At 40.4% G+C, this 72,089-nt stretch overlaps 2 protein-coding genes across 4 annotated transcripts in view; both read right to left on the reverse strand.

Moving 5' to 3' along the window:
• Nucleotides 1-3,141: 3,141 nt before the first annotated feature.
• LOC145775128 (uncharacterized) lies at nucleotides 3,142-35,910 on the reverse strand. The gene is made up of 29 exons (XM_082586341.1): nucleotides 35,653-35,910; nucleotides 32,911-33,006; nucleotides 29,805-30,385; nucleotides 28,711-28,871; nucleotides 28,041-28,165; nucleotides 25,635-25,760; nucleotides 25,059-25,253; nucleotides 24,501-24,599; nucleotides 17,372-17,599; nucleotides 16,871-16,951; nucleotides 16,606-16,727; nucleotides 16,201-16,315; nucleotides 15,639-15,786; nucleotides 15,361-15,552; nucleotides 14,710-14,952; nucleotides 14,248-14,419; nucleotides 13,742-13,908; nucleotides 13,225-13,355; nucleotides 11,965-12,200; nucleotides 11,277-11,423; nucleotides 9,307-9,422; nucleotides 8,238-9,224; nucleotides 7,774-7,856; nucleotides 7,476-7,604; nucleotides 6,865-6,960; nucleotides 6,599-6,713; nucleotides 5,958-6,133; nucleotides 5,537-5,752; nucleotides 3,142-4,972 (listed from the first exon to the last, which is right to left on the reverse strand). The coding sequence occupies exons 1-29, from the start codon at nucleotides 35,794-35,796 to the stop codon at nucleotides 4,895-4,897; spliced, it is 5,505 nt and encodes a 1,834-aa protein (XP_082442467.1). The 5' UTR covers nucleotides 35,797-35,910; the 3' UTR covers nucleotides 3,142-4,894.
• Nucleotides 35,911-70,901: 34,991 nt separating this feature from the next.
• LOC145775894 (NACHT, LRR and PYD domains-containing protein 3-like) overlaps nucleotides 70,902-72,089 on the reverse strand; it is a 10,576-nt gene continuing 9,388 nt past the window's right edge. For 2 of the 3 annotated variants that reach the window (XM_082587290.1, XM_082587289.1), the window contains one exon: nucleotides 70,902-71,548. In XM_082587290.1, the coding sequence (XP_082443416.1) occupies nucleotides 71,488-71,548 (61 nt within the window). In that variant the 3' untranslated portion in view covers nucleotides 70,902-71,487. Of the gene's footprint in view, nucleotides 71,869-72,089 lie in introns of all 3 variants that reach the window. The other variant, XM_082587291.1, reaches the window with a different exon arrangement.

A 72,089-nucleotide genomic window follows, 5' to 3' on the forward strand; every position in this document is an offset into this window, starting at 1 on the left:
AATCAACAAATTCTTGCCATGCTGATAAGCATCGCAAGTGACAGTTGTCTAACAATCAAAGAAAACGGTTTTATAGACTGTCACAAAAAGGATGAAAAACCAACTCATTGCTTTTAGAAGGAAGACTGTTCATGAATTATGATAGAATTACGATTTTTTGGTGATTTCCACAAGCGTTTGTTTCATGGTGCCTGGTTTCTTTCTTCCTGTTATTGGAGCCTATTTTCGCTGATATGTTTGTAGGTCACTATTGTTGCCTGTATTGCGATGTGTCAAATATTTCCTTGTTTACTGAAACTGTTAATTGCAAAATATCTTTTGCGAAGCGAAGTAACAACACCACTCTTGCTTGGCGATAAATATTCTGATGAAACCGCTCGCCTCGCTACAAGTGCGCAAAACAAGTGGCCTCGTTTATTAGGCAATGTTAAAGAAGTCAAAAGTGTTGTTAAAGGAGCTTGGCCTGGCAGTAGCGTTGTTCGACTAATTTTGTTACTGCGGTATTCTAAGACAAATATTAACAACATGTAACGCTGGATACGAAATGCGTTCTTTTCTGGCATAAAAGTCAGTTTTATTTCCTAAAATTTTATGTGCGGCCAGCCACAGCTCTCCTTAGTGCTAAAGTGGCCCGCATGCAAAAAAGGTTGGTGACCCCTGGCTTACGTAATTTATGGCAAACTTACATTTCGAGAAATTGGCATTTACTGTTAGCTTTCTTTATCTATTATTCTGTAGTCCCTAGTGCAGGGGTGCGCAACTGTTCAAGTTCATTTTATTGCATCACAATGCACATTGTTACGCATCACATTTTCCATATTGTTACGTCCACCTTTTCCACACAATCGTACTCGTGCTTCAAGAGTCAGTCAGTGATATTTCTTGCTTTAAAGCAGTGGTTCCCAACCTGGGTTTCGCGGACCCCTTGGGGTCCGTGAGAAAGCATTTGGGGGTCCGTGATTACCTTGATGAATTTTGAAAAAAAAAACGAAAAGCGATCTTTTTACTTTCATTTATCTTTTTTTAAATTTGCTTAAATTTGCATTTCTCTTTTTACTTTCATTTCTTTCTTTTTACTTTGCTTGTTATTAAACCTAGTCAGGGCTTTGACGGAAAACTAAATTACTTTTCACTCAAACCAACCACCCGCTTCAATATAGCCTACAGTATATTTTTTACTGACGTTTAGTGTAGTTATTATTTGACTTAACTAAAAGTGAACTCAGTCATGTTGTTATTAAATTAGTTTCAGACAAATTGCTATTAAATTTGCTTACGTTGAAAAAGTTTCGGCATGTCACTTTGGCCAAATACCGCTGACATTTCTTGAACAATTCATTTATTTTCTTATTTGAGCAACTGTCCTGATATTTGCCGCAGGAGTCACAGCGGCAATGCAATATGACACAGTGCAGTAGTTGAGTAGCATAATTATTACAATAGTCAATAGTATGTTAATTGAGTTTCAGGCAAAATTTAGGTAGGGGTGAATTAATAATTTGTTTAAAGGGGTCCGTGACAACAAAAAGGTTGGGAACCACTGCTTTAAGGGAGAAGTTCAAAACTTTCTGTTGCTAGAATTTTTCAAAAAAAAAATTGTCTCTTAAGAAAATTATCAGAGGACTCACAGATTGGCAGTTATCGTGACATCATTATTCGGCAGCACTTACTTGTGCGAGCAAGTTTTTTTGCCGATGAACCACGTCAAATCTCCTGTGAGATCACTAATTTCTGACAGCCATACGAAAAACTCGCTTTGCATTGCTAAATCGTCCATTTCACCGCAAAACAGTGCCAAATTTTACATGGAAATGTCGACGCGTAGTAAAACCTTGTTGACTTTACTATATCTTGGTTTGTCTATTGTTCTTATAATTGTGAAGAGGATTATGCGCATTTCTACTGTAAGATTAGAATTTTGGTGTGAGGGTTTTAATTAGAATTTATAAGACAGTCATTTCTAACATTACAAATTAGCAGTAAATACTCAAGTGGCCCGCGCAATCATTCGTAAACTGCATGTGACCCTTTGGCCAAAAAGGTTGGACACCTCTGGGTTAGGCTATAGGCTACATTTTCGACATATTTAGTGTCAAAACCAAATCAGTGATAGGCCACTGTAGGCTATATCGCTGTGGTGTTGAAACTTCTTTTTGTTTGGCACTCTGCAAAGGAGTAGATTCAAGGTAGAAATGCATTCTGGCTGAGTGCTAGAAGGGTCACAATTGGACGAGAGCCACTGAAGCGCAGTATCTGATTGGTTCATGCCTTACAAAAGTTATTAAAGTGGCTACCTACTGATACATCACTAAACTTCAAGTGGTACCAATGATGAAGATGAGGACTGTTCGGATGATAAATCCTGTCCCAGTGGTGACCATGTTAACAGTTAACCTCCTTTGTTGTTTGTCTTAATTTCTTTTATTAGTTTGTTTATCTCTTTCACTGAGTGCGTTTTTCTCAGAAGTTTCTTGATTTGGGGCCCGAGGATCTCATTAGTAATGGGCCCAACTTGTCCTCTCAACGGCCTTGCTCACGCGTCAACTTATTATCGATGCCTAATGCATTGATTGTTTCTGATAAGCAAAAAATGCCTATTTGTCGCATAGTCACGGCATGGCATTATGTTGGTTATGATAAAAACAAGAAACTGGCTTTTCCCTTCAGGAAAATCTTGTGTAGGCCATCTTGGCATTGTATTCGTTTCATTGCGTGCAAACAATCTTCAAAAATAAGGGTACATTGTCTTAGATTTCAATAAAAAATCACTTTTCCGATCATGGAGCTGTTTGAAGAGGAATTGTTTCATTGTCATGCAACAATGCAGACTATCTCTTGACAACTTTTCCACGTTGTTTCGAAGTTCTTGGCTCGTTGTCAGAAGAATGCATTCAGTTGTTGCGTCACAAGTGAGCGGCCGCCGCAAGAGGTCACGCTGTTCTATGTTGTCGTGACACTAGAGACACTGGTTTGACGTTCACCAAGGGCAGGCAAATGTGTCTTCATCACGACACTTAATGCCATTGTTTGGATGTGGACACGAAAATTGGCATCACTACCTTCCTGTTTGCTCAATCAATAACCTTCGATTTCCAACCTGGCCACGACAAATAAGCAACAAACGTTTAAACAAATTGTTATTTATTCGTTCACCATCCCCCGTTCCACACGAGACGGGCGGATGGCTACGCGAGCACAACTTATTGAACAGCTCTCTAGGGACATTACGTCATTTCATATTGCTCATGAACATTCTGCAGGGACGGATGTCTACCCTAGTTGTGGGAAATCGGGAGCTTCATCCCGGTGGTTACCCAGGTCAGTAGGGTGAGGCAACCAGCAGAACCCTTGAAAAAGTATCCTAAGAGCACTGTCTTCACCAATGAATCAACTTTAAATAGAGGGAACAGCGCCCGAACTTTCAAAATCATCCCTTCCAGGACAATGAGATAGCACCAAGCATATGCGGCAACAGGCACAAGTCAGTCTATATGATGTAGTAAAGACGTAAAAATCAGCAAGACTATAGTTGTAGCAACAAGGGATGCCGGCGATAAACAGAGTTAATGAGATGTGAGGAAATCCAACCCAGGTAACATAAAGTTGCATAATTACGTTGATGAAACATCGAATTACATGGAACGCACCTACAAGCGAGGATGTTTGCTAAGTCTAAAACAACACATTGAATCTGACACTAAAACACGTTGATTCAACGTCGTTGTGTAATTGCGTGGTGATGATGCTGTGTATGAGTGAAGGAAAATGAGAAATAAATTTCCAGCTGATCATCAGACATCGGCTGGAAGACTTCCATGAACAGAACGAGCTTTCTGCTGGGCATTGTGACATCACAGTGGCCGCTAGGTGGCAAGATAAGCAGTGAGTCATTTAGCTTCTAGGAACAAAGGAGCGGCTCTGCACAGAAGCATGCAAACGAACGTACAAGTTGTTTGCATCTCGCAACGACAACAATCGAGTTTGTCTATTCAGGGCATCCCAGCAGCGTCGGTTGTGAGGTTGGAAGCACCCAGTGCATTCCACACTGATGAGACTTCCCCGTCAAGATTCTTGCCGTCGGCAGCAAAGTGGGTGGAGAGACGCAAGGGTGCGGGTTCGACTCCACACAACCGTGGAAGGATTTTGAGATATTACAGCAACTATGAGGCGTCATGGATGGTGGCGTGGGTCATGGTGGGAGTTTCGAGCGAGACAAACAATTGCATTAACTGTGACGTAGATTTAACGCGGAATCGAGGCTTGCGTCACTATAAACGCAATATGAAATTAAGCAAACAGCAAGCGGAAACACTGAACGGAGACCACAATGTGATATTGACACGTACTGGTGTAACGAATGTTTGAACCACAGTGAAAACAAGCAGCAACATATCGATCTACAAACAAGACAAACAAACAGGAGGCCATCGTGCAGGTGTTTGTGATGTCACAAAGGATAGGAATGTGTGGGTAAACATCTAGTCACCGCATGGGAAAGACGCAAAAGGCGTCGCCGCAAAGTCTGCGCTAAAATATCAAGATGTAAAAACTGAAAGTTACAAAGCTTAAACGTTTACGGCACAACACGTTAGCTCCTTATCGCCCACGGTGGCAAACCTTTCATAGCAATGTCAACCACGGGTGGGACCACAGAGCAGTACATACACAGGTACTGCAAGTCCATGAACACAAAACGTGCAAAAATTTCTGGCATTTTGGTGAAAAGTTTATAAAAATATCGATGTTTTCACCATTCAAACAAACTACTTCTTCAATGAACAGTTAAGCATAAACAGCTGGTAAGCAACCAATCGGTTTGCGTCTAACAACGATGCCTGAACGTGCAGGCGTCTGGAAAGAAGAGTTTGTAGCGAAATAAACGTCCAGTGTGACGTCATCTTCTTCGAGTCTCGTTGCTTCCAAGCTTCTTCAACAATTTCTTCCCTTTCGAGAATATTCCTTTCTTTCTCGCCTGAAAGTACATCAGGGATTGTCAATTATTTCGTTCGTTCGCACAAAGTTGGGAGTGCGGGGTGTGTTTACACACTCGTGTATCAAATACTTTCCCATCGGGCTTCGGGCGACCACATGCAGTAAGTATCCAGAGGTATTATTGTACGCCGAGGTGCAAAACTAAGCGATGCTGCGCTACTTCGATGACACCGCCAGACAAGCCAACCATCACCGCACTGGGCGATTGGTGGGTTGTTTGCCATCAACTATTCCGTCACAAACAAACACGCTGCATAGTAACCTTCATCTTCATGAGCAATAAAATAATTTCTTAACCATGGACCACAATGTGAGGTGGTTGATGTCCACCACGTGTCAACAATCTTGTTAAGACACAGCCACGCGCTGCAGGGGGAATCGAACCGATGACCTCCGAATGGCAACTTCCTCACGAAGCAGATGGAAGTTTCATGTCAAAAACAGACGAAAGAATCGCCACATTGCCGCAACCTCTCAACTACAAGGAGCAGGAAGCGGTTCCAAATCAAAACTTGTAACAAGGTCCCAGCAAGGTTCAACTTACCCCGTCACCTTTGTTTGAGCTTGAGTTGCTAGCGCTAGTGGTGGTGGATGTGAAACTCGCGGGGTCGGTCGGCTTGTCGCTTTTCCTTGCGATCGACGTCGTTTCGGTCATCGTCGTCGCCGACACCTTACGAACCTGATTCGCTGTCAGCTGATCCTCAGTGATTGGCTCGACGAAATTCGAAGGAACCAATCCGAACTGGCCAAGTATCTCACCCTGGAAGAGACGGGAAGTGAGTCTCCCATGGAATTTTGCATGGAATTAATTTGTCACATAGAATTGTCACTCCACGTCAAACGTTTCTAGAGAACGTGTCCACTGGAGAGCCGCGATTAGTTTATATGAAAGTCCCGACAAAGTAATTGTGCCTATGATGCAACAGTGAGCGCTCGGTCGCTGCAACTATCGACATGAGACTTACCCTGAAGAAGCCATCCTCGTCTACGTCACCGAATATGTTGACCAGGTCTCCACGAGCGAAGGAGAGTTCGACTTCCGCGTCGATGTTGGGTGATGCTTCTTTAGGGTCGTAATCGTACAACGCTCGGTACACCGATGGCTTGGTCGAGTCGCTCTCCAACACCGGTCCGTGTGAATCTGAAGTGTAAAGCAGTGGAGGTGAAGCCACTCATCGAAGATTTCATGCCTCGCTTTTCTGTTCATCTAATCATCATCAGTACTCATCACATCATCATCTTTCAAGCATTATGAAGTCGACTGGCAGAAGCAGCCATAACGCCATGATGGTGCCCACAAGGAGGCGCCAATTCCCAACACAAGAAGCTTATGCCTGGTTGAAAATATTTAGAAAGAGGAGACAGAAGTCTTCGCGTCCACATTTGCCAAGACACAGATCAGTGTCCTCGATGTCGTTTGAACATCCAGTCAGCTGCAAGACGACAGCACTGGACATTGGACAGCCTCTAGAGTATGTTGCCACTTATGGTGAAGCATCATTGAAGAAATCTACAAATAAAGTTCTACTACAGCCAAAAAGCTCGCAGATTGAATTCATCATTTCATCTTTCACAAAACACTTCTTCCCTGGAAGATCCCACCAACCTTGAAATACTTCACTCTCCTTGAGTAGGGGGCTGTTGGCGGGGTGAAGAAGGGGGGACTCTGGGGGAAGGTGACCCTGATCAAGCAGATCCTCCAACATCGTGTAGTCATCCACCTAACCAGTTTGAACAGGATTAAACCAGTTTGCTTAATGAAGCTTTAAGACAACATTTTATTACCTTCGTTGTAAATCAGGCAATAAAGACAAAAAAGTGATGATTAGTGACGCAATGTTCTACGTCACAGCGAAAGCGCGAGCCACCCACCTCGACATAGGAGACCATGTTGCTTGGAATGTAGCCTCGCGTGCCACTCGCATTTTCACCAACATAGAAGCCGTCACTGCCCTTCTCGCCGTAAACCTGCACGAATCGTTATTAAGATGTGAGAGAGGTTGAAACATTTCGATTGCCACAAACCGCAACCGACGACTGGCTTGTTGTCTGCTGTGCAGTTCGCGCTGCAGGATTAGTTGGATGGAAAACTTCCTAAAATATTTAGCTCTAACTTTTACGACAAAAATTACTTGTGTAAATATTCACATTTAATAAAAATAATCACAATCAATTCTCAAATTAACAGCAACAATAGAATGAAAGAGTGCAAAGCATTGATTGCAACGTCATCAATAATTATGTGCTTCCTGCGCGGAGTGTTTCGTAACCACACACCATGCAGTCTCCATCAGCCAATCAGATGGCGTTGTGCTGAATCCGGGTACAAATAGTGATACGCTTCCTGGAAGCGGAAATTCAAGTTTATACGAGAGGCCGTGCTGGGCCCAAGTGGTTCATTCACATGGTCACCCCTCGACCATATAAGGCGCGTATGGCTGTTACGTCACAATTCGTGGCGCACTTAGTCACACATCACTGACCTTAATTAGCTGTCCCTCTTTGAAGGAAAGTTCATCGTCACAATTGTCGACGTTTGGCGACATTGTCTGCGGGTTGTAGTCGTACAAAGCGACGAATAGCGACACACGCGACTCGTCCACGCTGTCCAGCTGGAGGAAGTGACGTATTATAGGAGGAAGTGACGTGTGAATCAACTCATCAAGAAAACAAAAAATAAACAAGAACTATAGACGACGATTGTCATCACGGCTATCGACGTCGTTGAACTAATCCGCTCGCTATCAACACCTTGCGGTCACAGAAGAGCATGTCACCAACCTCCGATGCGGATTCCCGTTCGCTCTGGCTGGTCGTCGTGTGCGAGGCCCTCTGTTGCCTGGCAGCCACGTTTCGTCGGCCATCTGCAAATGAACCATGGTCAGCTACGCGCCATCCAGCGGATGGCCACGACAATACCAAAGTTACTTTTAAGGAAAACAAGAAATATGACGACGCCTGAGTATTAGGGGACATGTTCGATGCATTGTGAAGTCACTTTGAAAACTTTAAAGATTGTCATTGGAAAATGAAGCTGCCATAGAAGCGACACAGAACGCGTTGTGTGAAAATTAAATAACTTGCTTAACTCTTAGAAACTAAAACACTCGTTGAGAACAGCAAATTTGCCAGTTCCGCTTCAACCATTTGTCCTGTGTCAGGTGACACTACAATTTATGCGATCAACCAGATAAAACTAAAAAGCTTTGCTTTCACACAATCAAGATTGTTAATCAATTGCTCACCTGGAGAGCGGCCCACGTTGTGAGCATGATGATGATGGTGACTGTCGCGGCCTTTTAGTGTGGAACTCTTCACCATGGACGGGGTGTAACCAACCTCGGACCTCGCATCGCCCGCGTCGGTCCACGACTGATGCATCTTCGCCTGCTTTTGTGATGCAGAGCGCTGCTTGTGGCCGAATGAGCCTGACGTCGATGTGCTCGTGTGTCCGCCAGATGACGCTGATGTTCCGGATTCCTCGTCGGATTGCGCCATTCGGTGGAGATCGATTTGAGGAATCGAAGATTTCATCTTGTGCTTGTCAGCGGGGTGATGGTCAGAATAGCCCCAGGACCTCGACTTGATTCCTTTGTTGTGTTCTTCAAGTTTCAGTTTCGCGACGGGGTCGTTCATGGATCGTTTTGGTTTGGGGGAACCTCTATGTTTGCTGGCAGGAGATGGCGGGTGTCGCGATCCGGACATCGGACGGGTTCTATTGTGGACGACTGGAAAACTGTGGGCTTCGTCTTCGCTACTCGTGTCAAGGGTTATCTCGATAGATGGAACAGACGCTGACGGATCGTTCAAGTTCAATCCAGAGGAGTTGGATCCTCCATCACTTCTATCCGACTCATCCAGTTGACTCCTCCTTAAACTTCTGTCTTCATCAACATGATCCGTCTTTTCATCACCTGCTCCTTCTCGGTCACCAGCAGTGTGCAACATCCGGGTGACAAGAGACTTGTTGAGTTGGAACGGAGATGAGGAGTCGGATAAATTTCCGCTTTCTGCAAGAGTTCGCACAGTGACCTTGATGGAGGGCAAGCCATGAGTGAAGCCAAAACTAGGATCCCGGCAGCTGAAATCCTCATCAACAATCTTGCGAACACTGGATGCAAGCCCTTTCATAGAAACGATGCATTCGTCACACGAGGAAGGCTCCACGGAAGAGAACAGGATATTATTGATGTAGATGGAGTAGCCACGGACCACCTCTCCATTCGAGATCCCTGTCATGATGGAAATGACAAGGTGTGATGTCACAATTCATATTCAAAGTTCACAGAAGCGCAAGGTTTTTAGATTACAAACCTCTTTCATTGAGAGAAACTGGTATCCATGAGACAACAATGGATTTGTTTGAAGGGTTCTCTTCAACTTCTACTCCCAGTGGAGGATCCGGGGGGCCAAGTAGGGGAGTGACAAACCTTCAACACACAACTTGCAATGAGATTACCAGAAACTTTAACTTTTTGTATCAATGTTCTTTTGTCGTATCCAGGCTTACACCTGGTGGTTGAAGATTTACAGGGGTGACGAACCTTTTTGCGGTCGCGGGCCACTTTATCAATTACACATGAGTTATCGGGCCACACAATTTTTTAATCGTAACCTACTATGAAATCTTTTAGAAGCGACTCAAGATATTATTCATGAAAAGTAACAAACGGCAGATGAAAGTAATAAAACCCACACAGTTGAAATTATCTTACGCAGAATCGAAACATACAACAGCAAAAAATAAAAACAAATCAACTTGAGCAAAAAGGATAGAGCAACAGTACTTGCACTGATAATGAAGACAGCTTAATTTTCGAAGCGTTTGCTTTCATATGAGTATGATTTCTTCTTTTTTTGGCTCTATCCTTTTTGCTCAAGTTGACTAAATGTTTCGACCATTATGCTCCGAAACAACAAATCAGTTAATCAAATTTCGTTTTCAAACAACAAGCAAAAGCCCATGCGAATCACACAGCTGAAGCTATCTAATGCAGCATTGAAGCATAAAATATTAAAAAAATAACATTGAAGCATTGAATTTTTTGCTTAGTGGGATTTTTGCAAAGTTTTTTGCTTGACTGAGCGTTCAATATTAGGTCGAACAGACTTATAGCTTTCTTATTTTCTAACTTTAAACCCTGAAAGTTAGTGTTTAGGGCAAGAAAATAGCAAAGGAAAGGTGTACCAGTGAAGGCATAAAACAGCTTCAAGATGTCTTTTGTCTTTAATGCATGAGCGATTGTCAATTTGTTTTGCGGGCCTCACAAAATGCTTCGACGGGCCGCAGGTTCGTCACCTCTGATTTAGATTAAGTGGACGAGAAGGCAAGGAAGCCAATCTTCATGTTCACCTTCAGGCATACCTGTAAGTGTCCTGCCAAAGACACAGCCGCATGCTCTTGAGCGGTGTCGAACCGGCGCCTATGGAACGTCTAACCAGTGTTCTCACAACTTGGCTATGTAGCTGACGAATGTTTGTTGTAACAAGCGAACAGAAGCGCAAATTGGGTTTGGTTGAAGCAGTTTTGCTTCGTGTACATGTGAACATAGAGCTTATATTCACATGTACGCAAGCGATGATGTGCAGTTACGATATTCTTAGGCTTGACATAGAGACCCTTTAGGATATTCATGGCCGATTCATAATCTCAAGCACCGGTTATACTTTTAATGTTGACTAAAACTTTCAAACTGTCTGGATTCAAAGTTGCTACAGCTAAAGCTTCTAAGTAGTAGTTGAACGTCTCAAACCAGTGTTTGAGTTCGTCGACTGTTGATGGAGCACTCGGCTCAGTTTCCAAGCTCTCAGGTTTCAAGACCTTGTTCATGTTTACAACATGAATTTAATAAATGATCGTAACCATGATTTGGCTTTATTGAACTTAAAACTCGAATCTTCAAAATAAATAGCCACACTACAATACAATGTTAACACTAAACCAGCCAAACCAACATCTTCACTGCAACCTGAAACCGCGCACAGAAATGTTGTTTCACCGACAGTGAGCAATGGAATCGACACGTCGGCTTCAGGCACTGGCTTTAGGCATCAGAGTACTTGTTCAACTGCAGCTCAATGCTGAATGCTCTTCAGCCTGTCATTTACGTATATTTGACCTCGAAAGGCATTCCACTACCCCCAAACACTCCCTACACCCACCTGATAGGAGTGGACACCGCCCCCTGCACCCACTTAATAGTATAGCTTCCTGCACCCACTTTTCTAGGGGCACCGCCCCCCGCATCCACCTGATAGGAGTAGACACCGCCCCCCGCACCCACCTGATAGGAGTGGACACCGCTTCTTCTGAGTGCTTGCCCTCCCTGGTTCTAACCACGAGCTCGTAGACAGTGTTCGGCTTCAGCCCGTTGATGGTGTGTCGGTACATAGGGGGAGGGACCAAGATCTGACGTTGGTAGTGACGTAACCTGCATGACGTCAAACAATAGTGGCATGAATTATTGTCGCGGACACAATCCAACAACTATGACGTCATACGTAGTGTTAGTTGGGCAGTTTGTCGATCGTTGTTGGTTTGAGAGGGTTAGTGAATTAGTGGTGAAAGGAGCTGCACGGTGTCAAGTGGACCAGGGTTCGATACCAGGCTGGGTTGCTTGGTGGAACAACGGTTTCCAAGAGATGACATTGCAGGAATTGATATCATTATGAAGAAACCAACTGCAGTGAAAACAGGAAACCAAGCAGAATATCACTGACCCTCATGTCAACTTCGTTTTGTTAACAGGAGTGCACAATAACGGTTCTCAAATGGGGGAGGGGAATTTCATCTATCATGGCGGTAGATTTACCAAAGAACTATTTAATGCCCAAAATATGAACTATTAATGGGTATATTGATGAGACATCTTTCAAAAGCCAGCAAGAGGTAGACGGAAGTAGAAAGCATGAGAACGTCTGATGCCCAACAAATAATTCAAATGCTGCCTAGTGACGTAGACAGACACTCACTTGTCAGACGCTGCTGTCTCGTCGCTGACGACTCCGATCGAGATTTTGTTCGGGAAGTTGCTGTTGGTCGACTTCCACGACACTCTCGCACTGTCAGTAGACACGTATTCAATTTCGACGTGAGATACAACTTGCTTGGTCGCGTCATTACGCGTGTTACCGTGCGTGATGACGCAGTGACCGGGATCGGACCGACCGTGCTTTGTGACGCAACACACGCTGATGACGTACGACTTCTGGAACGCAATGAACACATGTAGGAAGGCTGACCTTGCAACGAGCTGGTGGGTGCGATTGAATGGAGACGGATTGAATACTTGTATCAACACCAGGGTGCATTGTTCGCCCCCGACTTTTAGCAATAGACGGTTAAGATTAGCTTTTCAGAGGTCCACTACACTAACTCAACAGACGTCAAAGCAAGGAAAACAAAATTTTCAACCACATGTAGATGGTGCGTTGACAAAGATTGTGTGCGAGTTGATTGGTAAGTAGTCCCTGGCGTTCTCTACAACTTGGAAAGTGTTTTGTAGCTGCTTTTCCTTGAGAGAAAACAAATGGAAATCCTCAGCCAGTTGAACTCCATGTTCAACTTATGTCATCAACAACCTTGATGTTCTCCACAACCTCTTTCGCATTTTTGTAAGTGAAACGGGTGGACTTAAAAGGTGGATCGATTTTCAAAATATTATAAAATGATCAAAAGTCTTGTATAATGTAGTCGTGAAGCTTTCCACAGATGTCTGCTGGGACTTTGGGAACAAGGTTTTCCAAAGCCAGAGCCAAATCACTTTGTGCACACACGGTCATTCTTCGTAGACATTCACTTTTTTGCAATCTGCAGCTTGGTAGAAAGTTTTACACTTTCACTAAAAATTCCAGTGGTACAAGTTTTTCTATGAGATGCCGCATGTGCTTCCCAATACTTCTATCCAACGTGTAGCTCCATATAGTGGCAAATTTGTGTAAAAAAAGCTCTCAAAGTCTCCTTAGAAAAGGGCTGGGTGGGAGTCAAACTTTATCAGATTTACAAAAAAAATTCCAAAAGTTATTTTCTAAGCAACCTCACACACTCAAAAAAGGGAGACTCTATTGCTAAAAATCGGGGGCAAACGATGCACCCTAATAAACATAGACGGCAAATACAAAATTAATGTTGATCAATTACAAAGAATTTTGAAACGTTCTTGAAATCAAGCTGCATGCTTTAATGTCGTCAGTAACAATTCGCTAAATGACAATTAGATTCCTGAAGCTCACCTTGTCGTGGTAGATATTTTCCACCACCGCTTTGCACTTGTTGCCATCCACCACCGTTGCTAGGCGACCGTCGACAAGGATGTGGTATTCCTCCACCACTTCGTCGTCATGGAGTCCGGGGGGGAGCCAACCTGGGAAGGGACTTTTATGTAAACCACCCCACGCATCATTGTACAGTGTACACAGGCACAACTACTTAAACTATAAGAGCATTGCCAGGAGGGTATTCACCTTATATTTCATATAGGAATTTTCTTGCATTGATCTCAATTGGTCAGTTCCTAGTGCAACCACACAAAGCCATCTAGAGCAAGCTTACCGTCCATGATGATCATGGAAGGGTTGCTAGTATCAACGCAATGTCGTCACACGATGACACCCGCGTCGGGACGCACAGACCCGGAGAGTATCAGTTCGACACCTCACGAAGACGCGCGTAAAGGCGTCTGCAGCCGCCTCCAGCCTTCACATAAACAAACTAGGCATTGACGATTATATAACTTTTACATTGACTTACCAATGATCAAAGTATGCGACAATTTCTTGTCTACCCGGAGCTTGTAGGGGTAGGGGAGCACCCCCATGGGCCTACTATCAGCATTAGATGGCAGCGGACGGTGAGAGTCCAGAGAGCCAGCAGAGGCGCTGCTGAGCATGCTGTGGTCCAAATCGAGATCGGCTGACCTGCATGAAAGGTTGGACATCAGTATATGGTGTTTCAAGTTGTAATTTTGGGGTCAAGAAACAAATAGAAGTTGACCTTTAGAATTAGTCCACTCTGCAGGTACATTGTGAAAGTTCTTTTTTTCTGAGTTGGGGTTGTAGAATAACAAAGTTTAGGAACCGAACCCTAGTTAGTCATTCAACCTTGACAAACCGTTATTGGAATTGAACATTAGTGGTTAGTTAGAAATACCCACAAATATTTGACCTATGATCATAAAAAAAAATACATAAAGCATCCCATCCTATACATCTCCACATATACTGTAGTGACGTCACAGAGCAAGCGCGATCGGATACCTTCGCAAGCTGTCCGGCATCTCAGTGACGCCGTGTCGGTGGGGGTTGTCACCAGGTGCGAACGATTTGATCGCCATGCGGGTTCGGGGGGAGTTGTCGTTGGCCGGGGGCTCGTGGAGGGGCTCGATGAAGTTAGAGGGCACGAGACCTCGGCGTCCGTCCATCAATTCACCTGAACAGAGGAATGTTTGTCACCATCAGATACAGGAACAATAAGGCGCGAGCTCGTCAATGGAAAGAATCAAGAGGCGCCACGTTTTGGAAACAATAAAGTTTGTAACCACCCGTCGATTGCGCAGTGGCGCCCCTTCTAATATAGCCTTTAACTTTTCTTTTTATCATGAATAGTACGCTGGTCTAGAGAGAAATGAATACGCCCTTCTTAAGCTATGGCCTGCAGAAGTGACTTTGACATTCACTGGACATACGCAACCGTCAAATGTCCACGCATAGCTGTGGTACCTTCATAAAATCCGTCTTCGTCCATGTCGCCGCATACGTACAAATAATCTCCTGCAACTAAAGGGAGCTCCAATTCAGGGAGGGCGTTGGGGCCCTGGTCGGGCTTGTACGTGTACTTGGCGATGTAAAGCTTCAGTACAGAGGCCACGGAGGGGGAAGGCCCGTTCACTGGCACCACAGCGTCATCGCGTGGCTCCATTTCGTCATCGAAATCTTCGGCTTCTGTGTCGTCACTATCAACATCTGTGGAGCAACAATGCAAGGAAGGTGATGCACCGGGGAACGATCCGTGCAACACTTTTATTCAGGTCTAAAAAAGCAAAAACGCGAAGCAATCTAAAACCTCATCAATTATTAAGAAGGTCTGCACCATGATAAGGGGTGAGGTAGATGCAGGAGAAAGCAATTGTACGAACATCTCGACACTGACGCTGTTGACTTTTCTTGTGATGAAGAGTTTACGCTTCATCGACGATTCGTGTCTTCTTCGAAAGCGCATCTTCAGAAAGCAGCAACTGGCTTTCAGCATTCCGTTAGTAAGATAGTAACAGTCATTGGATCAAGACTCCCATAGTCCATAAGTTTGCTGCAGCCGATTCATCATCAGAACCATGTTGTTTAAAGATGATTCAAATTAAACACAATCGTTACCTTCTTCCTCGTGGGGCTTGTGGAATTGTTGACTTTCTTTCCCACCAGACAAGGCCCCCCTATGGTCACTGACCGGCCGTGACCTTCGACCTGGGAGCGATTTCCGCGAGAGGCTTCCTGGCGATGAGATGGGCGACCGATCGTTGAAGACGCGAGACGATCCTTCGATGTTATTGTTGTTGCTGTTGTCTTCTGGAAAGGACAGTTATAATAATTGCCTTGTGACGTCACAATGCGATGGACAAACAATGCCGTTGCATCGGCGATGCGCGACTGACCTGGCCTGGTGCGGTTGTCCACGCGCTGGCCGCCATCTTGGGTAGGGTTGTTCTTGGACCAGTGGACTAGGCGGGATAGTTGGTCCTTCATGGTCTTGTTGGCTGTCGTCTGGTCCTGGCACTGACGTTCTAGCTGGGTGACTTTAGACTGAAACACAATCGGTCAAACGCTCTCGCCATCCACCGCCAACGAGCGAAGCTTTTGTTTCATCACGTAACTATTACTGTACAAGTGTTACCAACCTACAAACCAAAGCGTATCAAAATTTATGGTAAAAAAAAGTTATTTTTTTTTCAAGTTAGCCTATACAAATAATTTGCCATTGAAAACAAATATAAAGCTAATCTTCAATCGCCAACCAGTGCGAGTCAGGTTTAGGGACAATATTACGATTTGTGTGAAAGCCTGAACAACAATGGGAAGGCAGCTTTTGTATACCAGGTGTCTCACACAGCAAGCAACGAGACCATTATACACGACCATAGCAATAAGTTACAGAGCCAAGTTGTGTCAGATTGACAAGGTCGGTGTCTCGGCATCCACCGGTCTCCTGCATCTCACCTGGAGGGTTGTTAAGGCGTCTTGATACTCGGCGACTATTTTCTCATGGGAGCTGATCATGTTGTTCATCTCCTCCTGCGGATGATGGTTTGCTTCCTCCTGTTCTTTAAGTTTCCTGGATGCGAGATGGTAGTTAGTTTGTCAATAGAATCTCTTTAAAATACATTCACAGCACCCATTGAAACTTTTTATGGAGTTAAAAGTACCCGACTCTCAACTCAATGATCTTCACATAATTTGAAGCCACATAATGAACTGGTTTCTTCAAATAAAGGAAAAAGAATATCAAGGCCTCTGAACTTTTTATGAAGTCACAACAGTTTCGCTTCAACATTGAATGTATGTCAGTTGTTGATGACATCACGGCAGTCACACGTGTGGGGAACTACCAGCAACACTACTAACTTGATCAGCGTTTCCATTTCATTGATCCTGTCATTGTGTTGCATACACTTGTTGGCCGCAGTGTCGCGCTCCTGGATGGCGACTGATAGTTGCTCGTGAACGGTCGCGTAGTCGTCCTGGAGCTGCAGAGACAATGCAAGTGATCTATCAACATCGCTTTGTTGGGAAAAGGTTTAAGAGTTAATTTGGATTCTAAAACGATACAAGAACAGAATAGAAAAACGGTCGGACACGTACGTGTGAACGTATTCACAAAGTCGGATACCTGTGTGTGGATGTGCTTCAGATCGGTTAGTTGCACGCTGACGTCACTCGTTTCCACTTTCGATTCTTGCAAAACAGATTGCTGTGACGTAAACAACAAAGAAATAAGTGGCAGTGACGTCACAATCAACGTTTATTCTCAAAAGTTTATTCTCAGACGAAGAAAGTTTCTTTAAACCTTCACCTGGTGACTTGATATGCTTGTAGACGCTTTGAACCAGCAACGCATGCACGGTTACTGGGGTCGATAGAGGGAAGTCTTATTGTAAATACTTCATCCTCTAACACTGGAGTGGTGTTAAAGAGTTGAAACAAAATAGATGGAAAACACGAACTAACACAAAATGTAGCACACATTCTTACATAATAAATATATATTTCTTCATCTTGCTTTACAGAGGCCTGGCCTTCATCCCGAAACATCAGGGTCGACCAGTTGTCTGCAGCGAGTCCTCCATTTCAGCAAGCAGCATAATTATTGTTTACCCGAGCACAAACTCACCAACGTGGCAATAGAAGCTTTGTGGTTTTGTATTTCCTTCTTCAATTCTTTATTCTCCTCTTGCAGGGAGGTCAAGGTATGAGAGAGATGATCAGTCGACGACTCTTTCGCTTCAGCCTCCTGCAGACTCGCCTCAGCAGCCGCTAACTGGCGCCGCAGATTCCTGTTCGATTCTTCGAGAATTTTCTGTCTGGCAGTGACAGGGGTGGACAGGGATCGAACTACCACCTGAAGGATTGACAGAAGCGAAGTTAAACATAGCCAGTAGGTATCTGTGCTGTAAAACACAATGATACTACAAAGGCACTGGCTCCCTCTTCTTGTTGCTCTCAAAAGGCTGCTTCTGACGAGCAACGCACAGCCACAGTCCTGGGTTTTTTTTTTCGCTGACACTTTTCGGTGATTTGTCCGAAATGACTCGAAAAATTCGGTCATTTTTTATTTATTTCGGTCATTTTTTCTGAGGAAAATATTTCCTTTCAAGTAGCTGATACAAACCAAAATTTGCACTTCCTGACTAGCTACAACATAGGCGCCAACTTTTTATGCTGCATTGATACATAAAACAATAGATGAACTAGCGATCGGCAGCAGGACAACATTTTTTTAATGCAAACCGTAACAGCTTCGCGATAAATAATCACTAGAACGAGTAGGATGCTACAATTCCACACCAGACAAAATCTGTCATTTTTACATTGATTTAACGTCTGCAGACGTTGAATCAATGTAAAAATGACTGATTTTGTTGCCTGCGACATAGCAAAAATCTACCATTTTGTGTCGATTTAATGTCATCAGATGTTGAATGCACCCAAAAACAACATAATTTGCTACGTAGACGGAGCGTGAATTTAGCTTTATGCGCTTGCAAACAGACTCGATGTTGCTTTCGAAAGTCGAAACCTCTGCAGTGAATTGTCGCGGCAGTGAATCGCTCGCTGTGAAAATGAACTTGAAGTCTCGGCACGACGTAACCACCAACCAACGCAACAAGGGCTGGTACTAGGGGTGTTCAATTTCGATTTTCGATTCGATTTCGATTATGGTGATATTCGAAATTCGTTTTTCGTATCGGACATATTCGAAATTATAGCAGCCCTTTCGGCTGAACGTGGTTGAAAGGAACGCAAGTGGCGCGAAATCTGTCTTGTCGCATTTTGCAAACGAAAAAAGACTTCGACGCATGCGCATCGTCGATCACGTGACTATCACACGTTCTCGCGGGTCCAACGGCCAGTCCTGCACCAGGGATGACAAGTTGGCATTTTTAATGCCAAATTTCACAAATTTCTCTCAAGAATGAAGATAGCTAGGTTGTGCAATAGCAGAAAGTGTAGGCTGAGCTTTGTCGCAGTTTTATCCATTTTTTACCGAATCCATAGGCGCCTAAGCCGTGGGGGCAGGGCCGTAGCCAGACCGCAGAGCAAGGGGGGCAATTTTTTTAGGGGGGGGGCGAAAAAATTTAAATGGGCAAAATCATTATAATTGTAGCTGTTGCTTGAGAATGAGATTTTGCCAAGGAGGGGCGAAATTTTTTTCAAGGGGGGGCGAGGCCCCCCTCGCCCCCGGCTGGCTACGGGCCTGCGTGGGTGCCAGGCCCCCACGCATATTTCTGTGTGGGGGCAACTTTTTATGCTGTATTGAATATTGATACATAAAACAATTGATGAACTAGCGATCGGCAGCAGGAAAACACTTTTTGAATGCAAACCGCAACAGCTTCGCGATAAATAACACTGGCCGACACAATTTTTGGTGCCGGCGGTTTTTGAACTGATTTAGACTAACTTTGGGGCGCTGAATCCGAAAATGCAATCAGTTTTTCTCCATCAGGTCAACTTTTTAAGTTACAGTGATTCCACTGCATGAGTGAACTTGTGCATAAGGGCCATTCCGTGTCGATTCACACAGTCAAGAAATTCAACCTTTCGATGTTCTTTAAATTTTACACACCTTTTTACTATTCTATATGATGAACACTTGCAAAATTTGAGTGAAATATATTGAGAAACACGAGAGTTATGAACCATTTAGTTTGGGGGGGTCTGCTGAGGGGGCACAATTTTTTTTATTTTTGGCCATGTTTGAGACCCTATTACTGCTAAACTAAATTAGATAACAACCCAATTTTTTACAGGTGATAGTACTTCTGCCAAATATTGAAAAAACAACATCGTTCACTTTGTCACTCTAAAAGGTCAAAGGTCATAGACTCCCAAAGTTGGCCGTTTCCAGCTTTCGGTTAAAATTTTCCAAAATTTGAAAAGCTCACCAAGACCCCATTTTTGATTGATTTTGGCTAAAATTTTGGCTAAAATTTGGCTAAAAATAAAAATAAAAAAAAGTAAAGTAAGCAAGAAAACTTTAAAGTAAACATTAGTAAAGGCGTGGACACACAACACCTCCAGACTCCACACCTTTACTTTTCTACTGTAAAGTGAAGTTGGGGATCAAGATAAGTCTTGGGCTCCCCACATTGTTTGCAAAACTTTGAAAGAACATTTACGTCAATGGACGAAACAAAAGAAGTCTAATGGTGTGGCATGAGCCAAAATATCATAATAGCGACTGCTGTTTTTGTGCAGTAAACACAAAAGGCATAAACAGGAAAAATAGGACTTTCCTGCAATATCCAAACCTAGCTTCAGCAATCAGGCCAGTGCTACACACTTGTACACAGTGAAGAACGTCCTGTTCCTATTTTTGAAGGGTTGCCACAATTGGATTTACTTTGACGCATACTTTCTATAAAACATTGAAAACCATGGATCAATTTTGCATGGTGGACTTGTCATATCTTAGTGAATATGTGGATAAAATTTCAGTGCAAATTTTCTCTGGGGTCATGGGTAACCGGGATATTAAAAGGACCCCACTTTTAGTTTTCTTTCCATTTTGACCCATGTTTCATATAAAATATCTCCCAACCTATTTAATATTTTGTACTAAAATTTTTTCAGTTCATAGAGAATCCTATAAACAACACTTCCACCAAATTTCAGCCAAAATCAATCAAAAATGGGGTCTTGGTGAGCTTTTCAAATTTTGGAAAATTTTAACCGAGAGCTGGAAACGGCCAACTTTGGGAGTCTATGACCTTTGACCTTTTAGAGTGACAAAGTGAACGATGTTGTTTTTTCAATATTTGGCAGAAGTACTATCACCTGTAAAAAAATTGGGTTGTTATCTAATTTAGTTTAGCAGTAATAGGGCCTCAAACATGGCCAAAAATAAAAAAATTGTGCCCCCTCAGCAGACCCCCCCAAACTAAATGGTTCATAACTCTCGTGTTTCTCAATATATTTCACTCAAATTTTGCAAGTGTTCATCATATAGAATAGTAAAAAGGTGTGTAAAATTTAAAGAACATCGAAAGGTTGAATTTCTTGACTGTGTGAATCGACACGGAATGGCCCTTATGCACAAGTTCACTCATGCAGTGGAATCACCGTAACTAGAAAACTAGATCTGATGGACAAAAACTGACTACATTTTCGAAATCAGCGACCACAAATTAGCTGAAAACAGCTGGAAAATCTTCGGCACCATAAATTTTTTTTTTTTTTGTCGGCTAGTGTAATCACTATGGACGAGTTGCGATGCTACAATCCAACACCAGACAACAAAATCTGTCATTTTTACATTAATTTAATGTCTGCAGACGTTGAATCAATGTAAAAATGACTGATTTTGTTGCCTGACACATAGCAAAAATCTACCATTTTGTGTCGATTCAATGTCATCAGATGTTGAATGCACCCAAAAACAACATAATTTGCTACGTAGACGGAGCGTGCGTTTAGCTTTATGTGCTTGCAAACATACTCGATGTCGCTTTTGAGTCGAAACCTCTGCACTCTGCAGTGAAATGTCGCGGCAGTGAATCGCTCGCTGTGAAAATGAACTTGAAGTGTTTGGGATCCCAGCGACCTCGGCTCCAGCGGAGCGATCGTTTTCAAAAACTGGCCTGACCTTCACGAAGCTGAGATCCCGACTGACGGGTGACCATGTCGATCAGCTTGTGTTCATAAACACCAACATGGGCCTGGAGCTGTAGACGTTATTTTGTGTTCTTTTTTTGCAAATTTTTATGGCTTTTTTTCGCGTTTTCTAGCGAATTTTCATGTTGTTTCTTTCAATAAAATCTCATTTTGCAGTTTAGTGAAGTGAATAGTTGTGATATTTGAAATCGAAATTCGGAAATCGAAAACAAATTGAATTTCGAATATTGAAATAATCGAAATTGAACACCCCTAGCTGGTACAAACCGCATTGCGCACATGCGGAATAATCAACGCAACAACGGACTGGCGCAAACTGCATGGCGCACACACGACCGTTGCCATAGAAACCTGATCAAAAGCGGGAATATGCGCATATTTTGTTTCATCTGCAACACGAAACAGGTCAGTCATAAAGTTGAAAGCAGGTCAGTCATGAGTTGCGATATTGTAGTGAAAAGGGAGCTATAATCAAACGTCTCTCCGTAACTATTTTTCAAGAGCTGTTTACGGATGTCAGCAACTTCTAAATTTATTCAAGGTGACGTGCTGTTGAATTGATGTAAACATGAATGATTTTACTTTCAACAGGTATATTTTCAAGCGTATAATCAAGTTAGTATTTGCATTCCATTTTCAAAACATTGTCATTCTATTTACAGTATACCTTTTACTTTTTAGTAAACCTTTTCGTCTCTTGTTTCATGGTAATAAATCTAATTCGTTGCTAAACTTTATGTTGTGCTTAGCTTAAAGAGTCGCAGTCCATCAACCGCTAGTTTACGCAGACGCATGGCATGTGTTTGCTTAACCGAAGTGGTCGAGTTTTGTTTATAATAATTAACGGTAGGTCGAACGTAGCGATAACTCCGAGTGTGGCAATAAAAGCACTCCCAGTGTGACGACATAATTATGTCATCCATCTGCGTGACATTTTGCTGAATTTACGTTGCTGCTGATGAAACACGCTTTCGCCCACACGACCAAAAAAATAATTAGGCGCCTATGAGCTACAACATTATGTTTCGCTGAGAAACGTTGTCGTGTTTTATCTGAGAAAACTTTCTTCAAGGTTCATCAGCGAAACTCAACCGTGCAACACCCGAATTGACTATATATTTTTCGGACATTTTGACCGAATTGACTATATTTTTTTCGGACATTTTTCTAAAAAATCGGTCAATGACCGATAAATGACCGAAAAAAAAACCCCAGAGCCACACAGACGTATCAGGGTTTCTACAATAGATTTGGATCAATTCTTCTACCTCACAAAATAATTTTGCGTCTTTTTATTTTCTTTTATTTATACTTTTCATCTTTTTATTCTCGACTTCATCATAAACTGATGCGTCATTACATCTAAGTCTCAACAAAGCTGACAGGTCGCTGACGAATCTGTTCCAAGCAGTTCACTATTAAACTATTAAAGTACATTAGAAAGCAAAATAGCATCTGCTTTGAACTTGAGCGTATTTTTTACACTGCGTCTTTTAAAGCACTGTTCAACATTCTATTCTTCTATAAGTACTGCTAAGAATATCCACTTATCCAGGTGTAACAAATTACAGTATTTTCTAACTAAATTGAATACATCTCACTAGCAAATGAAATCTGACTTAATGCCATCATAAAGCGCTTATATTCGGTAACAATGGTTTGGAAAATGAGATTAGTGAAAGCGGCAAGACGCACAACTGTTTGCAGCCTTAATCTTTCCTTTCTGCTCATTGCCTGTCAGCCGTGAAGCTCATCAATTATTCATGTGGGGTCTTGTCTCGTTTCAGAAATCAAACAATTCCAGGGCACCAACTCTCCTACAGTGCCTTGCGACACCTGGCAGCTTGGAGCAGCCCAAAAATCACAAGGCATTGTGACGTCACAGGCGGCAGTGTCCGCGCGCACCGCGATCATATTGATTCGTGCGAGCTTTGATATTTTCGTTTCATTAATTTTTCCAAAAATCGATAACAGACGCGTATGTTTTCTCCTTGTCAGGTGCAAGGCTGGAAAATTCTAGAAGATGAGCTTTCATTTAAAAACGCCTTTGAACAAAAAATCCAATATGATCACGAGCTTGAAAAAGCTGGCGGATACAATAAAATCATTTCATTCGATTGTTGGAAAGTAAACAAGATAAACTGACCCTAGAACTCCATGCGGCCACTCGCTGTCTGGCCATCATAGCGCCATTAGCGACTTCTCGCTGACATAAGAACAATAGAAGTCGACCACGGCTTTTATGAAGCAACAGTTGTAAAACTTGTCGTTGTATTCGCATGCAAGCTGAGTTTACAACTCAGCATCGCGTTAGTGCGCCGTGTGGAACTCAATTTGGACGAGAATAGCTGGAGACCACTTCTTGCCACGAAGAAAAGAAATAGGAACAAAACGTGACGTCACATCAAAGACTTCTCCAAACCGATAGTTTGGTTAAAAGCGTCATAAAAATAAAGTTCACAAGGCAGCCATGTCTAACATCAGAAGTTCCTCTAATTGTACGTGCATTATTTTCGACAGCCAATGCTGCTTGCAGCTATACTGCAGTATTCTGTAAACTAAATATCCATCATATACATCTGAACAGGGGTGGCCAACGTGGGCTCGTATACGATGAGACCCTTTGTGTAGCCTTTTCTTTTCAGATAATTTCTCCCAAGTAAGGTGACGTGACTGCTCAACCATGTAACTAATAGCTTTGTCCTTTCAGCTTTTTGTTGAAGCACACTAACATATCACACACAAACATATCAAGCACTTCTCACGAACGTCTATTTGAACGTTCACGCGTGCGTACTGTATAGTGTATATCAGCAAAAAAGCAATGATATTGCATATCTACATCCACTTACAGTGATTTTATAGTAAATCAGTGTTTGTTTGCAGTGGGGCAAGCGTTGCAATACCCTGACCCTATACTAATGGAGTCCTCTGTGGCTCTATTGCGCCACCAAAAGTGCAGTGACGTTCGTTTCGAGTGCGCGGGATTATTTTGGAGAAGTTTTATGAAACTACTTTTCTTGATAAACACATCCAAATTTTAGTGTTGTGCACATGCGCATTAACAGCGCCCACACTCTCCAACCACGCAGCAGATATTTATTAAACTTCTAGTTGAAACTCACTTTGGAACTGGCGGCAGCGGCAAGCTTCTGGAGGTGAAGCATTTCCTTTTGGTTTTGCTTGAAAATCGTCAACTCATCTCCAGAGTCCCCATCCGTGGCCTGAAAGAGATTGCTAAATTCAATCGGAAAAGGAGGTTCACTTTATTCAAGGAAGGCGAGAGGGGGTGGGGGGGCTTGAATATATCAACACGATCAAACTTCTAACAAAACTGAGTTTGTCTTCAACCAGCGCTGGCGCCTCATTCACGTTGTTTCAAAGGAGCACGTCAGCTCACAATCTCGCTCAACCACATAGCTGGACGTTGGACGACCAACATGGTCCTGACAAGAACAATGCGGTCACCTTGTGACAACTACACAGCGATAACACAAGACAAAGGTGACATATTTTCTTAAAGCAGATTCAAAATAAATTCAATTTAAAGATCAAAAATAAAATGAACACAATAGACCATTGTGGTACCGTAGCCAAAAATCTGTGCCGGGACCCTACATCGCCGGATTAAAACCATAACACAAAATCTTTTACATTGATCCACGTTATGGGACACAACGCACCTGCACCATCTTCTCCCTCCTCACTTGTCGTAGTGCTCTTTTCAAGTCCTCGACCTGGTTCTTAACGGTCGTAATCTCATCATTGCGCTCCGTCAAACTCCGACTCTGTTCGGATTCCCACCTTGCTTTGCTCCGCTGGTGGGCGCGCTTCTGCTGCTGCAGCTCTCGCGTTGTTGACGCCAGCTCCTGCGTCTTCTGCTCGACAATAAGATGTTGTAGAAAACATGAATATCCGTGATTCATTAAAGATCATAACGATATGGTCAAGATGGATTAAAACGTGTTTGTACTCTGCATCTAAACGCACGCACTGGATTTGTGAAAACTTCGAGAGAAAATTAAAAAACCTAATTATAGCAATTTATTTTAGAAAATATAAATTTCTTTTCATATTACAAATCGTAAGTGATTGGAAGTCAAATCCATGGAATACTTTCAAATCAACGCTTTTGTAGACTGCTTTCATGGAAGTGACATGTCAGGTCAAAATTTTGGAATTGACTTGCTGAAAATTGTCATCAATCGACGAATGTAACTTGTAGTGGAGAAAGATCGACATGAGGCTGAGTTACTTACCTTGGTGTTCTGCTCCTGGAGCGAGCGCGCTTTCTCCTCAAGTCTCCGCGCGATGCTGGCCAGTTCCCCGTTGCTTTTCTTCAACGTCGAAATCTTCTCGATGGCCTTCGAGCGTTCCTCGCGTTTCTGAAGCGTTTATTCCATGTTAAGGGTGCAAACATAAACCCAACATTTAGAAGCAGGGAACAGATTAAGCAGCCAGTGTGTAAGCGATGTGGAAATGTTAAATGGACATTCCAAAACGTATCGAGTGATAAATTGGACGCACTCCGATTATGTGCCAAGAGAAGTCGGTCATGCCTGACTGGAGAAATGTCAAAACTCAAAATCAATGAAGAGTGGCTTTCATAATTCTGTGACAGTTTTATTCGTAGCCACCACTAGAACTTGGATTACTTAATTGTTTCAATGCATGTCTGAGTAAATTGTGGATTGTTCTGCCAGTAACTAGGTTGTAAATAATTGGTAACCACACAACTACACATTAACTCTAACATCATGGTTGCTGCTACAAATAAGATAAGCTTCATCAATGAAACGTATTCACATTAACACTTCAAGTTTAACATTCCACCAACTTGTCTGAGGTGGGCTTGAAACCTCACGAACACCATCCATGCCATAGAGTTCATGATAACACAACTTGCAAGATTTTATATCAAACAATATAAATTTGCACAGAGCAACATTTGTTTGTGAAGACGTTTGCGTTACAGATAAACAATGAGCAATTGTGATTTGAGGAAGATGATCACAAAAGCTTCTGCGCACTATGTTGTAATTTCGTCATGTTGGTAGAAATTATCGATGCGGGTTAGCTTCTGACTGGCGATTTGTATGAGCTCTTGCAACACTTCAGCTGGCATAAGTTGCTATGTTACATCGCTTCAACATCTTGCAACGTAGAAGTGATGTAAAAAAGCACTTTTTGTGAGCTTGGTAGAATGGTTCTGAAACAACCACCTCCATTAGATTTGTAACCAAAACACATTCAGCCTGGCCCAAGCAACAACTGGCGATCCACCTCGTGATTACAAGCCATGCAACATTGATTCAGCGTTATTTTGCATCTCACAAAACTAACACAAACAATTATCACACAGATGAAGACAATTTATTCTTGAATGTTGAATTTAATTCGTTCGGAAGACTTCAGCCAGACAATTGACGTTACATGGGAATGCCCCAGCAAGCCATTGTAAATCAAACACAACGCGGTTGTCAATGATTGCGATGACGCCACAATGTTCCATTGCAGGAGCATTGGCGGCCTCTGGTGACCGAGGCAAGCCAGAGCTGACAAATAAATAATTTGGCAGCAAATTAGCACCAGGCACAACACACGATTATTACCTTTCCAGTCCTTCAAGAAAAGAATGGGCGTTGGATAACAAAATTAGGATGGTATGTGCAACATCACTATTTGGAGCAGTACAAACAAAGTACGGTATATAATTAATTAATTATACTACTGACAAAAAATGTTGAACACAATGCGTCGATGGTACTGCTATTTTGCATTCATCAAATGCTGGCATTTGCACAACAATCTAACCTCTTAGTGTAATTTATTAAGTTAAGAATCGATTTCGCTATATAGTAATAGCATCTTCAGCTTATTCAAATATATGCGTCGAAATAAGAAAGCCTCTTTAGAAGTTTTATTCTGACAGTCTGGCATACTTGCAAAGTTGCAAAGGCTTCGAGCCAGTGACGCAGATTCCGGCCATAGTGTGAAGGTTCTGCCAGCAGCCACAGCCCACAGGATTCCTGGCTGATGTATGATAAGCTAAGCATATAACCACCTTGGCAATTGCCGCTAATTGCCACAGCTCTAGTCTGTCAGTGGAAGTTGTTATTCGAAACTTGAAAGGTTTGAACAACCACAGAATACTAATAATTCAAGTTGCTGGTATCCTTGGTCCATATGAGCAGAAAGCACCGAAGACAAAGAGAAGAAACATAAACTTATGTTGTGTAAACGTTTCGAAAAGTAACCTGTTTCATCGTCAGTATCAATCGATTGCAAACACTGAAGATGATACCGGTATAGTTTTTGAAGTGTTTGCCAACTTAAGTTCATGCTTCTGCATATTGGGCTCTAAACTTTTTATTCAGAAATACTGTATTTGATATTTTAAATTCGCCAACATCTGGCAGCTCTGTCATAAACCACCTAAGTTGCTAAAATCGTAAAATTTGCAAATTTCATCCCTGTTTTGTAATGCAGGAGACTTTTTTTTATAACTAACAGTATTTTTAAACAAGCTTTAATAGGAACAAAATCTATTTGTGATCAAAAGTACAATGGGGTCATCAGTTGTATTGTGACGTAACTAGTTTGGTTTATTTGAACCTCAGTCCTCAGTGCGGCAACAAAGCGTCATTATCGCGTCATCAACTCACCATCTTTATGTTCTCCTCGGCAAGCTGCTCGCATTGGAGCTGGAGTTTGAAGAACTGAGCTTCCAGTTGGTCGTGCTTCTGCTTCTCCTCTTCATCCAAGGCATCTACACGCACCAGGGCGGTGTCTGTGTATAAGAAACCCAATTAAAGTGTGATCGACTTATATACAGGCGGAACAAGTACATTAAGGAGATTAACATTCAATAACGGGATTAGTTGACAAATGGAGTCACATCAAGATCATGTGCGTTGAGTTGCCACGTCACACCGCTCATGAGATCCAGTAAATGGAACTAGAATAAACAGATTGAAGTTGTGGAGGCGGTATGATGTTTTTCATGAGGGTAGTTCTACAGTCTACACTTATGGTTGTGACGCTTCCTTCTGTGTCGATAATTACCCAGGATTTATCTTGGTTTGACAAATTCAAACCAACTGCTCTCGGAACGGGAAAGCAACAATTATGAAACTTGCTTCGAAAAAAAAAAAAAAATAAGAGACTTGAAAATGAATGTTTCTTAATAAAAAAAAAAAACTCCTTGATCATATGATAACTTTTAACAGAACAGAAATGAGAGACCAGTTACCGATGGCTGAACAGCAGTTTATTTGTATAAAATTGCACTGTACTTGGGTCAGGCGCTTAACTGTTCTCACTTTTACCACTCACCACTTCTACTTCCCCTGGCGCTAGATGGCACACTGGAGCTCTTGTTCTTAATCCGAGAAGCCGAGTGGGCTTGCTTGACGAGTGTAGGTGATGTGTTGGTCATTTGAAGGTATTTGACTGGAATGGAGTCTTCAGTGGGTTCAGTAAATGAGCGTGGAGTGCTGGGAAAGGTTTTCAAACAAAATAACTTTCACGGAAATGAATCAACTTATTTGGCTCGGGTTCCAAATAGCGACTGTCAGAACAGCGACTGTCAATAGAGCGACCACACGACAGCGATTCATTTAAAACAGCGACTGTCAATAGAGCGACTACACGACAGCGATTCATCAAAAACAGCGACTGCCACAACAGCGACCTCACTTCTTTTATTAAATCCAAGGCTTACGCGCACATGCACTCTTTCACCCCCTCCACACATACCTTCCATCCCCCACACCTCTCTACACACGTATGCACGCACAAATAGGCAAACACTGCGTAGTGAAAGATTGAAACCAAAAGGGACTTTAAAACAACATTTTATTTGGACTATCCATAGAAGTCACATGATTTAAAAAGAAATAGGCTAGTCAAGCCAAACAACAGAAAGTCGTCAAGCCTTGCAATAAAATTCAGGGTCTAGAAAAAGATTGAAACCAAAAGGGACTTTAAAACAACCAAAAGTCTTGCAATAAAAATCAAGCCACGTTTATTTCTAAATTGTGAGCAAGGGCTCGAAGGAACTGCCGCAGATCATACTGGCCTCGATTTTGTGTTCAAATTTGGCGCCTACAATAAATAAAATTCAAAAATATGCCACATAGGTGCCAGATGGGGCATTTTTATGGCACTTAAAGTGTTAAGTCGCTATCATAACAGTCGCTGTTTTAATGCAGTCGGCATTTATACAATCGCTGTTTGGAATGTCGCTCACTTCATTACGTCGCTATTATGAAGTCGCCATTATGACAGTCGCTGTTTTGACAGTCGCTATCCGGCCTGGATGCCACTTATTTGTCAACCAAGTTAAACAGAACTTAGTTTTCTTGTTTCACAAATGCTTACTGCGCTCACAAAGCAATATCTTAACAAAACTAAATTTGTACAGGCACCTGAATGAAGTGTCAGTGGATGAGATTGAATCTTTGTGGCGGGATTTGCTTCTTCCTTTCTTCAAACTTCCGCTAGAACTTTTCAACCTTGTTTTGTTGCGGCCGGACGGAAGTGTGGTTTGATTTTTAGAAGGAAGTAAAGGTTTTGCATTTTTTTTAGAAGGAACTTCAAGAGGCGTAAAAAATGCTTCCTGGTCTGCATCCAAGTTCGATGATCTCTCTTGATCATGGGAGGAATCGTCGGTAGCAGCCATATTCTTATATAGAACGTCTGGGGTGTTCCTGGTCTTGGCTTTGTCCAGAGGATTCCTGGTGCTGCTCGGAGAGTTTAAATTGAACTCATCTGGAAACGAACCCCGTTTCGCCATCTTGCCGCCTCCAGAGAGAGCTCTTGTTCGCGTGTGTGGCTCGATGACGTCACCAACGCCGTCGGAATTATGACGTCGGCGATGAGAGTCCATGAGCGTGTATGCGGTCGAGTACACGTTATCTTCCGATGCGACGTCAATGAGCGATTCGCGGCTGTCCTTCTTGAGTAGGATTCCACATCCGATACCGCTCGAAGCCATGGAAGCCTCACTCTGTAGAGCGTAAGCGATAATGAGATTTCCAAACGTCAACACAGCTTAAAAAAGAACACATTGATTTTTCAAAACTCTTATGTACTTTCTAGCGATGACGTCGTGTACGCCTCACACATGAAGTTGGAATCTAACAAAGTTACTTACAATTAACATTCTACCAGATGAGTTAATGTAGAGCTGCACAAATAAAGCAGCTTAAGTACAAATAAACCTTGAATTACTTAGTCAGCGCACGTTGAATATAAAACATAAACGAGTGTGTTTGGATTAGTGAGCAAAGTTATTCTTCATACAACAACCACGCGATCGGCCACAATACGGTCACTAGTCAGTCATTGTGGTGAAACAATGGACACCACAATGGCAGGCTCCACAGAAGCATAGTGTGGCTCCATGGTTGTAATGAAGACAATCAAACATGGTCCACAAAGAGCGTGCCAATCCAATTGATCGATACACCTCCCTTCAAACAGGATCATGTTACCAAACAATCTCATCCACTCAATACAGCAGATCGGGATCATGTATGTGGTGAAAACTAAACTGTTGGAAGTTTGCCAAGCGGCAAAGTGAAAGTGACCATGTTCACGGAGCCAAAGTGAGGTCACGGAGATCTCGTGACCGGGTTATGAACGACTCTCACCAAAGTTCATGCTATTTAAAAAGCTTTAGGTCAAAATTATTGATGTATTTGATGATCGAGTACACGCGAAAGTACAACTCAATACAGGCCCTGCTAAACAAAGCAACATGAGAAGTGGCCGTGTCAACAAGAAACAAAGCGATCGTTATAAACTAAAACGATCAGCAAAACAAGGACGAAATCTACAGTTTTCTCTGATGACCAATAGCAATGAATAAACCGAAAAAATGTCAATCAAGTCTGCTGAATACTGTTGCAGGTAAGAAGCAGTATGTTCCGATTGGGGAAATATCTGCTTCGTGCAATGCGCTGCAGTCTACTGCCAAAGATAAGTTGTTACTGCATCACTCTAACTATGTAACAAAGCAGTGAGGCGCCAACTGAACTAGTTGTAGTTAAAGAGTTTACTCGCAGGAAGCATGGACGCCATCATACTTTGATTTAAGTTCCTGCAACACATCGTTTCAAACCAAATGTTTCAACATTCGATGATTGTTTCAATTATAATATTTCTGTAACAATATTACTCAAGACTAAGCAAATGCATCGCTGCAACGTTTTTCTAGAATACCAGTACGGTAATCGAAATTGTCCTTATTAGAAAACCTTTCCATGTGATACAATTAGTCAAAAAGCGTCATTCCACCAAAAGATGAGCAATTGTGCGCTGCTACAATGTACAATTGTACATTGTACAAAACCTCAATTTTACAACCAATTTTACCGAACGCCAAATTTAAATCCCACTACGCACAGGGTCAGATTAACCTTTCTAACGTAGCAAACAAGAGTTGCTGCGAGGTCACAGCGTCATTTTCAAACCTTGTAGCGGTGAGATGGTGGAAACGTCAGACCGACATTAGACAGAATGTTGCTTTGACGCTAACGAAAGACAAGAGGCTGTGGTTTAACGTTGGCTTTCTTGCCTTCAAGTTCAGTTTATCAAAGCTTAAACAACCACACATAACTCTAAACATACCAAAAGCAACCTCTCTAATCAAGTGTTGTTAAGATTCTACACTCAATCATCTTCAAACAACTTGCAATCTACCTGGAAAGCACTTTTAAAAGCAACAATAAACGTAAAACTTTAATTTCAGCGCAACTGTCCGAAAACGCTTCTTAAAAGTACATATTCAAACTGGCCCCAAAATATCTAAAGAGTTTCAAAACTGCTTGGTTAAGACAATATTGACACAAAGTAAATACCTAACAATCGTACAGGTAGGTTCAAGCCTACTTCAGTTGTGAGTGCTCTGCACGAAGAGCAAACACTCAGCATCAAAGTTAGGTGGAGTAGGGCGCAATGTAAACCAAACCAGAAGCAACAATTTGGTGTTTGCAAGAAAACACTTTCTCATGTCGACATTTGTTTGAACAAGAAATTAGACAAATGCAATTTCATGAATCTAATGCATCGGTTTGTTGATGAAAACGTCAGCAACATCCCCATTGGGTTCAACCACTCAAACGCATGCTGTAACTACAGTATTTTCGTTCATCTGGTGTAAATGTTATTTTTTGTTTTCATGCGCTTACTTTTCAGTGAGTGCTGAAATGCGCCTGCCAAGCGTTTTAGCAAAGTTAAACATGATTTGGGCGATGTAAACCGTCTGGATACCTCCAATTTGAACCACTGATGACGACCCATTTTCGAGACTGACAAAATACAGTTTCAGCTCTTTTAAAATCGGTTCTGCGAATTATTTCACTCACTCGGTCTCACTGATTTGAAGAACTGTCCTTAAAATATGTTGCTCATGTCCACACTTTGACAATGAAACCAGAATTACTCAAGTTTTTTGTCACTTTGTTCACAAAGTTGGCCTCTAATCCAACTGAGCTATAGAGGCAGAAAAATTTTGGTTGAAAAGACTACCTGCTCTGCAGCAATTTCTTTCCGCTTTTCAAGCTCCATCTTGTGTCTCAGCATCGTCGCTACTGCTTTGTTTTTTGCTCTTCTGTCCAACTTTTCCTGATAATAACCGACTTTTAGTTCGTGAGTAAGTGTTCCAACAATAAATAAAAAACCCACAACAAATGTAGCTTTGATATTACCTTTTTCTGACCCTTAATTCAATTTTCATTCAAATCATGTTAATTGGTGATACACACTTGTAATTTTAAACATTAAGAATATTTTTTAAGAACAAAATAGAAACGTTATTTTTGATGGCTGTGACCGTAGTGACCTATATAGACAGACAATGTCAACATGCCAGGATTGCAAGCTTCATATTTGACTACAGGGCTAATCTACTACGCTTTTTAGCAGTCAGAATCACTACGATAGTGCAAGCTGCTATTTTGGGTAGACTAAAAAAGGTGAAGGGGGGTCGCATACTTGATTTAAGTGTCGGGTATGAGAAGATAAGGTTCTCATTGTACTAAGCCTTCGGCACTAAGGAGAGTAGGGTGGCCAGTTCCTTTTGTTCGGCCGCCTTTACTTCAGCAACTAAGCCCAGTCGCCCACCCAATTTATTACACCCTGGGTAGACTGGGTCTGCTACTATTCAGTGAGTCCGATTCGGTGAGTCCGATTCGGTGAGTTTCTAACCTCTAACCCTAACCCCAAACCCCTAACCCTAAAACGGCAATGGTAATTAGGCTACGGTACCGGATAATTTTAAAAAAAAATTGAAAAAATCCCCCGTTAAGGGATCGGACTCACCGAATCGGACTCACCGAAACAGGCCATTCCGGGGTAGACTAGTAGTTGATTAATATAGTTTTTGGGTATATTTTGGGACACTTTTGTGCTAGTGTTACCATGCAAATAGATTTTGTGGTGGAAATCTGAGGACCATCTGGGTAACAAAGATTTATTAAATTTTAAAAGTGAATCCAGGAGTTTTGCAGTGACATAAAATATAGTAATCACATTGTGGCAATTTGCTTTTAACAACCATCATTTCATAGAGATACAAAATAAATTTAGCTTAAAATTCAAATCCTAAATTATTTTAGCTTCAAATCATTTTCTAAGTTGGCACATTGGCAAAGTCTGGTTTATAGACCGCTTGGGATATGACAAAAGAAGCATTCAGGGTAGGATAGTTGCAACTACTAATCAATTATATTGAAGCAAACAAGAATTCAACGAATCCACTCATTAATCATAAATGAATCCACTCAGACTGAAACATTAATTTCATTATTTACCAATGAAAAATTAGTTGCAAATAGAAATGTAAGTTTGTAAGTTGAACATGCCAAATTTTTTTTTATTTTTATTAATGCTACATTTGGTCATTCACATTGATGGCTACCCACCGGCGCCGAGTCCCGGGCGGGCGGGACGCGCCCGCCGGACATTTCAAGAATTAAAAAAAAAAATTTAATGCAATTTTAAGTTCCAAAATTTCTGTAACCATCTGCCACCTTCTAATACTAGCCTACTTATTATACCTTATTCGCAGGGTTTTTTCGCCATATGATAGGCCTACTAATTAAGCGATTAGTTTTCGTCAATTATTGCCATTGTTACATTCATGCAACGTTAAACAACGTTGATTCGCCGTTACACAAGCAAAAGTGTCCGGCCGCGCCGTTTGTCTCCACTCTGCCCAGTGCTATAAATCTAGTAAATTGCGCAAACCTGCGAGGAACTTCATTCGCGGCAAAAGTCTGACCGCAATTTCCAGTGCTTTTACATCGTTTTAACATCGCCAGATGTTAAATTGGTTTAAAAACTGTAGCATTGTTCCTCAAAGGAGTAATTTTCTCTCAAACGACGTTATCAATTAACTCTGCTGCCAAAATGCTCTATTTTGTCGTCTCCAATCATCACAGTTGCGTCTGTTACGTCACTGATATTAAACTGTGCACACCTGTTGGTTTGGCGGGATGAAACCGTTGGTTGTCATTAGTTGCAATTCAGCTCCTTCGTTATATAACTGTTCTGATTGTAGATTCAATGTAGGCTAAGCTCGGTTCAATAGCGCAGTTTATCGCTAGATGGCTTCTCGGGAGCTGAATTGTCGTAAAATCACTTCTGCGTTGCATTACAGCATCTTGTTTCTCATCTGTGCGCCCGCTAGGAGCGACTTATAGTATGAACCCACCGATGTATTGTGTGTGTGTGATCGTGTTGTATCAACAATAGCAATGTAATTATGGAACTAGTACCGGTACAGTATTGCAGTTTTCGTCCCGCAACCCGCACATACCAATCACAAAAAATATGCGGAACTGAATTACCAGGACCAGACGTTGTTGCGTACCAATTATATTTATTATATACTTGTTTCCAAATCATGTTAGAGGAGACATAAACTTAAATGTAAAACTAGGCTAGCCCAACAACCTAGCAAAATCGCCCTTTTGAAAAACGCACAAAATAACCTTTATGAGTTGACAGTATGTGTTCGCCAGCCCAGCTATTTTGAAAACTCGGCGCCTATGTGGCTACCCCTCCTCTCTTCGAGGATGATGATCTTTGCAATAAAAGACGCCTAGGTGCGAGTGTTGATTAGCATGGACTTGATGGCACACACTCAACAGGCACACTTGACAGGGCCACCAGCTTCCTGCCAGTACAGCTCTAAAGGTCACTGAACTCATTTACATTAACTCTTACAGAAAGTGAATGGTAATAACTAATAACCATAATTGTGTTTACTTGCATCCCAGCATTTTGTTGTGTTGCTTCTGCAGTCCCTAGTTCAGCTTTCAGTTGAGCAATATGAAGTTTCATTTCTTCACTCATCTGTTGTAAGCGGCCGGCATCCCGATTCTTCGGAGAGCTGTCATTGTTTTTTTCCATTTTACCGTCCGCATTCAACTATACAAACTAAATTGTCTTTTCACATTCATGACATTGAAGTTGATTACATTCATATACACACCAACACATTCAACAGATAAGTTTCTTTAAAAATGCTTCTAAACACAAACATAAAATTAATAAACATGCCTGTCACGATTGCTTTTAAGCAATGAGTGTAAATACAATGGGACAACAATAGTATTAGCATGGAAATGTAACCATTGAACAGTTCAATCAGTTGACTTAGAAATAGGTCACTTTCCACATGTGATGTTAAAATAAGAAGTAACAAGGGCAACCAGTAAATGACAATGTGATGTGCTTACATATCGTCGTAACCATTAAGCTCCTTTCTCTTGTCGAGAGTTGGGGGCAATGCAGGGTCAAGCTTCTTTGTTGCATTTCCTAATGCAGTTTTCTAATCAAGTCCTGAACAGTCTTTAATATAATAAGTCCAAATTCTTGGTGGTCGGCTACTATTTCGTTTTCTATTCATTTTTCTTGTTTTGTAATTTTGTATAAAAGTTTGTACTTTTTTGTAATAGTTGTCGTTGAATAGGTATTTTATTATGTAGCACAAACAATATTTATTGCTCGTCATTTCCAAATGACAAATCGAACAAAACTTGTGTTGTGTAACCTTTGTTGCAGAAAAATTATAAATGTTGAGAACGACAGTTGACAAGCGCAATCTATTGACATCTTTGATTAAACATCAGTTAAACTTATCCAGTTGACGTTTATGAAACTTGTATTTTTTTGTGGTTGCTATGATAAGTATAATAAGCTATACTGCATCGCAGGTACCATATTTATCCGTCTATAAGTCGCAAAATTTTGCACCAAATCTTGACCAAAAAAGTTGGGGTGCGACTTATACACGATGGTGCGACTTATACACAAGGTTCTGAACTTCTGACAAACGAATGCTACAGATCGTGCATTAGCTCTGCTATTAAGCGTTTGTATTTTGCGTGCGAGGATTGCGAGCATCGCATTAACATGCTCACTGCACAGCATGCATGTGAATTTTAATGCAAACATCTCGCATGTGCGGCGTGCGCATATTTGGCATCAGTGAAGATGAAAACGAGTTTGAAGGCTTTTAAAATTTTGATAGTTGTTTTTAAATAAAATTTGCTAAAAAACAATTTTGTACCAATATTTGAGCCAAATTTTGGGGCGGGACATATACACAAATGCGACTTATACAGTACCGGTAGTCTTAATTAATCACTTTTTTACTAGTTTCTAGGCTAAATTTTTTTTAAACACTTTTTGTGTGCTCATACCCCATAAGATTTTGTAAAATTTTCTTACACCCCTTGTCCATGTACATGTTATTTAACATAATCAAAAACCAAGTCATCCTAATAATGGCAAGAAAGCTAAATTATTACGCCACAGAAACTTTTTGGTGCATTATGTGAAATACTGTAGATATGAAAAAGTATTTGTATTATGAAGTTTAGAACATTTGTAAAATTAATTATTAGTCACAATGAATGAGGATTTGTGGGCAATTTGTTTCTTAACAAATATTCCAAAATAGCCTTGAGCCTGATGCTGTTTCTTGTATCAGCTACTGTGGTGCTTTGTACCCGTGGTTGAGAACCTTTGTTCCAGGCTTAGTTTTGTTTGAATTCAAAGCTTTTCTCCTTTCTTTCAAGACAGCACATCTGCAGCTGTTTAGATCGATAATGCCCATTCATATTGATCGATGATGAAACTATATTGTTTTCGTAGCACAAACTACTGTAGCCTACTTACTGTACACACTTTTTACTTCAAAATTACTATGAACAATTTATTAATACTTGCGGATAGTTTCTACAATCATGACAATCAATCAATAAATCTACTTCTGGAAACGCGGTCGTCCAAGAAGAACGTGGAAACAACAAGTGAAGGATGAATTTAAAAAAGTCGGACTGAAGGAGGAAGATGCAAGGGACAGGGTGAAATGGAGAAAAGGGATTAAAACAATTGCTGCGCGGAAACAATCGGCCACCCCCACTAGTGGGGAACAAACCGACGATGGATTATGATGATGATGACATGTTAAAAGTTTGAGTGGATACTTTTTTTGCATGGTACCGTAATCAGATTCAACCTAATTTGTACCCAGAAAAAATTAAAAGCCAAAATAGCACACGGATCGGAGTTTCCGCTTAACCCTAACCTAACTTCAAAATGTTTACAGAAGCTCCGATTACCGACTTCGGCTTTGTTGCGATCAACGACTTCGGCTTTGTGCTATTTTTTCTCTCGATCTTTTCAGGGTATCGTACAATCTGAGGGTACAAATTGTTCAGGGTACGAATTAGGTTGCACCCCTGTAATCCATGCATGAATATACAGATTTTTTTCAAAGACCTCTGAATATCGTGTTTGTTAATTTAAAACAGTAACCCTTTTTTATACAAGACATTTTCATACTCTTAAGCCTGGAATAATTTAGTGGTACAGTATTGTTGTGTGTACAGACAAAATCGGTTAATAGTATACTGCTTAAACGTATCAATCGCTTATTTGAATCAAAACCTGAAATCCCAAACCAAATCCAACCTAAAGTTAAGTAAAAACATCGGTTAAGCGTATACCGCTTAAAAGAATAAGTCGGATAAAAGTATCAGGATTTGCTTCTAGTTTGCATACTTCATTCATTTAATCGTATAATTGTACCCGTTAGCGAAAAGAGAATGTCTCTTTTTTGCTTCGCATAAGTGTCTGCAATGTTCAAAGGCGAAATGAAGCAAAGGTCAGACAGACAGATGTATGCGATCAAAACAAAGACAAGTGTCTGTAATCCCAGGCCATAATCTTATGTGCTAGACATCGCACTACAAAGAACCAATTTTCGCACAGCTGGGCTTCAATTAAATCAGTTGAAGAATATTGCAAATTAATTATTTTACCAAACAGCGCAAAAGACTTCAAAAAAAAACCTTTGTGATTTCAAAACAAACAATGAGTGTGAGCCGTGTTTTTCTACCATACCACTATTTTCGTAGGCCACGTTCCATACTCAAAACTACACAGCTGGCACGGAGCTAAAAATAGCACGCTTAAATCAAAAACTTCAACGTCAAAGTTCGCGTTGTGACGTCACAAAGATCGGTGAGATTAAAAGAATTGCCGCAGTCCGATTGCCGCAGTTTGCAAAAAAATGCTTTGATCGTACGTGCTCTCTCAGTCAGCAAAGCTGGTCTTTTTTACATTGTTTCAACGTCTGCAGACGATAAATCAATGTAAAAAGGACCAGTTTTGCTGGCTGGAACATACAGCATAGTGTTATGTAACACAGAACTAGTAAACTCGTTAAACTTTAACAGGAATTGTAAACAGTTGTAGGAAGCATCAGTTGTAATGTGCGTTGCAGCCTAGTCAGCACAGACATCTTCTCAACAATTACGCCCATTCATGATAAACCTTTTTTTTTTAGTAAATTGGTTAAACGAATCAATCGTATAATCGTATCAAAACGTCTGGCAAATAGGTGACTCGATTATCCGATTTCATCTGTATTAAAATTACACTAGCGCATTTTGTGATTGATGTTTTGATACCAAACTGCGTGCATAACTCTATCCAATTCGATTAATAAAACAATTCATACAAAATGCAATGACAGCAACAACACACGAACCCTGATAAAATGCACTTCTTGTTGAGATATTATATCATATATTTTCATGTTGCTTAAAAGTCAGGATGCAATTTCTTTATATTAAATATAAAAAACGAAGTTTATATGAAAACGTCATTTCAAAACCAAGAAACACTGCGGCAAGTCCTGCAGTTGGCGTGAAAAGATAAATTCGCCGTACACAGGTGGTGACAACATTAATGGTAAATAAACTGTCAAATTATTTTTAGTTGCAAAATATTTGCAAGTTTGTGAAGTGGACGCAAAGGGTGCAACCTACGGTAATTCGTACCATGAACAATTTGTACCGTCAGTTTGTACCTTCAAAAGATCGAGAGAAAAAATTAAAAAAAGCCGAAGTCGCTGATCGCAGTTTCGGCAAACATTTTAAAAGGGTTAGGGTATCGGAGTATCGGTATCCGCAAACAAACAAACTGAAAAGACCGAAAAAAAAAATTTCAACATCGCTGATTGTAGTTTCTGTTTTTCCGCAAACATTTTTAAATTTTCGGTAATAATAATAAATATTTGATGTTGAAGCACCGAAGGTTCTAAGAGTTTGCCGAAGTCGCTGATCGCAGTTTCCGCAAACATTTTAAAAGGATTAGGGTTAAGGTGTTTCCGCAAACAAACTGAAAAGATTGAGAGAAAAAAAATAGAACATCGCTGAAAAAATAGAACAAAACCGAAGTCGCTGATCGCAGTTTCCGCTTTTCCGCAAACGTTTTTAAATTTCCGGTAATAATCCTAAGTTTGCCGAAGTTACTGATCACAGTTTCCGCAAAACATTTTAAATAGGTTAATTAGGCATCCGGACACAAATACGTACCTGGACCCTATGTAATTGTTTGTTTTGCTTAAATATATACCGTACGGTATTTTGGCAGTCGCTGTACTGTAGGATAGGGGTGCAAACTAGTTTGTACCTTGAACCATTCATACAGTCAGTTCGTACCCTGAAAAGATCGAGAAAAAAAATTAAAAAAAGCCGAAGTCGCTGATCGGAGTTTCCCCAAACAATTTGAAACAAACTTGAGGGTTAGGGTTAGCGGAAACTGTGGTTAGCAAAAACTGCGGAAAAATGTTTGCAAAAACTGCGATCAGCGGACTTCGGTTTTGAGCTATTTTTTCTCTTGATCTTTTCAGGGGGGAAATTTTAAAATGATTGCGGAAACTGCGATCAGCGATTTCGGCTTTTTTTAATTTTTTTCTCGATTATTTCAAGGTACGAATTGACGGTCCGAACTAGGTTGCATCCGTACGGTAGTAGCCTAAATGTCGACACCAAAATTTGAAAGCTGCAGCAATGGTTTTCGGGTTATAGGGTAGACTGCCAGTTGCCAAGATGCCGTATGATAAACATTTTTATAATTAGATGGTCCAACTTAAATCAAATTTATTTTACAATTTTTGTTTTATGAACGTTAATCGTGTGACTACCAGGTTCAAAGTTTGCTCTATCGGAAAACTTCACTCTGTCAATGTCGGTAATAGGCCCTGCGTCAAGAGCCTCTAAAAGTATGCGAAACTACCAGGAATAACCAATCAAGGCTTTGTCGTCCGAGGATAAAGATTCAAAATTTCAAATCAACCAAACCAAAGTTAAATTCATAACAAGCAAGGTTGCCAGATTTTTTTGAAATTTCAAGCCTAATTGCAATCATTAATAGCGCCATCTCTTCATGATAAAAATAGTAAAAAAAGAAATATTTGCTGATTTGCATTCACAATAACATACAAGTTGGTTAAGTACTTGACTTCACAAACGAAGAATCTGCAAGATCAAGCGGCGCTGGTTCGACTCTAGAGGTAGCAATCAATCAATCATTTTATTTTTCGTCATTAACGCGTCCAGGACGAAAAAGATACTCACTACAAAAATACCAGCACGTTAATGAACGGGAAAAGGTGGCAAAACCTTGAAAGGTTTAAAACGTGCCTGAATGAAAAATTATGTAGTAGGTGTAGCGCCAGAGAGCTCTGTCGTCTCTGACGTCACACGTACACGTCACTAGAATCTTCCAGAAGACTCCGCCTTGAGCGCATAACTGCACGTCTCGGGAATTCAATTCAGCAATCGGGAATTCAACTTCTGTAATCAACGTCACTATGCCGAATTCCTACCTTGGTTCATCGTTATGTAGAATTGCAGTCGTGTTGCGTTGTGTGATCATATGTAAAACTCGCAATCTCACACTAGTAGCCTACCTTCTTAAAGAAGTTAACCCTTTGAAGGTTGGGGGGGGGGCTGTCAATTCAACTTTTTTGTATCAACAGTTGTATCTGTAAAACCACTGAGGCTGCGACTATGAGATTTCTTGACTTTTCCTAACTTTTATTCACCTCTATTGAGCTGAAATTTTGAGCGAATAAAGGTTATAAATTGAGAGATATAAGGCATTTCTCAGCACATCCTCTGAAATATTTCATATTCTATTGTTCAAAATTTTCCCACCAGCTGGATGAAAGCAATTAATTTGGCCCATGTCTCGTTAATCAAATGATTTAAATTGAGATTATGTAAAAAAAAATTTAATCACAACATTGCAATGCATGTTTTTCATTACTCTATCAAAAAATACCAAATAATTCAAGTGTCATAAGTCACATCAACATTTCAACGTATATAAGCAGTTCTAAATTTTACATAGTTTTAATTTTCGGATATGCTCTGCGTTAATAGTTTTACAAAGTGAATCCCAAATTTTGAAACTGTGCCTTAAAAAATAACAGAGATATCACTCCTAAAGCATAAGAAGAATCGACAGCCCCCCCCCAAACTGAGCAAGACTCCAGGGAGCCCAACCGCCTAAGGGTTAAGCTCATGATTTTAAATCAATCAGTCGTTTGCTATGTGAAATTTAGTCTTTTGTAGAGTTCTACAACATGTAAAAATCAGAGTGTGTTAAGTTTTTGCTATGTGAAAATCAATAGTTTGTTGAGTTTTTGTTCAATATGAAAAGTCGGTTCTTTCAATATGGAACTCAGTTGAATGCAATGTCAAAAGTCAGAACTTAAAACCAGTATCAAGAAATCAGTCTTGGTAATTCTAAAGCAATATATCAGTTTCGTTGTTGCTACTGTTTTCTATTTTTGGCACTGCCAAGATGACGTTTGGATCATTTTATTGTTAATGTAGCAGCGACAATATTTCGTATCCAGTTGTTGGTGGTGGAGCTTTAATATTCCGGTGTTTTCCTTTACTTTCTGTGTTGCTGGATCGAAGATTAAAAACTATAAACAATTACGTTGTGAGCAAGCATTGATCTTCCGAGTTGGGTTAGTGAACAATATAGCAGCGTAATCGACCTCGTGTCCTATCATTCCTTGCCGACTTTGCCCAGGAATGTTGCCATCCCACTGATGGCTGTGTATGGGTGTATATGCTGAAAGCAGCGTCCGCTACATAGGCTATATATCAGTAGTTAGCACGGCCACAAAACCCAAAAAACAAATAGCAAATATAAAACAAAAATCTATGCGCTTGAGCAACGCATTTCAAATAGCCTACTGCTTTCCATTTAGCAGCACCAAAGGGATGGAATAATAAGGGATATCTAAACAGTTCAGTTCAGTTGTTTTTATTTCTGACCATCATATCAAAACAATACACGTCAGCATAGCAAAGGTCGAGAAAAAGGTAGAAGCGACAAAACGCAAACGTTAAAACGTGCTTGAGACCGAAGTAAGTTATTGAGTTGAAAGAAATTTGGCACGGTCGCAACACCTTCAGAAAAATTTAAGATATAAAGGGAAAATAAAAAAAGAAAATGTTACAAAAACAATATATATTTAGGACTAGGTTATAGCTTTATTAGCCCACATAGCTTTAGCTGATATGTTTAGGATTTGTATGGACAGTTGCTATGAAGATCGGCCATGGTACGTTATCAAGAGTGTTGATGGTCGTAAGGGGAACACGTCTTGATGCGTTTAGCTCATAGCAAAGCGCAAGGCAGGCAAAGAAAACCCCACAAAGAAATCCTACCACGGGCAAAGCCATTTCAAGCGCAACGCACCATAGGCCTTGCACGACTCACAAAATACAGTAGATAGGCTATAACTTGACGACATGAAAACAATGACAAAAACAAATAAAACAAACTAGCAAAAACAACATCATCATCTTGCGGAAATTCAATTATACCCAGGGAAGTTATGTCTTGAAGATATCAAGCGTGCTTTGATAAAAGTTGCGTTGATAAAGCGATAATTTTGGACCCCACTCAGCTAAACTCGTCACCTCCACACTGATCCAACGTTAGCAAACGTTGAATTAATGCAAAAACGACAGGCATCGCCAGCTGGGATGTAGTAGTGGCATGTCACAGTAATATGATAAATTTGGGTTACCGTATGTTTTACACGTTAAACCATAACAAAAGTGAAAAAAAAATCCAATTCGGCATGTTAGAAAAATAGATAAACAATCAGACAATAGCATGACGACCCAGTCCAAGATATTGATATAAAACAACTGGTTGGAGCACATGGCCACCGCTTCACCAAAAGATGGCGATTGGTCGAAGAGGATGGAAAAACTTCTGCAGACTTTGTCGAACTTCTGTGGACAAAAAAACACAAGAACCAGAAGGCCAGTAGGAGTACTTACAACCTTACTATTTTGCTAATAAATCTACACACATTGGCCTATCATTTCTAGGCAAAAAAAATATATTAGTAAGTTTGGTGCATGTAATACTTAGATAGGATTATTTCAAGGAAGATTTAGCTTGTTCATTTTTGATTTAAAGCCTTTTACAGTTTTGCATTCATTTCTTATAGTAGGGGGAAGCTTGTTCCAAACTGTTGGCCCCATGTACCGTACCGGTATTGATTGTTTGCAAGTGTTAATTCTGCAATATATCGGAATATAAGGAGAATTACTTCTTGTTGTTAGGCTACTTGATTGTTTACACATAATTATCACTGAATGTTGTGGGAAGTAGCTTTTTTGAATATTTAAACATGAAAGTTGCGATCTCTGTGTCACGATTTCTTTCTATCTCTTACCAGGAAAAAGACTTGGAAAGATTCAATGACGTAGTTTAATGGGTCAACCGAAAAGCAGTCAATTAAATGTCGAATAATTCTACTAGCGAAATGATAATCTGACTTCTCGAAGAACTTTAACGAACGGCTTCTCAAATAACTCTAATTTCTGCATCAACTACCAATCCACAACTCATAGCACACCTCTCATAATCAACTCATAATAATCACCATAATAATAATACTAAATATCACACAAACTACACCACTATTTATAGTTGGCTGTTCAGTCCAGTAACTTCGAGAAGGTTACATCATAAAGAACCATCGTTCGGTCACGTAGCATTTAAATGTAAACAACAGAAGTCTCTAGAAGGTCACGTAGGGAAAATGATTCCAGAAAACACGTTTTACATAATACAGATTTCGTAATCAGAGGTTACTTCAGGTCATAACCGATAATAACATACCGCTCAAGAATTTTATAATGAAAACAGCACATTCTGTCAAGACGCAAAGCAGCCCGACGCGACGCCTTGCACATTGATTGTGACATAAGCCCCCCTTTAGAATATTGTTACAAACAATATAACAACACAATCAATACAAAACACACCACAAGTAACTTCAGAATACATTCTAATACATTCTAATTGCGTGTACAGTAGTTATTCAACAACTAAAGCAACACATTCGCTGTTGTCTTTCGAATCGAATGTAATGACAGGGGTTTCATCCATCATATTAAAAAGCTTCAGCACTTGTTACAGAAATTTTCGACTGTTACAAATGACAGCCAACGATTAAAGTTTATTTTGGGATTCCACTCGTCTGTTGTGTTGCATATGTAGGTCGCAGTGTAGGCTACTGTAGGCTATGTTGTCGCAATGGGCGCAAAATAAAACATGTTATTATTATTATTATTCAGTTGATGGCAATGAAAGCTACATTTGCAAATACTCTACAACCATCACAGACCTATCCACACGACATAAAAATACAAACACATTCAAGCAGTCAGGCAAACACTGCCGGAGCAGCAAAATCAAAGATTGAGCAAAACCCTACACATGTTGTGGGACATCACAAGCTCTGCTACTGTGCTGATATCTTCTTAGCACTCATCTAGGAGCACTGGGACTAAATTTGTCACGAGAATATTTCATATGAAAGTTTTCCATTGGTCATGGAGTTTTATAACTTTCTCTAAATTGAGTTTTATAACTTTCTTTAAATTGTGTAAACGTAGCCTAGTGACAAAAACGACTTTACACAATTATTTCAGGTTCAATGAATAAAAGACATTCACTTACCAGGTTTTCATAAACATTGTAGTAAGTCATTCCTATAGTTCCATTTTGATTATTTCTAAAACTTCTTTCTGCCGTAATATCTCGATTGAATTCGATTTTTTATATTTTCGATGCAAGAAGCGAAAATTCCTTTTAGCGCTGTTCACATAAGCATTGTGCTTTCGGCTCTCCACGTAATTGTGTATTGCGCACAACCGCCATGTTTGAACAGTCGAAGTGAGTCGAGTGACGTCATAATCCCTTTAGCAAAGGATTAAGTCATGGCCTTTGTCTTCCTTCATAAAAAAAACCAAGTTCTTCTGCTAAATTGCATCTCCTCACGTTGATATAACACATCGCCGCATTCTAAAGCTTTATTGCCTATTTCACTTCAACGCGTCATACTCATATTGCCCAGTCAAAGTTTAAGTAGTGACGTCATAATGGAGTTTTCACAACAATTATTGTGCCTGCAGTATTGTTCTATGCACCGCGGGAGGAGAAAAAACGATTCGCCAGATCGTTGAAAGTAAAAGTAGCGATCGTTTTGTGAAATCTCGCTTCAAGAAATTGAGGAGAGATTTCGACGCAACATGACTGCTCCTGAAGCTGGCCTATTGTGCAAGCTTTTCTACATTTAAAGCAAAGACGCCTTTTTGTTGGCGACACGAGAATCTCATCCACGTGGTCAAAATCAGACAGTGAGCAAGACTGCTCTCACAACACAATCAATAAGTGATAGCGCATCCATCGATTTTTTTTACATTGATTTAGCGTCTGCAGACAGGTCAGCAGCGCGGCGGCAGTGCAGCCGCAACTCAATGATCACATGATCACCACAATCATGCTGCTGTGTCGAGCGCTACCAAACATCAACAAGTGAATTCGATTAAGCTTACAAGTTATTTTAAATTTTCTTAAACTGCACGCAATTTTTGAGGTTAGTCCTGAAAAAATGTTTTCAAAAATATTACAACACATTTTAGTATAATTAAACTTGAAAATTAAAAAAGCTTTTGTTGAACACAAGAAAAAAATGAAGACCTGGCAACTTGAATTAGCAACCACGTTTTTAAGTTTATCGCTTGTTAGTTACCTTACCAACGTCTGCAGACGTTGAATCAATGTAAAAAGAACGGATTATGCTAGTTGGGAATTGGAGGCGCCAAAGCCTAAACTTTCTGGAAGTGTCCTCTGAATCACAAGACATTTATTGCACTAAATTATCTGAAGCAATTGAATATGAACAAACGATTTTTATCATGGCGTTGTTGGTACAAGAATACGGTATGCTAAAGAAACTGTGTTTTTCCACTAAACCACATGAGTCATTTAGTTAAAGAGTCATTTTATTGTTGGCTATTAATATTTTCAAAGAATAAATCAAGTGAAGCTGAAATGAAGTAGCCAACGTTGCAATTGTTTATTTTGTAGAAACGTGTAGAGCGAATGAAAACTTTAAACTGGTTCGGTATCAAGCACGTTATCGCGTTTGCGTTTTGTTGCTCCTGCCTTTTTCTAGACCTCTGCTCCGTTTGGCATAAACAAACTTGGCAAACTGTTGGCTACACTTCTGACCAACCCTGGTCTTAAATATTCATAGTATACTTGTACGGTATCAAAAAATAATAACAGCATTGATAGCCTATTATAAAAATGTAAAATTGTAGCAAAATTATGGTATACATTTGCATAATTTTAAAGAAAACACCGAAATTGTTTTGAATTGGCACAACGCTGGCAATGCTTCTGACCGATGTAAGCCAATCACACAACTGTGTTTTGAAGCAATACCACATGAAATGAAGTTTGTGTTAGTAATTTTAAAGATTAAAACAAATAAACCTGAAATAAAATCTTTGAGACCTTTTTGAACGCATACTAAGAAATAAGTTATTGAAACTGATGGCGTATTGTTGGCAACATGTTGGACATAATTGCCAATCTTGTGCCCTCACATCCAGCATATAGCCGACGTTGCAATTGTTTATTTTGTGGAAACGTGTAGGCTAATGGAAAGTTTAAACTGTTTGGGTATCAAGCACGTTATCGCGTTCGCGTTTTGTTGCTCCTGCCTTTTTCTAGACCTCTGCTCAGTTTGGCATAAACAAACTAAAATGAAACTACTTTGTTGGCAAACTGTTGGCTACCCTTCTGACCAACGCTGGTCTTAAGTATTCATAGTATACTTGTGCGGTATCAGAAAATAATAACAGCATTGATAGCCTATTATTAAAATTTAAAATTGTAGCAAAATGATGGCATACATTTGCATAATTTGAAAGAAAACACCGAAATTGTTATGAATTGGCACAACGCTGGCAATGCTTCTGAACGATGTTAGCCAATCACACAACTGTGTTTTGAAGCAATACCACATGAAAAGAGGTTTGTGTTAGTATTTTTAAAGTTTAAAACAAATAAACCTGAAATAAAAGCTTTGAGACCTTTTTGAACGCATAATAAGAAGTATTGAAATTGTTGGCGTAATGTTTGCAATGTTGGCAAAATGTTGGACAAAATTGCCAGCCTTATGCCAACATACCCAGCATATAGCCAACGCTGGCCCAGCAATCAATGTTTGCTGGGATGTCTTTATCTTTTCCAGACTGATTGGATAAGGAAAGCGACTTGTCCTTGCATTCCTTCGCTTCGTGTCCTTGCCTATTGCAACGATTGCACCACTTCCTCGATTCCTGATGATTTCTGTTAGTCTTCCTCCGGCAGTTAACAGACTTATGACCTAAGCCATTACAATTAAAACAACGTACTTCTCTTGGAACCGCACCTCCTTTAAAATTATTTGTTTGCTCTTCGTCATTATCGCATGACAACGTTTCTTCAGTCGACAACTTCTCATCATGAGCAACTAAGTACTGTTCTGCCACACTGGCTATTTCTTCTAGATTCTTTGGACTTCTCTCCATTAGATAAACAGACAGATTTTTTGAACATGAATCTGTGAATTGTTCCTTAACTATAAGGTTTGCCAATCCGTCCAATGATTGTTCGGCCCCCGAAAGTTCAAACCATTTTAACAAAAGGTTTCTTAAACGTTCAATAAATTGACCTGGGCTTTCATGTCGTTCAGGCTTTGCCTCACGGAATCTTTGACGGTATCCATGCTCGGTAAAATTGTATCGCTTTAACAGAGCTAACTTCAATCTGTCGTAGTTCATGGCCTCTTCTTGCGAAAGTCTTGAATATACATCAAGAGCTTGTCCCGATAATAACATGCTTAGCTGGGTAGCCCACGTCGACTTCTCCAATTTGGCTATTGTAGCATATCTTTCAAATCTTAACAAATAACTATCCAACTCATCTTTTTTTTCAACAAATGATGGCAAATCTGGACGTCTAACTTGCGCCACAATAACATCTCGAGCATTATCATTAGTAGAATTAGATCGCTCACCAATGTCCAGCTTTTGTCTTTCTAATTCAAGTTTTAACTTTTCCAATTCATATTGCGCTCTTCTTTCTTCAGCTTCTGCTTCGCGCTGCGCTTGTTTCTCTTCAGCTTCTCGTTGAGCTTGTTTTTCTTCAGCTTCAGCTTCGCGCTGCGCTTGTTTCTCTTCAGCTTCTCGTTGAGCTTGTTTTTCTTCAGCTTCGCGCTGCGCCCGCTTCTCCTCTGCTTCAGCTTCAAGTTGTGCTCGCTTTTCCTCAGCTTCAAGTTGTGCAGCTTCAGCCTCACGCTGTGCTCGTTTTTCTTCAGCTTCAAGTTCTGCTTTCCTTATTTCACGAGCAGCTCTTCTATCTTCTCTTTTGTCAGCTTCTCGCTGAGCTTTTTGGTCCATTATCTTGCGATACTCTTCCATCACAAACTGAGACTTTTCATTACCAGTCAGCCCCATTCGTTCAGCCATGCTCCCTAAGTCTTCAATCATCTCATGTTTGACAGTATCCGCCATCTTGACATTAATTTATTATTCTTTCAATAAATCTTCGGTTTTTCGGTTTATTCTTTTTCGATTAATCCCGGACGAGCCCCCAGAATGTCACGATTTCTTTCTATCTCTTACCAGGAAAAAGACTTGGAAAGATTCAATGACGTAGTTTAATGGGTCAACCGAAAAGCAGTCAATTAAATGTCGAATAATTCTACTAGCGAAATGATAATCTGACTTCTTGAAGAACTTTAACGAACGGCTTCTCAAATAACTCTAATTTCTGCATCAACTACCAATCCACAACTCATAGCACACCTCTCATAATCAACTCATAATAATCACCATAATAATAATACTAAATATCACACAAACTACACCACTATTTATAGTTGGCTGTTCAGTCCAGTAACTTCGAGAAGGTTACATCATAAAGAACCATCGTTCGGTCACGTAGCATTTAAATGTAAACAACAGAAGTCTCTAGAAGGTCACGTAGGGAAAATGATTCCAGAAAACACGTTTTACATAATACAGATTTCGTAATCAGAGGTTACTTCAGGTCATAACCGATAATAACATACCGCTCAAGAATTTTATAATGAAAACAGCACATTCTGTCAAGACGCAAAGCAGCCCGACGCGACGCCTTGCACATTGATTGTGACACTCTGTATTTTTCATGTGGTTAATTGATTTTAAATTATTGAGTTCCATTACACCTTTTATGCTTTCTTTGCGGTCAATGTCAAATACAATACGAAGAAAGTTATTGCATGTACGTTGCAGCTTTTGCAATGTAGTTTTGTTTTCATGACACCATGTTGAGATACAATATAATATCTGACTCTCAACTAGAGAATGGTAAATGGAGAGAAGTGCTTGTTTATTTAGAAAAGGCTTAACTTTGTTTGTCACGCAGAGTGTTGATCTTATTTTTTGAAGCAAGATTTCCATATGAGATTTCCATGACAAATGCTCGTTTACAATTATTCCCAGAAACTTTATTGAGGCAACTTGCAACCAACAAGGGGATGCGAAGACCTCACAGCGATTGCCTTATTCTCACGATACTACCAGGGCGGTAGTTTGTAGCGCGTTAAACATGCAGCTCTTTTTTAAATTGCAGAGATTTTTGTAGTACCGTAGGCTACAGAAGACAGTTAGATTAGAAAATGTTACGTAAAACATATAAAAGGTAATGTTTGTTCGTTGGTTTTTGAATCTTTCTCCTCGGACTGACAAAGCCTTGATTAGTTATTCCTGGTAGTTTCGCATACTTGTAGAGAGACTCATGACACAAGGCCAGTTACCGAGATTGACAGAGTGAATTTTTCCGATTGTTGAAGGGGAATTATTCCATTCACTAGGTGCCGCTAAATGGAGAGCAGTCCTGGAAATGCGTTGCTCAAGCGCACACCCGGAGAGTCGAACTTGCGCCGCGTGATCTTGAGCCAGGCGCGTAACCACTGAGCTAACGGGGTGGACAATTGTAACGGAATGGAAAACAACGCGACTGTTAAAATACCGGTACCGTAAGCTACTTAGAAACGAGATGAATTCAACGTTGAAGTTGTAGGCTACACCTGCATCTTGGCGATATTTCCCGAGCAACTTTTGTAAAGCAGTCAGTCTGTGATTTCATCACCCAAAATACGCAGTTTTACCTTCATTTGGTTGGTGTAAGATCGTTGATGGTCTGCTCTTCAGTGGCACACTTGTAAGAGCATGACACGACTGGAAGAGCCACGGATGGGTCGAACATAACTTATGCAATTTCCATAGATGGGCAAGATCACCTGCTTGGGTGATCTTTATCTTGAAGATCAAGATCACCCAACAGTGTGACCTTAGATCACTCTTTAGGTAGGCTACTTGAAAAAAATGAAGTTCTTACTCGATGAGGGTGCAAAAAAACAAATTTTACTCCTAAGCAACCTGGTTAAAGGCAATTGATATTGCAAACTTTTGTTTTTAACTACTCGAACACTGGCCTAAAAATTGTACAAAGTTAATGACTGTTAGGTACTATTATCAATCGTTGCTGTAGTTTGAGTAGGATCGTAAGTTTGCAACCTCAAGACCGAGGATTATTTTTGGTCTGCTTCTGTCGTGTAGGCCTACACAGTAGTCAGTAGGCCTATACACTGTGTAGGCCTACATCACTGTAGCCTACAGTCGACCCGTAGGCTATTGGATGCTTGCAGTGTTGGGCGCGATAATTCATTTTTCAGTTAAGCGATAACGATAAATGCCTAAAGCGATAACAATAAATCAAAAAGAGTTAAGCGATAACGATAAACGATAAAATTATCGCCGATAATATCCGATAACGATAATTTTTTTTTTCTTGATTAGCGCTGCCCCGTCTCATGCAGCACGAACTGTTTTCATCAACATGACGAAAAATTGAACATAATATAGCCTACTGTAAAGGGACAAAACTTTTTGTAAGTTATGCATGAATAGAATCGCAACAGCGGCACTGGGTATCAAATCTTCAACCTCTTGATCCAAAATCAAACCACTGAGGTAACTGCCGTGCTTATAATCAGGGGCGTTGACAGGGGGGTCTAGGTGGTACTTTTGGACCCGGATTTAAAAAAATCCCTGCGACTTCAAACATTATCAAGATCTTAACATAACCAGATTTAAAGGAATTGCTATCAGAGATTAAAACAGCCACTTCAGTCGTCAGATGGTAAAGTACCGGGCGCCCTTTCCGGGTATAGTGATTTCCCTAACCACGATTTTTTTTCTCTCGAAAACACGAAATATTTTTCTTTACCCACTCTTTAATTCTGAATATATATATTTTGGTGGTAATCACTTCTAGCTACTTGCGTCTACTTTACAAAGAATTAAGTTCAGCCGATTGTCCGCCCCGTTAGCTCAGCGGATACGCGCCCGGCTTAAGATCACACGGCGCTGGTTCGACTCTCGGGGTGTGAGCTTGAGCAACGCATTTCAGGACTGCTCTCCATTCAACAGCACCTAATGGATGGAATAATTCCCCGGCAAAACAACACTTCAACAATTGGAAACTTCACTCTGCCAATCTTGGTAACCGGCCGTGGGTCTAGAGCTTCTAACTTAGGCTACAAGCATGCGAAACTACCAGGAATAACATTCTAACCAAAACCAAACTCCAACAATTTTAAACATAGGCTACCGACGAAGATCGTGATTGAGAGCAAGGATTTCGCGGTTTACGAAGAAATCCCAATAATGCGTAATTGCGCAGTTGGGGAAATTCGTGGATAGCCTACAACAAGTTTTTGAGAATATAATAATATAGCCTATATAGGCTATAAATGATATTCCTCTTAATTTTCTACTTTGAACGGAATATGTCATTCTCATTTTAACAACACATCAATAAAATTTTGTACACAATCTTTATATTCATAACATTGTCGATGAAGGGGGCCCGAAATAAAATTGGTACCGGGCCCGAGAAATCCTGTCAACGGCCCTGCTTATAGGCCTACCTCTAGATACCAGTTGGATGCTTTTATCAATTGAGTTACACTGCTGCTTACGTGCAGTAGGCAAAATAATTAAATCAAATGAAAATACCATAAAAAATGTCAAAAAATACAAAATGCTTGAAAATTTATCAGTAATCTTAAGCGTTATTGGTAGTAAAATGTGCATACTGTGAAATCCATCACGCTTGTCAAATTAGTTGTGTTTGTTTTAGAACAATAACATAATTATCGTAATTTACTGATAATTTTTTTTGTTTTCTTTGTGAACACTATCATTAAAGCAATGGCAGAACGCTGAATTGTTGAGATAAGAATTACAATATAGGCACTGTATTAGTGGGAATAAAAGTATTTGATTGAGGTAGGCTATGTCGCATAGGTAAATGAGAAAGGTTATAGGCCTACTGATTTAGCATAATTTTACCACGCAACTCGATGCGCCTATTGTCATGCAAAAACTACTACCAGATGCAAAAAATGTGATGTCGGTCTGCTTGTCAAATGCTTCAAGCAATATCATATTCCGCAATGACTTGTTTCAGTGATGTTGTGTTACTTTGAATTGTTGCATGTTGCAAACTGTTGCTGTTCAACTCTAAAAATTGTTGCAAGAATTGTTGCAACTCTAAAAATTATTGTGGCCGTCGCTGCAGGGGGGGGGGCGTGCCCCCTCTCTAGTGCAGTCGTGGGAGGTTTTTTGTGGGAAATTTTTTTTAACAAGCTGATACTTTTCTCAGACCTTCCCCATACTATGCAAATGGCTCAGAAAAAAATCCCCATCAATCGGATGATGGGAAACCCCCTTTTGGGCACTTTTTCTAAATGACGTCACAATCCCTTTATGAAAATTTCAAGTTTTTCAAAATAGGACATATTATACATCATTTTTTAGCTTTTTTCAAGGGGAATAACTTTTTCTATTAACAAGAACCCTGAAAATGTACAGAAAAAGAGTTATTACCGATTAAGCAAAAGGATAAATCTGTGAATTTCAGGCAAATTTGAAATTATTCGTCACTGTTGGACTTATTCTTCTACATTCGTTAACAAGAATTAAACAAAGTAAGCGAAACGTAAATTGAAGCTATCATCATCATCAAAAACGTCAAAGATGTTGCTTTCCTCCTCGTCTTGTCTCGTTTCATCTTCATTGTAAGAGCACTCCTCTTCGGTACCAACATCGACGTTATGCAAAAGTGAAAAAAAGCCTTCATTCTTAAGTTTTTCGTCTAGTGACTGGAGTATGTCGTTCATACTAATTATACTTAGATACGAAAAAGATGTGAAACTATCTTTGTATTTGAAGCATACTTAGTCTACTATACTATTACATTCAACACCATGACTCCAGATATTGCTGATAATTGCAGAATTCGCTTTTCATCTATGGTTGTAGACCTACGATCAACTCCTAACCGAGCAGCACACAGTAAAGAGGACAGCAAAAAGCTTCACCGGAATTTGGAAAGATCTTGCGATCGAGCAAGCTCTTATGCGCTCAATTAAGTCGCGTGGAGGATTGACGAATAGAAAAGTATGACAGAAAATGTTCGACATCTTTGGGTTTTTAGTGTGAGTCACTTGGCAAGTATTCATGAAGCAATGACGCAACTAAACAAGGCTCAGTTTCTATGAAGTAGGCTAGGCCAACCAGCATGAAGAGTTGGGCGCTTCAAGAAAAAAGAGGGATTACGAAGATTGTAAAAGTTTCTGGCCTGGTTAACAACGAAAAACCCATTCTTGGTACCAGATGTAAACCTATCTTCTCCTTCAAATGGTCTAGTGTCCATTGCTGGAAAAGATGACGTCAATTGTGAACAAGCGGAGCAAATTGGTCAAAATATCCAAAAAGGTTTAGATGGGGTAGCAATTACTATCGCATCAATCAATTGATCAAACCATTAGAATCCTTAATGGAAGTAAACAAAACAAAAAGTAGTGCAAGTGGTATTGGTTCGAAAGTCATGTTCAATAGGATGTTTGCTGTTGCTGAAAGCGAGGAAAGCCTTGAGCAATTTTTTGAATTCGAGTTGACTTCAGAGCCAATGTCGATGTTCAAGGAAGGCATGATGAGAAAGCTTGACAAACCTTCTCTTCGAAAAATTCTTTTGCCTGGTTCTTCGTCGCATGCCTTAGAGGAAATCAACAAGCAACTTCTATTATCGACGGTGGTGCATTAGGCCTACTACATAAAGTTCGCTGGAAAAAAGGAATGAAGTTTTCGGAAGTTTGAAATTCGTAGGTGAAATATATCAAAAACCATTATACCCATGCTGTTGTTGTGTTTGATGTCTATCATGACGAAAGTACTAAAAGTCACGAGCACTTGCGCCGAAATTCCGTTCCACAGAGCACGTTTGTGAAAATTGATCCAAGCAATTCACTTACTTTTACTCAAGATCGCTACCTCAGCTGCATCGAAACCAAGGCTGAATTCATCAAGCTTGTTTCTACCCTTCTGAGACAATCCGAAGTTGAAGTTCACAACTGCTCTGATGATTTTACAATAACATCTACATTGAAAATAACTGATCTACACAATGAATATTGAAAAACGATTTGCACAAGAATGAAACTGCAAAGCAGAGGAGAAAGGCACATCGCATGGCGGTTAATTACGCAAGGAAAAATGCTCTGATGATGCTGACGGTTCCATTGTAGCGAAATCCCTTGATTATGCTTCTCTTCGAAAAGGTCCAGTAAATGTCATTGCTGATGATACTGATGTAGTTACTATGTTACTGCACCATTGGAAGACTGACACTCATGATGATATTTACTTCGACCAAGGAGCGCTTCAACAAAGCCTGGAGAATCAAAGAAGCCAACCCAAGTATTAAAGATATTAAAGAAGATCTTCTTTTCCTCCATGCATGGTCAGGATGCGACACAACGTCATCGATATTTGGAAAAGGGAAAAGAAGTTTGCTAAAATCAGAAACGCTGAAAGAGAATTCTGCAATTATCAGCAATGTATGGAGTTCCCAAAACAAGGTCGGAGAAGCATCTATAACTGCATTCAAGATCTGGTATTGTGGCAATGAAGATTCAACGCTTACTAAACTCAGGTATGTATTTTTACATAGGGATTATATACTAATGTTTACACTTTTAAGATATTGTCCAATTCTAGATACCCTGTATGCAATATTTATCTTTGTTTACTTTTAGACATGACAATTACATGTATATTAGGGTGGGCCGTCGGAAACAGATCGCTTAGCAACTCGAGTTTCTTAAGAGGTTTGTCGAGTAAATGGCGAAATCGAAAACCATTTTTTAATTGAACGCCAGGAAGACGGCGCACAACTGGGACCTAATCGGTAAATCACCCCATTCCAGGGATATTGACAGGGTTGCCATAACGTCCTTATTTCTAAGATTTGTCCTTATTTTGAAGAACTCTATCTTAGAAAATATTACTGTCCTTATTGCTAGGAAATGTCCTTCTTTTTGACTTGAGTCCTTATTTTGTCTTATTTTCAACAATTAGTGAATAAACTTAGTGGAATGACAGCCAAATCCCTACTACAGTAAAAGTAAACCTAGACCTGAGTTGTCTTGAGATGCACAAAGTATTTTTTTACGAACAATGAGTTGCTGGAACACATTGTTTCTGGCAAACAATATGGCATGTGATATATAATGGCTCGTATAAATGCTGAGGTTTGTTCAAAAACGTTTGTTTTACTTTGTATGAAAATTTAATTTTTCTGTTGTCCTTATTTTGGGGTTCATGTCGATGGCAACCCTAGATATTGCAGTGGCGTTTATTCAGAGTTTGTGTGCCGCACACCCATCAAACATGGTTGATTCATCAATCATCATACAGTTAAACATGCAAGTAGGCTACTTGGTAGCCTATATAAATGGTGAAGGCAGGGTATACAAGTAGCCTAAGTACTTGGTAGCCTATATAAAAGGTGATGGCAGGGTATACAAGTAAGTAGGCTTCTTGGTAGCCTATATAAAAGGTGAAGGTTTGGTATGCAAGTAAGTAGGCTACTTGGTGATGATGAAGGCGTATACAAGTACGATAGCCTAAGATGATGAAGGCGTATACAAGTACGGTAGCCTACATAAAAGGTGATGGCAGGGTATGCAAGTAAGTAGGCTACTTGGTAGCCTATATAAAAGGTGAAGGCATGGTATGAGCATTGCAGGTAAGGTAGATATAAAAGTGAAGGCAAGGTAATATGGACTACTCACAGTACTCAGGTATCAGGTATATATTAGTGCTCAGAGAAGGCAAACAGGTAGGGTATTGGCCTACTGACTGAAGCAAGTATAATTGGGTTCTGTTTCAGTGAAAAGTTTATTCACAATAGTGGAGGGAAATTTAAAACAAAATTCGCAATTTATTACAGGTATTCAGTACAGTAATTCGTAGTGGTGGCGGTAGCCTACGTCGAATTTTACATTGATTGATTGAATACAAGTAATCAGTAGGCTACCGGTGGCAGTTTACCAATTAATTGCAGTTAATTGGTCTGCAATAGTTATAACATGGCCGCATATACTCGATCTGCTGATCCGGTGTTCGGCTTTGCCAAAGAAATGAATGAACTGGTTCTTCCCACCAGTGGTGACGTTCTCCGATATTGCGCCCAAGTGAAAGAACAAAACAAAATCATGAAGAAGAAGGACACCGGAGATTGCAAGAAGGAAATGGGGCTGCGCGAAATGGCGGAAGCAGTGGCGACTAAGATAACAAGCATCTACAATTTCGCCACAGTGGCGATCATTACGCGTGAGGGAGTGATCAAGAAGATTCTGAAGCAATGGGCCATGGTTAAGATGAAGAATAAAATCCCCACGGCGAGAAAGACGGCTGAATGGAAAGCTTCAATGAAGGCCAGTCTTTGCCTCGACACTCTTTTCGACGTCGTTGACGACAAATCGCTGCATTCACGCGAGGTTGATTTTGTTAAAGACCAACGCGGAGCACGCATTGGTTTCATTGGAAACGTCGATTGGAAGGCGGAAAAATCTGAGAAGAAGAGGGACGAGCGGATGGAGCAATTGCTTTTGAGAGAGAAGCGAGAAAAAGAGCGGGAAGAACGCGAAGAATGTACTCAAGACTCGGATGACGACAATACAGAAGAAACTCCTAGAAGGCGCTTCCCTTCAGAGTGCTCGATCGGCAGAGAAGAAATCGAAGAAGAGCAGGAGCGATGTACTTTCGATCTTCGTACAGTTGCGCGTGAGGCGGAAAGATATGGAATTTCGAGTAGAGCAGCAGCTGCCCTCGCCACCGCAACATTACTGGACACAAAAGATGATTTCAACGGATGATGGTAGTGGATAAAAACAAGCTCGTTCGTGCACGAAAACGGCTTCGTTTAGAGATGAATCACTTTGCTTCAATTTCGCTCGGCACAATAGTTGAAGGCCTTTACTTTGACGGCAGAAAGGATAAAGCCCTTACATTGAATGGCATAACTGGCTATCGTCAAAAATCAATCGAAGACCACTACGTGATGCTGAAATACCCAGGAGGTGAATATATCGACCACGTTTCCATTCAAGGGCGTTCAACTGGAAACAACATTGCCAAAACGATGTTGGCTGCTCTTGAAGTCAAGGGAATTGACGTGAAAGGCATTCAGGTCGTTGGCTGCGACGGAACTGCCGTCAATACAGGTAAGCACACAGGAGCCATCACCAGCATTGAGCAACATATCGGGAGTGCGGTACAATGGTCGATTTGCCAGTTTCACCTCAACGAACTCCCGCTTCGGCATCTCTTCGGCGAGTTGGACGGGAAATCATCAGGACCGCAAACCTTCAAAGGATTTATCGGCCGTGTCGTCGCTAATGATAAGTACAAAATGGGAGAATTTGCAGTCGTCGAGTTCGAGAAGATAAAATCCAACCTGACAGAAGTCGATGAGGTGATGGATATTAGCGGCGATCAAAAGTATCTGCTCGATATCGTGTTGGTCATCGAGGGAAGTCTGCCTCCAGAAAGCATTCGATTCCGTGATCCAGGAAAACAGGGTCATGCACGATGGCTTACTCTCGCTTCAAGGATACGCCGACTTTATATCTCGGAGCCAGAACCAACAGAGGCGCTGATAGAAATGACGAAGTACATCGTTAAAGTTTACGCTCCCATGTGGTTTACTATCAAGCGAAACAATAAGATTCACTTCGCTGCTCGGTCTTTCCTTCGGTTGGTTAAGCTGACTCGCTATCTGACAGGCCAATTAAAAAAAGTCGTCGACAGTTGCCTACAGACAAACGCCTTCGCTGCGCATCCGGAGAATGTAGTGTTGGCTCTTCTGCATGACGAGTCTAAGCCAATGCGTAAGCTCGCAGTTCATCGGATCCAGAAAGCAAGGGACGATTACACGGGTGGGATACGTCGTTTCGAAATTCCCAAAATAAACTTTGAGTACACAGACTTGACAACAAACTCGTTGCTCCGGTGGAGCGAGCAGAAGCTCACTGAGCCACCAATTTTACGCGATTTCAGCATCCAACAGCTCACAGAGCTTTTCGTCGAGACCGATTTTCCTACATCGATTGACAGTTTTCCGTGCTGCACACAAGCAGTTGAGCGCGCAATCAAACTCGTCACCGAAGTGAGCGATGAAGTCATCGGCCATGACCGCAGACATGAACTCATTCTGACGCGAACTGCTGCTCGCTCACAGCGTTCACGTTTTGAGTCAAAGAAAGATTACGTTCTGTGATTGTTTTTGACTGTGTTTACGTCGTTTTGTGTATTTTTTACTTTTTTAATTACCGCACTTTTTATTTTTTTTTGGAAAAAAAAAACGTTTTTTATTGTATTTAGGTGATATTGATTTTTTTGTGCGGCGTCTTCCCGCCGCCCGATCTAAAAAAAATTTTTAGATTAATTGTTTGTGACCTAAGCCTCCTATCTGAGCCGAGTTGCTAAGTGATTTGACAAAAAAAGTGCATTGACGGCCCACCCTAATGTATATGGCATGCGAAGGGATAATTGCACCGGAAAAGCTACCACCAAGCCAAAGAGCAGCCTACTTCCATGGGTTATGTCTTTAGAATTTAAATTCAATGTTTGTGAATGGGGATGGAGAAACAATAGCAACAACGAACTTGTCCCAATAATGACGGATATGCCTATAGCACCAGAAGCATTGACCAAAGTAATTAGATGCAGATGTAAAAAATCAACGAAAAATCCATGTGGAACGAAAACTTGCACCTGTCGCAATTATGGAATGTTTCTTCGTGTGATGAATGTCATGGTGTTGAATGTAATAGTATAGGCTAGTAGCCTAAGTATGCTTGAAATACAAAGATATTTTCACATTTTTTTCGTATCAAAGTAATAATTAGTATGAACGACATACTCCAGAGACTAGACGAAAAACTTAAGAATGAAGACTTTTTTTCACTTCTGCATAACGTCGATGTTGGTACCGAAGAAAAGGAATTCTCGTACAATGAAGATGAAACGGGACAAGACGAGGAGGAAAGCAACATCTTTGTCGTTTTTGATGATAGCTTCAATTTACGTTTCGCTTACTTTGTTTAATTTTTGTTATAGAATATAGAAGAATAAGTCCAACAGTGACAAATAATTTCAAATTTGCCTGAAATGCACAGATTTATCCTTTTGCTTAATCGGTAATAACTCTTTTTCGGTACATTTTCAGGGTTCTTGTTAATAGAAAAAGTTGTTTCCCTTGAAAAAAGCTAAAAAATGATGTATAATGTCCTATTTTGAAAAACTTGAAATATTCATAAAGGGATTGTGACGTCATTTGGAAAAAGGGTCCAAAAGGGGGTTTCCTATCATCCGATTGATGGGGATTTTCTTCTGAGCCATCTGCATAATATAGGGAAGGTCTAAGAAAAGTATCAGCTTGATAAAAAAATTTTCCCACAAACACCACTTTTTAAGTTCCCACGACTGCACTACTCCTGACAACGACCTGTGCACACACACACACTTCAGGCACTGAAGAAGAACTGGTTTCAATTTTAGTTTCATTAACTAGGTGGCCAGTAAAAATATTACTTTTCATGGTCTTTCCACTTGTGTGTTGATCCGAAATAAAGTTTATCGGCAATAATGAAATATTGCCTTTGGCGATAACGATAACTGAAAAAATAATTGAGCGATAACGATAAGCGATAAAAATTGATCGCCGATAATTATCGCCGGTAAATTATCGCCGATAATGCCCATCACTGGATGCTTGTGCATAATTTCAGCTGCTACCTACAGTTATATCTTCATCAAGGGTTTTCAGACCATCCAGCTCTGATAGAGGCAGGCGCAAATGGTTGTCTTGATTTTATCCAATGGAATAGATCGCTTGACAAAGAAACTTCAAGATCAATCGGGCGCTAGTTCGGCTCTCGGGTACCGTATGTGCTTAACTACTGTACGTATTTCAAAGACAGCTCGCTAATCAGCGGCACCTAGTGAAAGGAATGATTAACAGCCAACAACACCAACAATCAGAAACTTTACTCAGCCTATCTCGGTAACCAAGCCTGCATCAGTGATTCAAAGCCTCTACAAGTAGCCTATGCCAAAATGCCAAGATCAAGCTCCCAAAGAAGCTTTCCCAGTCCGAGGATAAAGATTTATACCAACCAAGCAACCAGCGTGGGAAAACCCAATTTTGTGTTCTACTCAGGGCCCGATTAACCATGAGGCACACGAGGCACAGGCCCCCTGGTTTTGGGGCCCCCCATTTTTTCACATTAGTAGGGAAAGTACTATAATTTGGACCACCTAATGAAAAATCCTAATATTTTTAAAAAGATCCACAACATTGGGGTGCAACTAACTTTATTTGATTAGTTACAGGCTAGTTGGTTTGCAAAAACAATTCCAATCAAAAAACATAACACAAACAAAGAAAACTACATTATTATTTTTTTTATATAGTGGTCCATATTATCAACCCAGTTTCTAAAATGGACCACCCTGTTTCATAATATGGACCACCACACTGTAATATGGACCGTTGTCATGTGAAAGTAAATATATCAAGGAAGTCAAACTTCAAAGGCATGAAATAGAACACAAACACTCAATAAATAAAAATAGTCTGAAACGTTCATGATAGTCATCTCAAACAAGTTTCAAATGATCGTTGGCACAGTTTTCACAATAGTAAAAATGAGCATTTGATATATCAGCACAACTTTCATGGGCCAATTTCTTGCACTGACAAGTACAACACTGAATCCAGTCCTCATCAGTGGACTCGTCACACACAAGACAAGTGCATGCAGAAGCAGCATTGCTTGGAATACCTCTCTTTTTTGAAAACTTAAAGGTTAAGCCTTTTCTCACTTGTTTTTCTGGTTTAGCTTTTTCTGTGAACTTGATTTTATGTTTGTGTGGCGTACCTGTCAGCACAGTAGCCTTTGTAGTTTTTCTACGTTTTCTTCCCTTCGTAACTTCCGGTATTTTAGAAGTGGGCTCATGTCCTCGACAGATACCCTGCATGAAATGCTAACTGAACAAGGTTGTAAGTTCTTAACACTCAATGACGATGGTCCTGGTGCTTGTGAGATTGCTTCATACGGTGCATCAGCTAAAGTTCCAGCATTTAATTTTGTTGACATGATAGAATTTTTTGCCACTTTCTCAATGTTTACCACATCTTGTGAAAAAGGTGAAATGTTTCGAGAAATTGCATCTTGAGTAGACATATCTTGATCATCAATTATCAGCGGTGATACATTGTTTGGAGAAGTGTCTACTTCATGAGGCCTGTCAGTAACTTCAACTGAGTGAAAATCACTTTCATCAAATACCGTACAAGAGGATTAATGGGGTAAATTCATGCTTTTTTAAATCCATTTACTGCATTTAAATCCATTTTAAATCCAATTTTCATGCTTAGACATGTCATCAGAATTTAATCAAATTGTTTATAATATCAAAGTGATTATGCAATATTTGAAAAATTCTCAATAGTTTGGACCAGCAAAATAACATAGTAGACCCCCAAAACCTCTAGTAACAACCAGGGATGCCACAAATTTCTAATAAACTTAGAATGTGTGTTCAAAAAAACTCAGATGAGGTGAAAAAAAACCCAGATCCAGAAAAGATGTAGTAAAGCTGTTAAAAGTACCTGCTCGTGCTTTTAACACCACTTTATATCATCACACAGAAGCCTCAGAAAGCTGAAAATAGTAACACGTATATATAATTATAGTCCAGTCGCTGAACTTAAAAAAATGGTCAAACCCGGAAAAAAATAATACCGAGCTGAAACTTTGCCAGGTGGTTCTATTGGTGATGTGGAGTCACCAAAAAAAAAGCCCCATGATTCCCCCTTGGGAATAGTGAGTTTTGGCCATTTTTCCATAATGGCCGCAGCCCCCATAGGCCAAAATTTCGAAATCGTCTAAAATTGATGTTTTATACATCATTCGAAAGATAATTTCATACTGAATCACTTTCACAAAACAACTATGGTCAAAAAATACACACGTTTGAAGTTATTAGCCATTAAATGCGGACTATAAGGCAAAATCCACCATGAGGCTTTAGCCTGGTGCTTTCCGCATTAGATATAAAGTCAAGCGAACAGCACATAGATATGGGCGACTCCAGACGCAAGCGCGACTATGATGGTTATGTAATGTTTAGAGATTGGCTTGAACAAAGCAATCCGTTTACTTTTGCTGATGAGCATCTACAATCCTTGACATCCGACTGGGTTTCTATATCTGGAGAAGATTTGGTTAATTGTGAGAGATCAGAGGAAATAGGAGCAATCATTCAAAAAACATTGGATGGTCAAAATTTAGCAACTGCAACTATTCAACGCAAAACCTGCATTAAACCACTTGAGGTACTTGGAAATGTTGTAAAGATAGATAAAGAACACGTAAATGTCATCTAATCATTCTTTTTACAAGACTGATCGCAATTGCAGAACGTGAAGACGATGTTGAGAAGTACTTTTCATTCGAAATGACACCATATCCTCCTTCACATTTCAAGGATGGACTTAATAATCAAAGCTGCTTTGAGAACAACACTAATGAATGATACAGAAGCTGTTGATAATGACCAGATTGATAAAAATTCATTGTAGGCTATGTTGTTGATGGAGGTACCCTACTTCACAGAGTCAGATGGTTGAAAGACTCAACATTCGCTGAATTGGCTCAACTCTATGTATCTTATGTTAGAAGACACTATGGTTCTGCTCATGCTATCTTTGATGATGATGGCGTATGAGCAATCTTTTCAGGCAAGATTGGAGGGCAGGAAATCATCAACCACTCAGCAGTCTCGTCGTCCAAGACCCTCAGACCATGCGCACCATGTGGAGGCCGGTGAGTTAGGCAGTGGTGGATGACATGGTCTGCGGTCTGTTCCGTGGCACCACACTCGCATTCTGATGAAGGAACTAGGCCCCACTTGTGCATGTCCGAACGAAAGCGGCCGACGCCAGTTCGCAGACGGTTAAGCCTGGTCCACGCAAACCTTGCGAGGGACATCCCTGGTGGACGGGGATCGGCGTCGGGTATGAAGTCACGGAGCGTGGAGGTGTGATTTTGCCACTCCGTGTTATACATGTGGTTTGTCCAGTGTGCCGCACTTAAACCAAGTTCTTCTGCGTTCTTAAGTAGTTGTTGTGCGGCAGGCACAAAGGGGCGTCTTGATTTCAGCCGCTGCTTTATAAGTGGTTGTCGCTTGAATGTTGCATGGAGGAGATGGTCGGGTGTCCAGAGCGCGGCGAGAGAGAGAAATCGTGGTTCCTTTACGGCGTAGCTCAGCGGGTTGGATGCCTGCTAGGATAGGTAGGCAGTCCGTCGGAGTGGGACGCAGGCATCCAGTCACAGTACGCAATGCGTCGTTGATGGCGGTATCAATCTGGTGGATGTGAGAACTACGACACCAGACCGGTGCGCAGTAGCCTACTCAGCGGTGGAAATCTTTCATGGAATGTTATCTTTGATGGATATAAATACGCTTCTACAAAGTCAAATGAGCATATTCGACAAACTGCTAGTAAAAAGTGTCCAAATGTTAAAGTGGCGCCCGGAAGTGGCGTCTATCAATTCTGTAGGCTATCAGCTACACAAGATCGTTTTCTTTCGAATGAACACAACAAAGCTCAATTTATTGATAATTTCTGAGAGATTTCTAAGAAAGATGGACAGCAAATACCTATGACTGTGATGGTGATGCTGACACTGAAATTGTGGAAACAGCAATCAATCTTTCTTCAAGCAGACGAAATCCTATTGTTATTGTAGCCGACGACACAGACATCATTGTTATGTTACTTTATCATTGGAGGGAAGATTTTCAAGATGTTGTATTTTTCCAAGAAAAGGCTCAGAAGGGATGGAGCATGAAAACTGTTCCACCACCACTGGAGACAATCAGAGAACATCTTCTGTTTATTCATGCATAGTCCAGCTGTGATACTGTTTCGGCTCCATTTGGAAATGTAAGCTTTTTCAAGCTTGTGAAAAAATCTGATGAAGTGAAATATTTATCCATAGAAATGAGCGATGTTTGGGAAGACCAAGCTACGCAGAAGAGAGGCAATTTAAGATAATTTCCTTGATCTTTTAAACATCCATGTAATAAGTTATTATTTCATATACCTTCCATTATTAATTCTACTTTAGACATAGAAAGTATATGGAAATGGCCAGGGCCTCCGAGAGAAATCAGCACTGGTCGGGAAACAATACGAAAAATAGGCCCCATAATATTTTTTAGCAAATATACACAACTAGTTTGTATCTTGCGTTGCATGTTCGTGTTAAGCTGAAATTAGCCTGCTTTCCTCAGCATGAAAAGAACTTCGTTCAATGTAAAAATCATCAATAATCACTGGATTACACTTGCAGCAAAAATGCCATTGAGGTAAACTATTTTGTCTAGAAAGCTTTGTAAACACACAATAAGCCTACAGACAACGAAAATAGTTCAACTAAGCATTTAGTTCAGGAGTGTCCAAACTTTTTCCCACGCGAGCGAGATTTGATAATAAGTGTGCGCGGCCAACAGCCACAATAATTTTTCGGAAAACTGCAAGTTGAATTTATATGATTTTTGTGTGTCTGCAGGCCAAAAATAACACATTGTACAACAACAGGCGCGGCCATACAAAAACGTCTCGTGGGCTGGAGTTGGCGCGCAGGCCGGACTTTGAACATCCTTGATTTAATTTAACCCTTTCTCAACTTTTTGCAATGCAAAATCACGGATCACAGCATCAAATGATAAAATTTTGCGACGTCTGAATTGATGCACAACATGTAGCCTATAGTTAGGCTTTTCAATCGGTTGTGAGTCATAGGCCTACTGGAGCGCACACAATTCTTTACAAATTTCAGTAGCCTAAGTGCTAAAACCATGTTCTTAAAGCACAACCGTTGGAGGTAGCTACCGGAACACACAAAAAATCATAAAAAAACTATTTGGAAAAACCTTTCGAAGGTTGCAATCAATGATTTCTTGTGTAGAGATTATGGGGTGGTTCGTTCTGGTTTGCAACTGAAGTTTGCTGTGTGACTTTCTGTCAAAAGTACCAACTCATCCAAAATGTCTTGAAAAATGTCATTGTTGTAGCCTACAAATGGTTTAAATTTGTCCACATGCACGCAAATGCACAGCAGACATACGATGAAATTTTCATGGAACTTCAAACTCATCGACGATAAGTTTGAGTTTGTTGCTACATTTGTCAATTCCAACAACTATCGAATCCTTTGCAATGGACGGTAGAATACATTTCCTTGGAATGATTCAGCTAGTTAAGTGGAGTTATAAAAGCGTTCTGTCCTCAGGAAAAGAAAATCATTTTCTTTTGAATTTGTAATTGCCACTGCAACTTTAGCTTGCGAGTAGTAGCCTACTTTTTCCAGCTTTCTCTTACTTAGATTACATCTTCCTTTAATTTCATTAAATTCATCAGTAAATCTTGTCTAGGACCGTAGTCCACATAATGCAAAGCAGTCACAAATTTAAAACTGCTAGTTGTAGGCTACTTCAGCATTGACTCAGCTTCCGATCAAGCTCTTGTTGGTTCCAACTTGATGCATTTAACAAACGTCTTTAGAGCTTCAATTTCAAAATGGTAATGTAAAGTATTGGGTTTGACTGCACCACACCTTGATTACCCCCTCGAAGTCAATTTTCTTTGCAAGATGATAGGGCAGCTTTCTTTAGACTTTTCAGAATTTTCCCCTGACTGGGCTATAACTTTAAAGATGCCACAAGCTTACAGATAATTAATCAATTATTCCAAAAATGATAAGACATTTGAACAACGCTGTCTGTAGGCAACATTATGAATTCCAACTATATTTAAGCAACAACAACCATAAACAAAAAACTCAAATAAAAAAAAAACTCACTACCTTCCAAAATCACATCATGAGAAGCATGACCAACAAAAGGCTACTTGACCACACGAAAACAGAAGATCTTTTAACTATGACTGTCACAATCAAGGTGCAATGCCTCGCGATGGCTTGCTTTGTATCTTCAACGAGCGTGTTGTTTTGGTTGTAGAATTCTGGTGCGATGTGTTATTATCGGTTATGACCTGAAGTAACCTCTGATTACGAAATCTGTATTATGTAAAATGTGTTTTCTGGAATCATTTTCCCTACGTGACATTCTAGAGACTTCTGTTGTTTACATTTAAATGCTGCTTGATAGAACAATGGTTCTTTATGATGTAACCTTACGTAACCTTCTCGAAGTTACTGGACTGAACAACCAACTATAAATAGTGGTGTAGTTTGTGTAATGTTCATTATTATTATTATGAGTTGATGATGAGAGTTGTGCTATGAGTTGTGGATTGGTAGTTGATGCAGAAATTATTGGTGATTGAGACTTGAAGTAATTGAATACAAGTAGATGAGAATTGGTGCTGATATAAATTGTGTTCGAAATTAGAGTTATTTGAGAAGCCGTTCGTTAAAGTTCTTCAAGAAGTCAGATTATCATTTCACTAGTAGAATTATTCGACATTTAATTGAATGCTTTTCGGTTTGACCCATTAAACTACGTCATTGAACCTTTCCAAGTCTTTTTCCTGGTAAGAGATAGAAAGAAATCGTGACAATGACAAAATTACATCCAATTGCAGCAATAATAAAATCAAAAGTTTTAAAACTGTTCGGCCACACTAAAAGATCACAATTCGGAATCAGCAAAGTTTGCACAGAAGGAAAAGTAGAAGGAAAAAGAAAACGTGGCAGACAACCAAAACGATAGCAAGACAACATCCAATCATGGACCGGACTCAACTTGGCGACACTGGGCGAGCTTGCTAAAATCGCCACTCTTGGAAGCAAATAACTCATGTTGATGCGCAATCTGCTGCAGACGGAGATGATGATGATGATCCATAAACAAAAAATATACAGGATTTACTTTCTTTAATTGTGCTTGGACTGATACCTTTAACTTTCCCAGATAACTTATGTTGGATACAACATCTTATGCCTGGCCAACGCAGATTTTGAAGTTAAGGTTCAGTTGTCAAGCAAAAATAGTTCCCGCGTAGCTAAAACAGCACCAGTTTTCAAGTTGAAACTATCAATACAATCGAAACCGTTCAGTGATACAGAAATCCTTTCAGCTTCAGATTTTACAGTAGGCTACGTCTTGAAGCTGTTCAACATCGCCTACCCACGAAAATGATTTGTTCTTGATGAAAAGCATCGAGAGTGCCATTTACAATGATTGAGAAATACTTGGAACTACGCACTTCACTTGAAAATTTGTTGATTATTTAGTTGGTACATTTTTACTTTAGTACTGAAAATGGGCCCCCCTCAAAAGTGCAAAAACAAAAAACTACTCGTTTTTCCTTTACAATGTTTGCTAGGGGGGAAACTGGCCCGACTTCCCCCCCTCTCGGAGCCACTGGAGATGGCAACCCAGGGGTGTGTTGGAACCAACCAAATCCCGTCCGCCCCGATAGCTCAGTTGGTTAGCGCGTCACTTCTGGAACGAAGAAGCTTCAAGATCAAGCGGCGCTGGTTCGACTCTCGGGTGTGCGCTTGAGCAACGTACGTTAAGGACCGCTCTCCATTCAGCGGCATTTAGCCTAATAGATGGAATAATTCCCCGGCAACAAGACTTCAACAATCGGAAACTTCATTCTGTCAATCTCGGTGACCGGGCTTGCGTCAGTGATTCAAAGCCTCCACAAGTATGCGAAACTGCCAGGATTAAGCTCTGCAAGAAGTTTTAGATGTTGTTGTTTATATATTGAGTTATCCAAAATCAGTTTGAGGAGTAACTTCGGATGGGAAATTGTACACTTTTTCGTAAGCTCTGGTTTACCCATGCAGTAATTTATTACTTGTCACTCCTCACAAAAATCCACCAGGCTAAAGCCTAATGGTGGAATCTACCTTATAGTCCGCATTTAATGGCTAATAACGTCAAACGTGTGTATTTTTTGACCATAGTTCTTTTGTGAAAGTGATTCAGTATAAAATTATCTTTCGAATGAGGTATAAATTATCAATTTTAGACGATTTCGAAATTTTGGCCTATGGGGGCTGCGGCCATTATGGAAAAATGGCCAAAACTCACTATTCCCAAGGGAGAATCATGGGGCTTTTTTTTTTGGTGACTCCACATCACCAATCGAACCTCCTGACAAAATTTCAGCTTGGTATTATTTTTTTCCGGGTCAAATCATTCAGCGACTGGACTATTAGGCTATACAAATATACATGCTTATGTTGGTAGTTATTATGGCATATAATTATATACAAATGGAGGTTCCTGTTCCAACAGGGCCATTGTTTGTCCACCAAGGTGCACAGCTGACATGTTCCTATGATTTTCAGCATTGCTTGGATTGGATCTATTTCTCCTAATTTTCTATGCATAATGTAGCCTAATCTTTTCTGATGAGGAGACTTAAAATATTTCTATGTTCTGTAGAAACCATAAAATACAACTTGTGCAGACGAAAATGCTCACAATGGAATTCCAGGTTGACACTATTTACCGTACCTTTTTCAGAACATACCGGTATTGCAAAAAAAAAAACGAGCACATGCTTTGTTCCACGATTAACGAGTGCATCATAAATCCGTTTTGCACCATCAACCTTGTCAGTCTTACATTGAGACTGAAAACACAAAACCAGCACTTCCCACTGCTCTAATATGCTGCTGATGACCTGTTCTCGAGAAAGCCACCATGTTTGTGCTAGTTTTGGAATTTTATGTTGAGCTTCAAAAGCAACTTTATGAATCAAAGAAAAGATACGGTACAAACCGAAAAAACCTAGATTTACCCAAATTTGAAAAAAAAACAACTTAAAACCGAGATGTGGTAAAAAAAAACAGATCTAGGTGGAAAAACCTAGCGCTGGCATCCTTGGTAACAACAAAGAACTAGCTCAATCCTTTGAATCTGAATTCTGAAATAGTAAAAACTAGGTCAATAAGAAAGGTTAATTCAAGCTGTTCACTAACCATTAAATTATTTACTTCAGTCATTGAAAAAGCAGCAGTGGTCCAAATTATCAGCCGGTCCACTTTATAGCACTTTCCCCTACCGTAGGTGTAGGTAGTAAAAGTTGTTGTGCCAGTATGTGCACACTTGTTATTTTTGAGTAACAATTTCAAATTGTGTAACGATTTTGCAGTAACAGTTGAGCACTTTTGCTCTGCATCGAAAGCGATTGCCAATAGGGGCCCCTAAACTTAGCTGTGCCTCGGGCCCCCGTGAGCCTTAATCAGGCCCTGGTTCTACTGTAGATCCGCTGCTGCCCGAACTTTCTGCTAACAATAGAAATATAGGCCCACACAAAATAATTAAAATAAGTCATCCAAATACAAAATAAAATATTACAAAAAGGTAAATACAGCTTCTCTGCGATTGGCAATAACTTACAATAAAATTTACATTGATATGAAAAAACTTATTTGATTCCATCAAAGTCTATTAGAATTATGACGTCACTTGATGTTGTTATTGCATCTCAAATACTGTAGGCCTATCTGCACATGATTTTTATATGATCTGTAGATGCGTGGAAGAATTGAGTCAATGGTGGAACATATAATCATTTAGTAATGCTGATCTTCTTCTTCGTTTGAACCTTGTTCTTCGCCACTTCAAGGGTCGAGGGGCTCTGCCTTTTACCACCCTTGGGCAGTGGCGGCGACGCGGTCTAGATGTTTGGGCAGGTGTCGAGCAGCCATTGAATTGATTCGTCATCCAATTCACGCAGACCACGCACACCATTTGGCGCATGGTAGATGGCGCAGTTACAGATGGTGTTTCACGAGAAAGACATGATATATCAGCCAGATGCAGAATCATTAGAGTCAGCAAATGTTGGAAACACTGGACGGTAATCCTTGTTGGTTCAGCTTGTTAAATCTCTAAACTAGATTTCTTCTGAATTTTGCTTCAAAACGAAAAATGTTGCTCCAGAGTAGTTAGTGCACCTATGAACAATGCTAGCAGCTCTTATGAACAATGGTCTGCATTGTATTGCATTGATCAAGATGGTATCAAGGCCCGGTACTTGGTGAGCAACTCCTCGCGATGAACCGTCGTCTACGAATCGGGTCGAGGTTTCGAGTTATCCATTTAAGGGTTTGCATTTAAGCTCCAGTACTTGTAATAGGTATGGAATCTATCCTCCCCATAAAACCGCTCCATGAACACTAGAAAGTGTATGTCCAGGCTTGGTAGGCGCATTGACGTCATCACAAACCAACATCGGCAATATCTGACGTCATCGCTCTTTCAACCAATGAGCTCACTAAACACAAAATAACAATCCGTCAAAGAAGCTTGCCATGATGATCAACCAAAGGAAAACCACATTACCTTTCACACTATTGCCTTGATGAGTTGAAAAATTAAAGTTTGCAAATTTTTGGGATAGATTTAAAAACAGGCATTGGTGTCAAGAACAGCCAACCTCTTTATAGAACGAGCCCTTCTCTGAGCAAGGGAATTCGCATCCCTAACTTCTGCACA

Source organism: Aplidium turbinatum, chromosome 8, assembly GCF_918807975.1.
Source record: "Aplidium turbinatum chromosome 8, kaAplTurb1.1, whole genome shotgun sequence".
Taxonomy (NCBI): domain Eukaryota; kingdom Metazoa; phylum Chordata; class Ascidiacea; order Aplousobranchia; family Polyclinidae; genus Aplidium; species Aplidium turbinatum.

Excerpts from the sequence above, each read along its gene's own strand:
- LOC145775128 (XM_082586341.1), bottom strand. The coding sequence starts at position 35,796 with ATGGAAAAAAACAATGACAGCTCTCCGAAGAATCGGGATGCCGGCCGC. Across the intron at positions 15,787-16,200 it reads ACGCCTTAACAACCCTCCAG|TCTAAAGTCACCCAGCTAGA; the intron begins GTGAGATGCAGG and ends ATTGTGTTTCAG. Across the intron at positions 4,973-5,536 it reads GCTCAAACAAAGGTGACGGG|GCGAGAAAGAAAGGAATATT; the intron begins GTAAGTTGAACC and ends ATGTACTTTCAG.